This window comes from Odocoileus virginianus, chromosome 2 (genome assembly GCF_023699985.2).
Source record: "Odocoileus virginianus isolate 20LAN1187 ecotype Illinois chromosome 2, Ovbor_1.2, whole genome shotgun sequence".
NCBI lineage: Eukaryota > Metazoa > Chordata > Mammalia > Artiodactyla > Cervidae > Odocoileus > Odocoileus virginianus.
Genome location: NC_069675.1, coordinates 84561347 through 84633435, shown reverse-complemented (window position 1 = coordinate 84633435; position 72089 = coordinate 84561347). Strand labels below are relative to the sequence as shown.

The following is a 72089-nucleotide window of genomic DNA, read 5'->3' as shown; positions in this document are numbered from 1 at the left end:
CATAGCAATCTTTTTGTCAGAAAACCTGAGCCCCACAGATATTTCATTTAATTGTCTGAACACTGAAAGCATTTAGTAAGTGTCTCTCCGCATGGAGAGCTCAGCTTGGCCCGACACAAGCCAGACTCGGATCCTGTGATGGTGATGCAGAGTTGGCTGCAGGACAAGTGGAGTTAGGTAATGCATTTGACAAACAGTGCTGAGCCCTAACCACTTATGACACATATGTAACCAGAGTGAGCCCAAGTTCGTCTGGGGTCACTTGTCTCGTAATAGCCCGATAAAGTAATGAGTACGAACTCCAGCCTCACAAATTGCTAATACTTCTTCCAATAATTCATTCTCCCTCCAGAATATTGCTCAAGATTCTGAGAGAAGATTGTGATAGAAGGGGACCCAGTATTACATCTGGGCTTCCCAGCTGACACAGTGGTAAAAAAAAAAAAAAAAAAAAATCCACCTTCCAATGCAGGAGATGCAAGAGACATGGGTTCGATCCCTGGGTCGGGAAGATCCCTTGGAGAAGGAAATGGCAGCCTGCTACAGAATTCTCTCCTGAGAAATCCCACGTTGGTGGCAAAGAGTCCGACAAGACTGAGTCACTGAGCATGCATGCACGCTCTCGCATGTCACAGGCTGTTTCATGTCCCTAAAAAGAGGTATATTCCAGTTCTATCCCCCAGTACTTGTAAATGTGACCTTACTTGGAAACAGAGATTTTGCAGATTATTCAAGTTAAAATGAGGCCGTCTGGGACTTACCTGGTGGTCCAGTGGTTAAGTACCCACCTCACAATGCAAAAGATGCAGGTTCAATCCTTTATCCGGAATGAGATCCCACTTGCCCTGCAGCAACTAAACTCACAGGCCACAACTACTGAAGCCCACATACTCAGAAAGTCAAAGGTCACAACCAGAGGCTCCGTGTACCACATGAAAGATCCCTCATGAGGCAACTAAGACCCTGTGCTGTGCTAAGTCGCTTAGTCGTTTCCAATTCTTTTCGACCCCATGGACTGTAGCCAGCCAGGCTCCTCTGTCTATGAAGATTCTCCAGGCAAGGATACTGGAGACGGTTGCCAAGCCCCCTTCCAATAGAACTTCCCAACCCTAGGATCGAACCCAGGTCTCCCGCATTGCAGGCAGATTCTTTGCCATCTGAGCCACCAGAGAAGCCCAATGCAGATCCAATGAAGTCAAATAAATAAAAAATACTTTTTTAAAACTTTAAAAATAATAAAATGAGGTCATCAGGGCACATCCTGATCCAGTATGACAGGTGTCCTTATAACAACAGGGGAATTTAGACACACACAGGGCTGACACCACAGGATGACTAGGTGTCATCCTAAGACTGGGGCTGTCAGCCACGGATGTCACGCCAGAAGCTGGAAAGACAAGGCAGGATCTTCCGATGGGTTTCAGAAGGACCAAGGCTCTGCCAACACATTTTAAAGTTGCTTCACCAGAACCATGAGGGGAAAATTTCTGTTGTTTTAAGGCACCCAGTTTGAGATTTCATGTAACCATAGCCCTCCATCTCAGCCATATCTTTATACTCTGTTCTGAAATGTAAATGTGAATGCAGGTCTTTAATTCCCCAGAACACTCCTAACCCAGTGCTGCTTTGTGGAACAGACTTTTACTGAAGGTTTGAGCATAAAAGGAGATCCAACCAGTCAATCCTAAAGGCAACCAGTCTGGAATATTCTTTGGAAGGACTGGCACTGAAGCTCCAATACTTTGGCCACCTGATGCAAAGAACTGACTCATTGGAAAAGCCCCTGATCCTGGGAAAGATTGAAGGCAGGAGGAGAAGGGGAGGACAGAGGATGAGATGGTTCGATGGCATCACCGCTCAATGGATGTGAGTTTGAGTAAGTTCTGGGAGTTGATGATGGACAGGGAAGCCTGGAGTGCTGCAGTCCATGGGGTCACAAAGGGTCAGACACGACTGAGCGACTGAACTGAACTGAGAATAAAAGAGTAAAATAGCTGCACAGAACCAGGAATAATATCCACGTGCTTGATGCCAAAGCTTACAACCAGCACAGCCTTTGGAAACCCTGGTGCAGGTCCCAGGCTGCCACCTTGCTTCAGGGCAAGTGTGCCCGGGGAGCTTCTCCCACTGCCCACCACCAGTCCCAGCTGAAAATCCCATCTCTAGGATTTGCCTAGTAGCTCCTGATTAATTTACAACAGACCCCAGAGAGGCATCATGCGCTCTTAACCACTACAATATTTAAAGTAATTAGCCTCCAACTAATAAAAAAAAAAAAGAAATCCAAAAAAAGAAAAAGAATTGAACCCCCATGGTCTCTGCCTCCCAACCCTAAACTCTCCCCACAGCCACCATCCTATCAATAAACCAAAAGCTTCCTCCCCATAGTCTCCTAAACCAACAGAGAGGATGTCCTCATCACAGAGACTCTGGGAAATGGTTTACAAATCAGGTGGAAAAGACCCATTGCATAAGAATCACCTGTGGAGCTTGATAAAAATGCAGGTTCCTGGGTTCTGCCATGGTGAATTACAATTCTATAGGACAAGTTGAGGAACCTACACTTTAAAAGGATCCTGGTGACCTAGCATCACAGTTTGAAAGCCACCAGCACAAACTGCAACCAGCCTTGACAGCAGTAGTATTTCCTTCCTTCTACATGGAAACAGCATGCATAAGGAGAGAAACCGACAAAATCTTCTGCTGCCCTTAGCAAAGTCAGCCTTTCCAACAACAGCCATCCTCACCTACCTTCCCCTTCTCTGCTCCCCCAGTACACATGACTTCTCTCCATGCATCCTCCCAGGGCCTCTGTTTGTGGGGCCTTCAGCCCCTTTGCCCTTGAACTTGACCCCCTCAACTTCTCAAAGAAGACCAACCCTCCTCCTTCTGTTCTCCACTCCAGGGGCCCTGCCAGACACTCTTTAACACTGACCTACACACATATGTGTGCAGATCATGGACCTCCCTGCTCGCCAACCCCCAAGTCACTGAGATTTGGTAAGATCACCAACATGTATTTCCTGAATTAATTTAATGAAATAATTCAAATCAAGTGATTTGATCATATTAGAATTTCATTCTCAAAATAGCTCTTGTTCCTCAGTTGACGTACCTGCCCCCAGAGTGTGTGGAAACATATAAATGGTGGCCTGAGCTGTCATCACCTGCTCTTACCTTTCTCTTTCTGTCCTGTCCATCTGCCCAAGTAAGAGGGAGTCGGGCATCCATCCAACAAATACTGAATTCCTACTTTTCTCTCATGATGGACATCCATAACCTAGGACTCTACTGCTCATGAAGTCAGACTTTGAGAAAGAAGTAAACCAGCCAATAATGTGAGATAGAGATGAGCTGATCCTATTGGGATCAAGAGGAGGGAATCATCCAATCAGTCAAGAAGGACATCACAGGGTAGAATGAACCTAGTCTGACATCAGGAGCTCCAGAAACTGACAACATAATTGAAATTACTCAAGGAGCTATGTGGCATCAGCATTAAAACCCTGACAATCTATTTGCTTAAAGGAATCATGTAAAATTTCTGAACCCCAGTTTCCTCATCTGTGGGATATGGATATAATAGGAGATTTTGAAACAAAATGCTATATGTGAAGTCCATAGCAAAGGGTGTAATAAGCTCTGAAAAACTTCACATCATTATTAAGGGAAAGGGGCACTTTACAAAGACAGATCCCAGAGCAGAAGGAAGATTGATAATCCAGTCCTGGGAGTCAGAGAGCCAGGGCAGCTGTCCTCCCGGTCCGGCCCTTGGACGGCTCTGCTCCAGACACCTGCAAGCTCGGCTCCATCAAGTTTTGCAATTCCCAGGAGAGATTCTGATGGGCCAGCTTGGGGTGGGGGGTCGTCACAGGGATGAGGCTCCAGGGGGACCAAGCCTCGGCCGAGACACTCAGCCAACACATCCCGGACAAGGGCTCAGACATATCATGGTTTTGGAAGCACCTAGGATGCATGGTAGCACTGGGGCTTGGGGTTTGTGTGGAGGGGGCAAGGGAAAAGATATTGGATGTTCTCCTAAAGGCAGTGTTGATAAGATGGGAACACAGAGCCCTGTTCCTGAGACACAGATGTGGGGTGGCTCCTTGAAGGCACCAGGAGGCATTGAGGCTGGAAACACCTCACTGTCCCCAGGGCCCAACCCCTGCCAGAGGGCTAAAGCCAAGAGACACTCAGGCTTCCTCCAGGAGTGGCCTTCTCTGGCCCAGGGACAGCAAGCTACACTGATAGATATGTGTCCAGGCTCAGATGGCCTCCTTGCAGGACACGGGTCATTGCGAAATGGCTCTCTGCTCTCCTGTGCTCACATATACACTGCATTAGCTCCTCGGATACAGGATACAATTTTCAGTCTACTTGGCCCCCAAATTCAACAGAATTTGGATCTTTTCAAGTGTTTTAAAAACAATCTGTGCTAATGGCACAATGTTCTCGCTAATGCCCTTTAAGGGCCAAGTTTTCAAAAAACGGCAAATAAATTTGTTTGTGGTTTCCATGTGCGGTTTTATGGGTGGATATAAATACTGTAGCTGAAATGACAAGCTGATTTTTCCTTGTAAACATTGACACAGGAGATCAGATGAGGTGTGTGTTGGAAAGGTTATCATCCATGTCTAAGCAAAAGGGCGGCACTGCGCTCAGCCCAACAGGGCCAGAAAGAATGTTCCCTTTATATTAGTCCTTAGGAGAAACTGGCTGGCCTGTCTACACAGCTGACCACAGGACACCAGATGTGGCTTGTCGCCCCTTCTCTGTTATCCTGCGTTGTCTCGGGTATCACTCCAGACCACCAACACTTGACCCTGTACTTACCAGGCTCTCTGTTGTTCAGTCTCTCAGTCATGTCCGACTCTTTGCGACCCCATGGCCTGCAGCATGCCAGGCTTCCCCGTCCATCACTCTCTCCCAAAGTTTGCTCAAACTCATGGCCATTGAGTCGATGATGCCATCCAACCATTTTCATGCTCTATCATCCCCTTCTCCTCCTGCCTTCAATCTTTCCCAGCATCCAGGTCTTTTCCAATGAGTTGGCTCTTCTAATCAGGCGGCCAAAGTATTGGAGTTTCAGCTTCAGCATCAGTCCTTCCAATGAATATTCAGGACTGATTTCCTTTAGAATGGGCCGGTTGGATCTCCTTGCTGTCCAAGGAACTCTCGAGAGTCTTCTCCAACACCACAGTTCAAAAGCATCAATTCTTCAGTGCTCAGACTTCTTCATGGTCCAACTCTCATATCCATACATGACTACTAGAAAAATCATAGCTTTGACTTTGTCAACAAAGTAACGTTTCAACTTTTTAATACAGGCTCTCTAAGCTCATAATTACCTAAATTTGTTCCAGGACATCCTTGTTTGGGATCAGACTTCCAGCCTCAATGCACTTCTACCCACACTGAGGAAGGTTGTTCCCTCCCTCAACCTCTGAGATACCCAGGAATCCAGATGGGGCCCTCACTGCCAGCCTGAGCCCATCAGAATCCCACCTGCCCTCATGCAAACCCACAGCGTTTTAAGATCCACATAAGCATGTGACTTCCGATCTCCTAGTCCGGTCACTCTTCCTGACTAGGAGAGTCAACGCAAAAGCAAATGACCAGATTGAAGGCTGGGGTGGGGTCTCTGAGGTCCTCAATTCCCAAGTATATGAGATGGGGCTACAGTCAGGGCATGCCTCCTGGGGTGCTCCAGGACTGTGGGCCCAGAATCTTGGAGCTGCCTGGCATCTTTTTCTGACAGCAGGTTCTTCCCTGGACTCCGACAGCTGTTCCAGCATCGCCCACCCTGGCTGCAGCCAGTTAAGAGGGAGAAGCAAGTGAGATGAGCATCGCCAGCATCACACACGGAGGGGATGATGGAGGTGCTTCAAATATAAAGAAGTCACAGCAGTGGCCCAAGGGGGCTTGCGTGTGCTGTGTCTTCCCTGGGGTGGGGGGGGTGGGGAGCGGGGAGAGGAAGCACTGGACTGAAGGGAGAGCTTGAGAGCTCATTTATCCTCTGTTGTCATGCAGGTGAGCAGGACAGGGCCTGGGGAAGGGGGCTCAGCAGGCACAAACACGGGGGAGGTGGGGGGTGGGGAGGTGGCCGCTGGAATCCAGGCCACACCACCCACAGGAATGTGCCCAAGGAAACCAGGGGGCTCCTGGAAGACAGGGGGTCAGGTCTTCCCTGCCCTGCCCCCCTTTCCTCCAGCCTCACCCAAGTGTCTGTTCTCTACATCAGCAACTTCCAAGCCAGGTCTTCATCCTCAGCAGCCCTCCCTGTAAACGCCTCCTGCATTCGTCTGCCTCACACCCCCGCACACTGCCGGCTGCCTTCCCTCCACATCACACAGCAGAGACAGCCAAAGCTCGCTGAATACACTGCACATTTTCTTTCTGAATCCAGTCTACATTCCTATCAAAGAACCTAAGCATGAGGGCAGACACTGTTGCTTCACTCTTATTCAGCGTTTATTTGGATCATGAGGCTTTCCTGCCAGAAACAAACAAACAAAAAAATTTCTTCCATGCAGAGAATATCAGATTCTCAGATAAACTTCCTTTTATTGTCACCCATAAAAGCACAGCTTATTTGCATGGCAGAGATGAGATCTTATTGGACCCCTACACTCAAATCCGTTCATGAAGAATTACTCAGCAGAGGTCTGGATTCGTAGGTATGTTTCGTTTGGCAGTTCCCAGCTTCACAAAAGTTTGTCTCGGGGACTCGGAATTTTCCAGTACATTTTCTCAAGCCTTAAACACATATCTGATCTGATCATTATTTCTCTCTCTCCAGAGTTTCTTCATTAGCTTCAGGATTTATCAATGACGTTTTCTGTAAGGAAAAGGGACTCATCAGCCGACAGTGTGTCTGGTCTAGAAATGGAAAGTTGACGCCTGTTCCTTGCTTGAAGCCATCAGTGAGTGTCAGCTCCTTGGCTCATCACCAGCTTTCCTGGGATGGTTTTGAGGGAAACAGTGAACTTGGAGCCTCTCTGGCCTTTCAGGTCCTTGTCCAGGCACCACAGTTCTGAGTGGAGCAGTGCCAACGACCATTAATCAAATACAATCTAACTGTCCTAGTTAACATGCCCATGACTGTGTCCATATGTCGAATTCGGACTTGAGGGGGTGAGCAACCCCTGGGAATTCAGGTCCATGCATCCAGCGGGCTGTGTCATAGAAGATCCAGCAGATGACTCTTCTAAAGGTCAAGGGCGATGTACTGGAGGGCACGTCTCTGCCAGCCATCCGTCCCTCTGGCCAAAAGGGTGCTGGGTCACCAGCCAAGCCAGGCTGAGTGGTGATGTCACATGTTCCTGTCTTGAGCTGCCTTCTGACTAAACGGAACTCTCGGGTAATGATGGAGCAGCTTCCCCGCTAAGCTCGACTCTGAATCCCATTAAGGACTCACATCCTTAAGAAAACACTTCACTAGGTTTTGCCAGAGACAAAAAGGTCTTACCCCACTAATCCTTAAATAAAAACCAACACTACCAAGTCTGCCCTACAGCGTGCCCAGCCTTCACCCTCTGTGATGTTGCTATGACCAGAGCAAAGGCTTAGTTTATAAACAAATATCCCTGAACACCAGTCTGTGATAGATTTTTGCCTATCAGAATTGGAAAGGAAAGAACTATATGACTCCTGTTTGTAGAAAACTATATTTTATAACCTAACTTCCTTTGCTACTGAAATAGTGGATGCAGAGTCCAAAAATAAATTCATGCAAAGACAAAATTTTCATCCAGTCTGAAATTTTGGATCCCTACGTGAAATAAATTTTGACACCCAGAAAGACTAGAAAATGGACAGGACCAAGAACATTGATTCAACGTTATAAGCCTCCCCGTGAGTCTGTGACCTTGATCCACTGGTGCCTGCCTAAGGCTCAGCTTCCCTACACCCTCATCGTTCCCTTTCCAACAAGGCCTCTACCAGCCCCGGGCTGGCAGCCTACCACAGCGGTCCCTAGGGGTCTCATGATGCTAAGCGTTCAGTGGGGGAGACAAACCAGGAAAGCAAAGAGATAAACGTAAAAGTATCAGATGCTTTTGCATATCAAATATCGATGTAAAAGTTACAGCTATCGGATTCTCCTCTGGCTGTTCTGGAGAGAGAATCTAACCCTTGAAACCTGCATCTTCTCTTTCCCACCTGAGTCTCCGCAAGAAAAACACTAAAGCCCTTGATCCTTACTATAATCTCCAGCATCACCCATACCCTGGATGATGAGTACTTCCATATTGCTCAGAAAAATGATTTGGGTTGCTTTCACTCAGAGCATTTTTTAATTGGAAATTTTTTTAAAAAATCCTAAAAGCTAAGGAAAGCCACAGAGAATGACTTTTGCCCATGGACTTGGGACCATCTCCATCTATGTGACCATGGAGCCCAATAACTCTATGCAAAGGATCCTTCTCCTGGGAAAAAGCAAGTACTTGATTCTTCTTAATGAAGCATCTCAGAGAGTCAACGTGCCACTAGTGCTAGAGAAACTCACCTCTCTCTTGAAAACAAGCCTGTCCACGGCTTCCAAGGAGCCAGCAGCTATTGGGAGAACAAGCCCATTTTCCTCAGTTTCTTTGTTGCATGTTTGGATCCTCTTAGCAATTGAGGTGTCCGTGGCCTTGTCTAAGCAACAGTGCTCGAGAGACAACATGGATCACTGAATTCTGTAATTCTTACCAAATAATAGGACTGCCTGGCTCTTACAACTTGAAGCTCCTCCAAAAAGCAACAGGTACTCTGGGTTATGGGAGCTTCAGACACAGTAAGTTTGGTCTCCAGTTCAGCTCCAACATTTGCTCCCTAACTGTGAGTTTTGCTACTAACACCCACAAGACTTTGTTGAACTAACATCAGAAAAAAGATGTTGTTTTCATCATAGGTGGCTGGAAAGCAAAGTGGGAAGTCAACAGATACCTGGAGTAACAAATGAGATTGGCCTTGGAGTACAAAATGAAGCATGGCAAAAAGAGAGATTTACTAAGAGAATGCACTGGTCATAGCAAACACCCTCTTCCAACAACACAAGAGAAGACTCTACATATGGACATCCCAGATGGTCAACACCGAAATCAGATTGATTATATTCTTTGCAACCAAAGATGGAGAAGCTCTATACAGTCAGCAAAAACAAGACCCAGAGCTGACTGTAGCTCAGATCATGAACTCCTTATTGCCAAATTCAGACTTCAATTGAAGAAAGTGGGGGAAACAACTAGAACATTCAGGTATGACCTAAATCAAATCCCTTATTATTATACAGTGGAAATGACAAATAGACTGAAGGGATTAGATCTGATAGAATGCCTGAAGAACTATGGATGGAGATTTGTGACATTGTACAGGATGCTCAAACTACTGCACAATTGCACTCATCTCACACGCTAGTAAAGTAATGCTCAAAATTCTCCAAGCCAGGCTTCAGCAATACGTGAACTGAGAACTTCCAGATGTTCAAGATGGTTTTAGCAAAGGCAGAGGAACCAGAGATCAAATAGTCAATATCCGCTGGATCATCAAAAAAGCAAGAGAGTTCCAGAAAAACATCTATTTCTGCTTTATTGACTACGCCAAAGCCTTCGACTGTGTGGATCACAATAAACTGTGGAAAATTCTGAAAGAGATGGGAATACCAGACCACCTGACCTGCCTCTTGAGAAACCTGTATGCAGGTCAGGAAGCAACAGTTAGAACTGGACATGGAATAACAGACTGGTTCCAAATAGGAAAAGGAGTACATCAAGGCTGTATATTGTCACCCTGCTTATTTAACTTATATGCAGAATATATCATGAGAAACGCTGGGCTGGAGGAAGCACAGCTGGAATTAAGATTGCCAGGAGAAATATCAATAACCTCAGATATGCAGATGACACCACCCTTATGGCAGAAAGCGAAGAACTAAAGAGCCTCTTGATGAAAGTCAAAGAGGAGAGTGAAAAAGTTGGCTTAAAATTCAACATTTAGAAAACTAAGATCATGGCATCTGGTCCCATCACTTCATAGCAAATAGATGGAGAAACAGTGGAAACAGTGGCAGACTTTATTTTGGGGGCTCTAAAATCATTGCCTGTGGTGACTGCAGCCGTGAAATAAAAAGATGCTTACTCCTTGGAAGGAAAGTTATGACCAACCTAGACAGCATATTAAAAAGCAGAGACATTACTTTGCCAGCAAAGGTCCATCTAGTCAAGGCTATGGTTTTTCCAGTAGTCATGTATGGATGTGAGAGTTGGACTATAAAGAAAGCTGAGGGCCAAAGAATTGATGCTTTTGAACTGTGGTGTTGGAGAAGACTCTTGAGAGTCCCTTGGACTGCAAGGAGATCCAACCAGTCCATCCTAAGGGAAATCAGTCTTGAATATTCATTGGGAGGACTGATGTTGAAGCTGAAACTCCAACACCCTGGCCACCTGAAGCAAAGAATTGACTCATTTGAAAAGACCCTGATCCTGGGAAAGATTGAAAGCAGGAGGAGAAGGGGACAAGAGAGAGTGAGATGGTTGGATGGCATCACTGACTCGATGGACATGAGTCTGAGCAACCTCCAGGAGTTGGTGATAGACAGGGAGGCCTGGTATGCTGCAGTCCATGGGGTCACAAAGAGTAAGCCAGGACTGAGAGACTGAACTGAACTGAATCTCGTTCTCCTGAACTGAACTGAATCTTTCTCCTGAACTGAACTGGGACTTTTGCCAGCAAACTAAAAATGATGAACACAGAGGAGGATTAAATATGATACCATGTGTGTCCAGATTATAGGTGGCACTCACCAAACATCAAATATATCACCGCTAATAGAATTCCTGAGGCTGGTTAAATCTCTTGTTTATCTTTATTTTGATCGCTTAAAGATGCCTAGTTGTTGAAATGATTTGGTATAGCTGGAGGAACATGCTCTCTTGGCATGTAGCAGAACAATCTCAGCGTCTAGTTAATCTGCCAGAAGTCAGGCCATGTCTAATGCGTACGGATGGTGGAGGTACCAGTGGCTTCAAATTTCTCGTGTTTTCATTTGAGTTTTCTCTCTTGGCTCTGGGGCTTCTCTTTGCATTGACTCTCAGAGAGAGTCTATGTACAAATCTTTCACTTCAGTCCATTCTTGTGATGGATGCTGTTGGGACAGGGGTAGAATATGGTGGAGGGGCATATTCTATAAACTTTTTTTTCAGCACTTAAGTTCTGCTCTCTTAGCAAATGTCAATTACAGATGATTTTATCATCTAGAGTTGCCACGTCTTCAATTAGATCCTCAGATCTTAATCATCGTAGAGATGAAAGTAGGTACTCTTTGACCAACCTCTCCCTATTTCCTACACATCAACCCTGGCAACCACATTTCTACTCTCTGTTTCTATGAATTTCAATTTTTTTTTTTTTTAGATTCCACATATAAGTGATAACACACAGTACTTGTCTATCTCTGCCTGGCTCACTTCACTTAGCATGACACCGTTCAGGTTCATCCATGCTGGCAGAATTTCATTCTTCCTCATGGCTGAGTAATATTCCATTGTTAGACATGCCACATCTTCTCCAACCATTCATCTGTTGATGCACACTTGAGCTGTTTCCATATCTTGGCTTTGTGAATAATGTTGCAAATAATGTGGAGTGTAGTTATCTCTTTGAGGTCCTATTTTCATTTCTTTTGAATGTACATCCAGAAGTGAGATTGCTCGATGATATGGTAATTTTATTTTTAATTTCTTGAGGAGCCTCCATACTATTTTTTAACAAGCAGCTGCCAGTACACTCTCGTGAAAACTCATTGGCATCACAGGAGCTGGGAAAACAACAACTGTGGCCTGAGAAAGGCAAGAGGCACCTGCTCCCCAAGCCCCATGCAGGTGCAGCTGGAGCACACATCTGCTGGACATGGCCACCTCCTCCCAAAGACTGGAGTGGTTTACAGGCTGGTTCCCTTTGTAAGTCATGGGCACAGGGACACTGGTTTTCTATGGCAAATCACCCTGAAATTTTTCAGTGAAGAAGCCTAGTTTGGTTCATATTTCAACCTCAAACCCAAATCAGTTCCTTTGATTACCTGCAGCTTCTCCCTTGCAGACAAACAAACACAGTGGACCAACAGATATGGTTCTTGTTTATTTCTAACAATGGGTGCATTTTCTAAAAGTAAGAGTAACAAAAAAAAAAAAAAAAGAGTAACAGGGGAAGAAAAGTTTAAAGGCAAAGCTGAAGTTAGTGTTGAATGGATAAACAGCCAGCAGGTGGTTGGGTGTAGTGAGGGCAGAAAAACATGGAGGTGGGGCCAAAATAACTAAATCATTGTCTGGCCATGATGCTTTCAGCTGAGGGTGCCTTGTCTACTGTAAGTTTGTTTTGAGGTGTACAGGTTTTCTCCAACCTCGCTTTCTTCCCCAAAGATAAAACATACCCAACACAAAGATATGTTTTCACTTTCCCCTGAGAATTGGTTATTCATCTTTCACAGTGTTCTCAGAAAAGAAGGCTGAGTATGCTATGTGATTTTATACATGCTCCACTCATAGCATGAAGACAGAGAGTAATTTTTCTTGACCCTGGTGATTTCTATAACAGGGCTCTCCTTCCAGACCCATTTTTCTATGTCTTTTCTCCTTCCTGCTCCTCCTTTTCCCAGCTGATACTACGTGATGTGCCCGGGTTCAATCCCTGGGTCAGGAAGATCCCCTGGAGAAGGAAATGGTAACCCACTCCAGTATTCTTGCCTGGGAAATCCCATAGTCAGAGGAGCCTGGTGGGCTACAGTCCAGGGGGTCATAAAGAGTCAGATAAAACCAAGTGACTAATGCTTTTCACTCTGTTATTAAGATCTGAAAATATGTACAAAGCTTGAGCTAAGAGAAACCAGTGACATTTACGAATGCTTGTAGAAATCCATCCACTAATGTCACCAAAGAGAACATGCACTTGGAGGAGAAAAGAGAAATGGGAAATATGTGAACATAAACTCATTTGCAGCTAAAAAAAATTAGATTTACTCATGGGTTTATTATAAACTTAGAAAATTTTCTCCCAATTCATCTTTGTCATAAAGAGAGTTATTTTAGGGGTCATTGTAAAGAAGAATATTGCTTTTTTTCCCTATATTCAAAGATGTTACAAATATATCTTCTGCTCAGGGAGAAATAAAGCAATAATGCTCCCTCTTTTCTGTGGGGAAAAGGCAGCTTCTTATTTTTATGTTAAAGGGTTGTCAAGACACTTATATTTTTCATAGCATTAAAAGTTATTTTTCTTATTCTGCCTAACTGTTCATTGAGATTTGAAAACCAAATCTGTCCCCTTGCCAAATATCTTTGTAATATGTACATTTCACACTGGCTTATTATAATAGGTTTCCTCATGGGATCTAGCATTCTGGCATCTGCTTTGTTATGATATTATAATAATAATTAACATTTAGCACTTACTGTATAGCCAGCCTTTGATCCATATTTTTAACAAAATGTAATAACAATGCTCTTTCATGCAGTATCTTTCATCCCAGGCCCCAAAGTAGTTGGCAGCATCATATTATAACCCAAGATGGTTGTATTCACTCTTGAAACCCTCCCAACGCCCCCGTGGGGTCTGTACTCAGCAGGCATCTTCCTTAAGGGAAGGGAAGGGAAGAAGGTCAAGTGAACTGCCTGCTGCAGTTCAAGGGCAGCAGAGGCAGAAATAGAATCTGGTTCATTTGCCTTCTTGGTCGGAGAGTCCAAAGCTTCAAGGCACCTATTTTTAAATAAAGGAGGCCAATGAGAAGAAAGAAGCAACAGTTTTCAAGCTTATTATGACAAGGATTTGAATTTATCCGGAAAGTCATGCTATGTCTTCTGAAATGAATCTCTAGAAACAAAACTGATTAGATTAAGAGATGTCTGTCCAGCAAACACTCAAGAGCACCACTCGGTACCCCAAGCTATGTTTCTTCTAAGTCTCTCTCCTTTAGCTATGGGCTTTTGCTGTTCAGTTCAGTCACTAAGTTGTGTAGACTCTTTGCAACCCCATAGACTGAGGCACACCAGGTCTTCCTGTCCCCCACTATCCTGTCTAAGTTAATGTCCATCGAATTGGTGATGCCACGCAACCGTCTCATCCTCTGTCACCCTCTTCTCGTCCTGCCTTCAATCTTTCCCAGCATCAGGATCTTTTCCAATGAGTTGGCTATTCGTGATGGGCTAGGAGGAGGCATGTGAATGAGCCCAAGAATTTTAATTTTCTGTCTTTTTAATCAAGGTCATCTATAGACACCAAGGAGCATTGCTCACTTACCACTCAGTGGAGAAGATGGCCTATATGGGTCGATTTCAACCAAGGCTGCCCTGGGAACAGCCTTCTTATCTCTTCTTCTTTTCTCCTATAATCCCAACTCTTAACTCCAGGCATGTTCACAGGAAAAGAAGCATACCACCATGTTAAATTTGGGGGGATAATCAGTCATGATGACAAACCAAAAGAAGCCAGTTGTCACTCTTAAATTCAGAAAAATAAACAAGACTATCATAAGAAAATTCATCATCCATTAATTAATGCCTCATAGATATGAAAATTTTTCATCCTACCTTAGTTTTATTCTGATTTATAAAATCTCAGGTGAACATTAAGACATGTCTTCCTAGTGATTCAGATGGTACAATTGTAGTGGTCTCCGCCTACAATGCAAGAGACCTGGGTTCCATTCCTGGATCAAGAAGATCCCCTGGAGAAGGGAATGGCCACTCATTCTAGTATTCTTGTCTGGAGAATTCCTTGGACAGAGGAGCCTGGCAGGCTACAGTCCATGGGATCACAAAGAGTTGGACATGACTGAGCCACTAACACTCTAACTGAATGTCATGATGTAGATCCAAATCAGAAACTGGCGGGATACAAGACAGGTAGAGTCTGCCAAATATGAGACCCTGAGTTCCCTCTGGAATGACTCACAGTAGGAGCTACAAAATGGCGGGGAATGACAGTGGTCCTGATGTGAACAGAATAGCACCCAGAACCATCATAACTAATCCACGTGGACATGACATTTGATGTGATCAATCAGGTGAGAGTCCAACAGTCCCACGAAGTGGGAGCTCTTGTCCTTATCTCTACTTACGGCTGAAGAAACTGAGCTTGACAGAGTTTAAGTTGCTCCAAACCACAGAGCCAAGAAGGCAGGAGTGGAAACTGACTAAGTGCACTTGGAGTCATGAATTTCTGCAGCTTCTGTTGAAATTGCCTCTAGCTGCCAGAAAGGGGTCTAAGTCTGATCAATAATAATGACAAGCAGTCATCCTAATAGCATGCCGTTAGCTGGCACTTTGGAGAAGGCAATGGGACCCCACTCCAGTACTCTTGCCTGGAAAATCCCATGGACGGAGGAGCCTGGTGGGCTGCAGTCCATGGGTTCGCGAAGAGTCGGACACGACTGAGCAGCTTCACTTTCACTTTTCACTTTCATGCATTGGAGAAGGAAATGGCAACCCACTCCAGTGTTCTTGCCTGAAGAATCCCAGGGATGGTGGAGCGAGCCTGGTGGGCTGCCGTCTATGGGGTCACATAGAGTTGGACACGACTGAAGCGACTTAGCAGCAGCAGCTCTCACTTACGCTAACCATGTGCCAGGGACTGTTCTAAAGTCTTCACGTTCATCGACTAACCTTACAACATCCCTTGTTGCTGTTGCTGTTCAGTTACTCAGTCATGTCCGACTCTTTGTGACCCCATGGACTGTAGCCTGCCAGGCTCCCCTGTCCATGGGATTTCCCAGGTAAAATTACTAGAATGAGTATCCATGCCCTCCTCCAGGGCATCTTCCCCACCCAGAGATCAAACCTGTATCTACTGCATTGGCAGGCAGATTCTTTACTGCTGAGCCACCTAGGAAGCCCTTACAACAACCCTATGAATTATAATTATTATCTTATGCCCATTTAATGGTTGAATTGTTGAACCCTGAACTGAGTCCAGGCTAATGAATCTAGTGAAATGTTTTCACTAATGGATCTATTTGCACAAAACTTTCTGCCTTGCCCCTCTTCCCTTTTATCAACAAGAGAGAGGAAGCGAAGACAATGCCAGTTTGTCTGATCTGATTCTGCAGCACTGGCAACACCAAAGAAGAAAGTTCTGTGTCCATTCTTGCCAATTTTTGTTTGCCCCTTCCAAGTGCACAAAACACCACAAAATGCACCGTCCTCTGATCCTGTGTGGTGCCCCTGCCTCCATCTCCACTAAAATAAGAACAAACATTTTTAGAAAACAAGTGATTCAATCAAGTGCATTCCAGGCCAGTCCATAAAGAAAACATTCAATTCAATTTTAAAACGAATTTAGTCCAGATCTCCATTTTTACCAATCCCATATGCATCTTGCTGGACCTTCATTTGAGTTGATTCTCATTCCACATGTAAATAAAAATAATAGCACCCATCAGAGCAGATCTCTGAAAAGGAGACTTCTTCATAACAAAGCACATAGTGGAAAAATATGTCTGGCTCTGCTCCAGTGCCCCAGAGTTGATGTGGCAGGAGAAGCATGCATCAGTATAAACTCCTCAGCAAAGTGATTATCCCCACTCAGCCCAACAGCCATTCTACACTGAAAAGGAGAGACCACAGAGCTGAGAAACCCAAGTGGAATTTCATTTCTTGTAACTGGGGGCAGTAAGCTCAGAAAAGTTATAAATACTTTCATTTACAAAGAATTATCACATGGAACCTCGGCATGTTGGCGCCAACTTGGGTTGTTGAGTTGACCCTGTTTCATCTTGAGAAGAATTTGTTGCCATTTAGAGAAATTTGAAGTTGATTCAGAGTAGACTGATGTAAGTCTTTATAACTTGTCCCCATGGGATGGCAAGCCCATGGTTCCCAACAACGTTCCCTGGAATACATTTCATGGAAAGGGTTTTCATACTCATTGCCTTTCTAGAAAGTGAACTTGTGAAAAGTGCTTGATTCGGAAAGGTTTGTTATAAAAGCAATGGAGAAAATCACGGACTGACGAAATTAAGAAACATGGATTCTGAAACCAAGGCGATGTTGAGAGGCCTGGGAGCACATGGATGATTCAATTCTGTAAATCATATGCTGAAATGTAGGTGGTGTCCCAGAACGAGAAGTCCTGATCAAATGAAGCATCTGAGCATCATGTGTTCACAGCTAAGAAAACTATGTGCTGGCTTCAGAAAGGTGTGAAGATTCTGTCCCCAAAACACACACCAGCTAGGGTCCCTACATATTGAGCCAGCAGCACCTTCCCTGGAACCTTCTGAGGCTGCCTCTCACTGGGTGGTAGGAATGAAATGATCATATTGTTTCTCGGGTTGCTGAAAAATTCTGGGGGAGAAGATACTCCTTCTAAATCAAGTGTTACTTGTGATCCAACCCTATTCTTTCATAGTCATGTTTCTCTAAACTTCCTGTGGGCATCAGGTCCAAACGGAGACAGCAAATTCTAGCAAGAACAAGAAATAACGAAAAAAGAGAGAGAGAGAGAAAGGGGTATGGTGAGGGATTCAGACAGAGTAGAATCTATCAATATTTGGAAACCAACAAGTCCTTCTCCTAGTTCATAATTCTAAATAAATAAAAAAGCTTTCAGATTTTGACTTCAAGTTGGCAATGTCATTTGTTCTGATGAAATGTTTAATCAAAATAATTAAAAGCTAAATGTTAGAATAAGAGTAAACTGGTTTTACGATCTGGGAAGTTATGCTTAATTGAAAATGTCCTCATCTGTAAAAATCCGGAATTTTTTTTAAATCTTTTATTTATTTATTTATTTTTCCATTTATTTTTATTAGTTGGAGGCTAATTACTTTACATCATTACAGTAGTTTTTGTCATACATTGAAATGAATTAGCCATGGATTTACATGTATTCCCCATCCCGGTCCCCCCCTCTCACCTCCCTCTCCACCCGATCCCTCTGGGTCTTCCTAGTGCACCAGGCCCGAGCACTTGTCTCATGCACCCAACCTGGGCTGGTGATCTGTTTCACCCTAGATAATATACATGTTTCAATGCTGTTCTCTTGAAACATCCCACCCTCGCCTTCTCCCAGAGTCCACAAGTCTGTTCTATACATCTGAGTCTCTTTTTCTGTTTTGCATGTAGGGTTATCATTACCATCTTTCTAAAGTCCATATATATGTGTTAGTATACTGTAATGGTCTTTATCTTTCTGGCTTACTTCACTCTGTATAATGGGCTCCCGTTTCATCCATCTCATTAGAACTGATTCAAATGAATTCTTTTTAATGGCTGAGTAATATTCCATGGTGTATATGTACCACAGCTTCCTCATCCATTCATCTGCTGATGGGCATCTGGGTTGCTTCCATGTCCTGGCTATTATAAATAGTGCTGCGATGAACATTGCGGTGCACGTGTCTCTCAGATCTGGTTTCCTTGGTGTGTATGCCCAGAAGTGGGATTGCTGGGTCATATGGCAGTTCTATTTCCAGCTTTTTAAGAAATCTCCACACTGTTTTCCATAGTGGCTGTACTAATTTGCATTCCCACCAACAGTGTAAGAGGGTTCCCTTTTCTCCACACCCTCTCCAGCATTTATTGCTTGTAGACTTTTGGATAGCAGCCATCCTGACTGGCATATAATGGTACCTCATTGTGGTTTTGATTTGCATTTCTCTGATAATGAGTGATGTTGAGCATCTTTTCATGTGTTTGTTAGCCATCTGTATGTCTTCCTTGGAGAAATGTCTGTTTAGTTCTTTGGCCCATTTTTTGATTGGGTCATTTGTTTTTCTGGAGTTGAGCTGGAGGAGTTGCTTGTATATTTTTGAGATTAATCCTTTGTTGCTTCGTTTGCTATTATTTTCTCCCAATCTGAGGGCTGTCTTTTCACTTTGCTTATAGTTTCCTTTGTTGTGCAAAAGCTTTTAAGTTTCATTAGGTCTCATTTGTTTATTTTTTCTTTTATTTCTAAAATTCTGGGATGTGGGTCATAGAGGATCCTGCTGTGATTTATGTCAGAGAGTGTTTTGCCTATGTTCTCCTCTAGGAGTTTTATAGTTTCTGGTCTTACATTTAGATCTTTAATCCATTTTGAGTTTATTTTTGTGTATGGTGTTAGAAAGTGTTCTAGTTTCATTCTTTTACAGGTGGTTGACCAGTTTTCCCAGCACCACTTGTTAAAGAGGTTGTCTTTTTTCCATTGTATATCCTTGCCTCCTTTGTCGAAGATAAGGTGACCATAGGTTCGTGGATTTATCTCTGGGCTTTCTATTCTGTTCCATTGATCTATATTTCTGTCTTTGTGCCAGTACCATACTGTCTTGATGACTGTGACTTTGTTGTATAGTCTGAAGTCAGGCAGATTGATTCCTCCAGTTCCATTCTTCTTTCTCAGGATTACTTTGGCTATTCGAGGTTTTTTGTATTTCCATACAAATTGTGAAATTATTTGTTCTAGTTCTGTGAAAAATACTGTTGGTAGTTTGATAGGGATTGCATTGAATCTATAGATTGCTTTGGGTAGTATAGCCATTTTGACAATATTGATTCTTCCAATCCATGAACACGGTATGTTTCTCCATCTGTTTGTGTCCTCTTTGATTTCTTTCATCAGTGTTTTATAGTTTTCTATGTATAGGTCTTTTGTTTCTTTAGGTAGATATAAAGACTCTACCAGAAAATTACTAGAGCTAATCAATGAATACAGTAAAGTTGCAGGATATAAAATTAACACACAGAAATCTCTTGCATTCCTATACACTAACAATGAGAAAACAGAAAGAGAAATTAAGGAAACAATACCATTCACCATTGCAACAAAAAGAATAAAATACTTAGGAGTATATCTACCTAAAGAAACAAAACCGGAATTTTTTATAGCATCTTTTATAGCTTCCCAAGCTCCATCTCTCTACAGATCTTCCAAACCCAGGTTGTCTGGAGGGCTTGGTCAGCTCCATTTAAAGGTGCACCTGCTATGACAAATCTAGTATATCTGATTGTTTAGCATCTGAGTCATGTCCACATGTCACAAAAGACTTTTGTGACACCTAGGACTATATATAACCCACCAGGCTTCTCTGTCCTTGGGATTACCCAGGCAAAAATACTGGAGTAGGTTGCCATTTCCTCCTCCATGGAGAAGATACCCACCTAGGGAGAAGATCTTCACCCAGGAATTGAGCTCACGTCTCCTGCATTGCAGGCAGATTCTTTACTGCTGAGCCACTGGATGAAGCATATTAAAAAGCAGAAACATCACTTTGCCAACAAAATTGCATATAGTCAAATCTATGGTTTTCCCAGCAGTCATGTATGGATGTGAGAGTTGGATCACAAAGAATGCTGATGGCTGAAGAATTGACGCTTTCAAATTATGGTGCTGGAGAAGACTTGAGAGTCCCTTGGACAGCAAGGAGATCAAACCAGTCCATTCTAAAGGAAATCAACCCTGAATATTCGTTGGAAGGATTGATTCTGGAGCTGAAGCTCCAATACTTTGGCCACCTGATGCAAAGAGACAACTCATTGGAAAAGACCTTGATGCTGAGAAAGAATGAAAGCAAAAGGAGAAGGAGGTGACAGAGGATGAAAGCAAAAGGAGAAGGAGGTGACAGAGGATGAGATGGTTGGATGGCATCACCAACTCAATGGTCATGAGTTTGAGCAAACTAGGGGAGATAGTGAAGGACAGGGAAGCTTGGTTTGCTGCAGTCCATGGGGTTGCAAAAAGTGGGACATGACTTAGTGACTCAACAACAACAACAAGAAATCAGGTATCCCACTCTTCCTCCCCATGCAGCTGGCAGAGTTGGAGAAATGGCTGTTGGATAGAACCAGAAAATAAGTCACCTCTCCTAGTCCATCAGCACAGGATCCATTAATATGAAAATTAATATAAAAACGTGATTGGCTGTTTCTCTTAGCACGGTGGAGAGAGAACCAGGAGAGGTTATTTTGCAGAATGATAAACTTCCCTATCTAGTTCTTAACCCTGGGGAGACCCGGAAAAGTATGAATTTTGATTTGAACAATAATGAACGGGTAAGTGATGCAGCTTTTGGCTGTATAATGACTGTATTAATTTGCCAAGTCTGCTGTTAAACCCAGAGGCCCTGAAGAGATAGGGCTTTATCTAAGCAACAATTATCACGCTGAGTATGCTGTTTAGAAATAGCCCACAGTTCTGCTCTGTTATCATGAGCATCACTTTTATTCCTTGGGCAACTTTATAATTTCTCATAGAAGAATTTAATAAATGTGGTGTCATCTGAAGGAGAATACGGTTGTGATTCACACATAAGTGCCAATTCCATTTTAGTTTTATATCTCAAATGTCGAGAGGGAGAAACTGTTCCTGTATTCTGACCTACTCTTATTTACCCGATTTAGTAAAAATGACTTTTCTGTGATAAAGAGATTGAATTTTTACCTCGGCTTGGCATTGCGTCGACAGGGTTGACTCTTATCTATTAATTTGCCAGTGAGATGATTCTTTTTTTTTTTTTTCCAATGGCACTTTTCCTCCCCACAGTGAGGAAAAGCCCTTTCAAGTTTAATTTGATTGTGGAAAGGCAGTAAAGGACAAAATGAAACTTTATGCAGACTAAGGATTTTATCATTCCATTTGTCAGGCTTAAAGCAGTCCATGCAGACAGTGCTCTCAGAACTATTTGAATTTTCTATAGCTGCTGGAGAAAAAAGACTACCTTACCAGCACAGGGGTCAGCCTTATCGGTAGCTGAATTACAGCCGTAAACAGTGTAATTATTCTCTATTGGATTGGGAGAAATTCCGGGACATTCTGGAGTGCACTTGTATTATATTCAGGACTTGCCTCTCTAAAGGGATTTCAGGGCATTGAGGGCAGAGGAATGCCTCTCGGTGAGTGTTTGAAGGCCAGATATAAACGCTGCTCTCAGCTCCAAGCGGCCCACTCTGAGGCTTCCCTCCAGGGATGCAGGGCTTCCCAGGTCTGGTCTATGCCTCCCTGTGCAGCCAGAAAAGAGCCAGATGCTGAGCGCTACTGCAAGGAGTCCTGAGAAAGGAAGGCGAAGACTAAATTGCCCTCAAGCAGCCAGGCAGAGCTAGCAGGGGGAGACAGACGTTTCTAGACTTTTCAGTCCTGCCACAGTCTCTTCCTCTAGAATCTAATGAGGCATCAGAAACAGGAAGGAGCTGTGTCTCCCTTCCCTGCCATGGGACGCCCCCTCCAAGAAAACTGGGGTAGGGGGCACCCCACCCAGGGCAAATTTCCTGGAAGACAAATCCAACCCGACTGCCGATGCTAATTATGCGACTGACCATAGGCTCCACGCAGTCATTTCTTATCCTCTGTTTTAGATTGAAGATAGGAGTTGTTATAGTGTCTGCTGTCCAGGTTTATTCAGAGGTATGAGTGGTTTAATTCCCTGGAGGGAAAAATGGCAACCCACTCCAGTATTCTTGCCTAGAAAATTCCACGGACAGAGGATCCTGGCAGGCTAAGTCTATGAGGCCACAAAGGATCAGACACAACTGAATGGCTGAGCATGTACATGCACACACAACACTCCCAAAGGACTGTTGAAAGGATCCAAATGTGATAACAATAAAAATAGTTTCATATATTTGAAAGCACTTCCCAAATGTCTTTTACCATGTCTTTTACCTGACATGCCAGGCATGCAAACATTTGTTCATGGTTTGAAATGGGGACACTAGCTCTCCAGGCTCCCCCAGATCAATGAGAGAGTCACTTTTAAATAAGACACCTTCCCTAGAAAGCCAGGTGCCCAGAGACTCAACAAACTCTAACAGATTTCCCTCCTCCTCCTCCTTCTATTCCTCCTCCATAGTCTGCTCATCTCTGCCTCAGAATCAACCCACTGGTTCTCTTCCTACCTTGACTGACTTCAAACTTTCAACTGCACACAGGAATCTGAAGGAATCCCCCCTCAAAAGTTCATCCCACGCCACCTTGAGATCCCCTTGAATGGATAAATCGAAGTCATTGCAAAGAGCATTTAAAAAAACAAATCACAAAAGTGTCTTCAAAGGAAAGGATCCTTTTAGTTGCCTGAAAAGTTGCTCTGGATGCAGGTTAACAGCACTTTTATACCAATGATTATATTGATCCTACAGCAACCCTGGGAGGCAGGTACATTTTATTGATGGAGAAAAAACTAAAGATGAAGAGGTTAAATGACCTGCCAGCACTCAAAAAAGGTCTTTTGAAAACTGCGACCAAAATAACCAAGCCAAGTCATCTGTGCACAAACAAAGCCCTCCAGGGAAGAGAAGAGTGGACCCAGGAGATCTGAGCAGTAGCTCCCTCCCCAAAGGTGAAAACAACACATCATATCTGTTTGAAAAGCTCTAGCATACCGAGATGGGGGAGCTCTTGGGGGCTCTTGCGTCAAATGGCTCATAGAGTCTATAAGAAAAAACTAAGAGTAACATACGGATACACTTCTTGAGGTCTCCCAACTCCATGTTTTGAGAACCTCACGTGTGGTAGAAAACTCCACAGACTGGGAATTCACATCAGAGTCCTTGACCTTTTTGGATTCTAGTCTATAAAGTGCATGATTTACAGAACAGTCTTTTCTAAGCATCCATTCCTTCCTTATCTTCATAAAGACCTGCCCAGTTCTTGGCTGCCTGGTGAATTATCCAAAGGCTCGAAATGAATGTAAGAACTTCTGTTACTCCATCTCCTGCCAAGCTCTGGAGTCCAGCAAGGCTACATATCTCACTCCCTCACCCAAATTCTCTTCATCTCTTGGTGTCTCTGTGTAGCCCATTTCTCCTCCACAGAGCCTTCCCTGATCATTTATTTGTGTCCAAATTCCACTCCCCCAACTCTAAACCCACTCATTCAGTGGTTAAATATCGATATCCCTCTGACAGTCATGGTGATGGGAAGAGTGTGTAGGGCCTTCCTAAAGGTTTCTTGTGTGGTATTTGACACTAATGACAGGCTTCCCAGGTGGCGCTAGTGGTGAAGAATCTGCCTGCCAATGCAGGAGACACACCTGGGCCAGGAAGATCCCCTGGAGGAGGAAATGGCAACCTGTGATAGCCCAGGAAACCAGCCCCTAGAGGGTGGGGGGCCAGATCACACAGCCCCAGGCCAAGGTCTCAGGCTCCCATAGCGATCTCTCCTTGAAGAGCCTGGAAGAAACTGAGAAAAGGTCTTCTCCCAGAATGTGAAGCTGGAGCTTTATTTCAGATTCATTTTACAAATAGCTGTAGGGTTCAGCAGAGGCTGCTCTAAAAAATTGTCATATGCCCCATTGGAGGAGGGTGGGGTCAGGAAGAGCATCGAAGGGCAGTAGGGAAGCAATGGGACAGATATTTCAGGTCCGTCTACTTTTCCTGTGACTTGGAGAAAGGAGTTAAAGCCCATTGATTGAGTGGAATCAGCAGGTGGTTGTCCCTTCATGTCTGGTGCAGGACCAATAAGACAGTCTTTGAGGACATTTTCAGTTTAGCATTGGGGGCCAGGGAGGGAGGGACATGGATGGGAGGAAGAAGGTGATGAACTGCCTACCACTATCCTATGAATTTCCTATCTTGTTATTTGGCCAAACTAAGCTTTTGGCTGGGCTTCCCAGGTGGCACTAGTGGTAAAGAACCTACCCACAGGTGGGTTCTCTTATGCAGGTGGCAAAAGAGAATTGGGTTAGATCCCTGAGTGGGGAAGATTCCCCTGGAGGAGGAAATGGCAACCGTCTTAAGTATTCTTGCCTGGAGAATCCCATGGACAGAGGAGCCTGGTGGGCTACAGAATCCATAGAGTCACAAAGAATCAGACATAACTGAAGCAACTTGGCACCCATGTACAAGACACTGGGCATCCTTTCTCCCAACACGCGGGCACAGCACACACTCTCAGGTATGTTCCATATTCTCTAGTACTGGTGCCTTTGTGTGGACCTTGGCTGCCTTCCGTTTGGAATGTCCTTGAGCTTCCCTTTCCCATCTAAGTCCCACCCAGCCTGCGAGACCAACCCCAGAGCCAATAAGGCCTGCTCCCCCCAGCTAGAAGTGATCCATCCCAACTTTATGAAAACCCCATAGGACTATTTCCATCTCCTCCTGGCATTCGTGTTCAACCATGTCTTTCTGTGAAAGATTCCTCCACCTTCCTGAACACCACTCACTCACACACACACACACACACACACACACACACGCAGGTCTGTAAATTGTGGGGTGTGGGGGCTGTATTTCCTACTTATTTTTAAATAATGCCCTTCAGCACAGAGTTCTTACATATAGTAAATGTCCACTTAATGGTAATTGAACTTCATTTGTTGGTAAGATACATGGAAGTCAGTTCAGCCCCAGAGTGAGGAGGCTCACAGACGGAGCTCCACATTTAGTCTGTGTGGTGCCGGCCAAACATGCCTCACCCACGGCTCCTTCTCAGGGCAGCCTGGATCCAACCTCTCATCAACACCAGATCCTGCTGGTGGCTGCAACTCCAGACTTTTCTGAAGGGCCAGCCCAGCTCCACCACCCTCCAGGGGGTCCGTTGAACATTCCCCGGGCTCCCACCCAGGTCCACTTCTCCCTCTGCCCCATCTTTATCATCCTCTCTTTTCCACGTGTCTTAATCCCTTGAGGTCTTTCTGATAAGTGTCCTACAAGAGTAACATGGCATCAAGAGCAAGTCATTCAAACAAGAAGACAAGCCGGAGCCTGTTGATTCATCAAGCAGCCACCTTCGCCCCGCGTGGACCACACCATCTCCCTGGGCTTCCCTTTCTCCCTCTGGGCACAGCGCTGCTCAGCGAGGTGAGTTCTGTGTCTATTCATGGCTCAAGTGGGTGGTTATGTAGATAGAAGGAGGCAGAGTGGGCCAAAGGCTTCCTGCCCACAAGTGCCTCTCGTGGACCTGAGCCCAGGGCTGGTTCCTGTCACTGTAATCAGCTCCTGCAGAGCATAGAGGGGTGGAGAGGATACACCCACTCAGCAAAATGACAGCCACACTGGAAAGGGGCCCTGGAGGAGACGACGTTTGCGCAAAAGGGCGTTTGGGAAGCGCCTGGCTGGAGGGAAGCCCAGAACTTGAACTGATGCTCCTTCTGCTGTTCAGAGTTTGGGCCGAACTTTTAATTACAGCAGCACAACAAGCCATGAGCCCCCATGAGGCGGCATGACTGGTGCTATTTTTAACATCCTGAGTGGTGGGCTTCCACTTTTTCCCCTTCTGTTTGCCATGAAGTGATGGGACCAGATGCCATGATCTTAGTTTTCTTCATATTGAGTTTCAGGCCAGCATTTTCACTCTCATCTTTCATCTCTTTCAGTGGAAGCAGTGACAGACTTTATTTTCTTGGGCTCCAAAATTACTGCGGACAGTGATTGCAGCCATGAAATTAAAAGATGCTTGCTCTTTAGAAGGAAAGCTATGACAAACCTAGACAGCATATTAAAAAGCAGAGACATCACTTTGCCAACAAGTGTCCGTACAGTCAAAGATGTGGTTTTTCCAGTAATCATGTATGGATGTGTGAGCTGGACCATGAGGCTGAGTGCCAAAGAATTGATGCTTTTGAAATGTAGTGTCAGAGAAGACTCTTCAGAGTCCCTTGGACTGCAAGGAGGTCCAACCAATCAATTCTAAAGGAAATTAGTCCTGAATATTCATTGGAAGGACTGATGCTGAAGCTGAAGCTCCAATACTTCGGCCACTTGATGCGAAGAACTGACTCACTGGAAAAGACCCTGATGCTGGGAAAGATAGAAGGCAAAAGAAGGAAGTGACAGAGGATGAGACAGATAGCAGCATCTAGTCAATGGACGTGAATTTGAGCCAAATCTGGGAGACAGCGAAGGACAGAGGAGCCTGGAGTGTTGTAGTCCATAGGGTTTCAAAGAGTCAGACTTAAAAACAAGAGACTGAAAAACAAGAAAGGTGGGCATGGATGGTTCAGGAGGTACCACTAAGTGAGACCCAAGCCTTCCTGGGTCAGATTTCCAGCCTGCTGCCCATCACTTTGGCCAGTTTTGTTGCTTCCAGCCACAACTGAGGACCATGTTGGCCTCGATGAGCACCTGTGCCCATTCGTGGGCTGGAACATGTTCATGAAGCTCAAGTATCAGGGTGCCAGGCAGGGACATCTGCTTCCCTAAAAAGGAGGGGGTTCCCATAACAGGATATTTTAATTGTCCCTCCAGATCTAAGATTTTATAGCCAGACAGACCTGGGTCTAACCCCCTCCCTGACCCTGACACACACACACACACACACTCTTCTTCTCTAGAAGGATTAATTACAAATGTTGAGGAGATGGCTGGATGTTTAAGAAGTTCAGGCTGGTCTAAGGTGCAGCCTCCTACCCCAGTTATGTGCTCCTGTCCTACAGTGTGAAGTGCAAGGTTATGTCAAACTCCCGGATGGGGCTTTATTTTCTAAGCAACTGTTCAAATACATAAGTCAAAGCCAGCTGTTAAAACTATTCTTCCCATCCAGTTTAGGAAAGTCAGGAGAATGACATCATCCAGTTTGCTACAACGATCATTCTCCCCTACAAATTTTGGGTTTGGCCTTTGCTTAGTTGGCTTTGATTGTTGGCATGCAACAGCCTTGGGGGGAAAAAAAAGATTATTTGATGAGTTCAACCTAATTGCCAACTAAAGCACAAATGTTCCCTGTGGACCTGTTACGACCCTGGAGTTTCCCTCTGGATTGCTCGAGAATCAGCAAAGGAACACAGCACAGTATTTACCAGCTAAGTATGTGTGGTCTAAAATGTACAGAAAAATTTGTGCAAAGTCACACCTGTGTCCTGTGACCACCAGATCCTGGAACTGGCTATAATTAATGAGTAAATAAATGAGAAAACCACTGAATTTGTAAGGTGGCTAGCCAAGAACACAATTCCATTCTTTAGAAACACAGGGCAAAACGAGAATCTGAGACCACTCTGCTTTTGCTGGGGGTGCGGTTGTCTTACAGGAAAGAAAAAAATAACCAGAATATAATGCCGTCAGCAACTGACTTCAGGTGCCATCTGCATGGCTCCCTGGCACTATTAATTTGCAATTAGCAAGGGCCGTATGTTTTATCCCCTGCAACTTGCTGTCTTGAAGTCTGAGGGAGGAGGGTTAGCGGAAGGGAACATGCAGGTGGGTGGTGAGCCTTCTCAGAAACAGATAGTTCTGCTTTGCAATCCTGAATCACTGATATGTAAGCTGCTCCCTCAAACTAATAAAAGGTCATTGTTGAAGAGAAATGGAATATTCCCACCATGTCATCCTGTGAAGCAACTCCTCCAGTATGTGGTAGTACGTTACAGAGTTGAGCCTTGTGTTATGAGGCAGCCTGGAAATCTTTAGATTACAGCAGACGTGGTTCATTTTGAATATCCAATATGGTAGGCAAACTCTTAAACTCTTGAAATGGGAGAGAGGAGCTAAATCTGCTGAAATATGTGGGCATTAAAATATAGCAAAGAGAAAGAGTTCTGGATTGGGTCATCCCTGTCTTCTGATCTGGGGTCTGCCACTCAGAACTGTGTGACCTACAGCAAGATAACTCAACTTCTCTGTGCCTCAATTTCCTTATTTATGAAAAATTATAAAGCTCATTGTCAGATAACTATTAAATGAGATAATGGTAAAGTGTCTGGCACAAAAGTTGGGTACTTTGCTAGATCCTTATTTCGTTGTCTCAAGTATATTCTTAGATAAAAAGTACTTCAGCCAATGATCAAAGAGTCACTTTTTGGTAAGAAGAACAATGCTATGTGCACAGTTTATTGGAAAAGAAATGAAAGTCTGAGTAGCTTTCTCACACTGCTACACCGCCATGGAAAATCTATCTTGGTTGATAAAAAAAGTGGTCAATTCTCTAGGACAAATTATTTCAGAATCAAAAAAGGCAGGGATAATTCCCCTGCCCCAAGTCCATGGATCTGAAGGATTTACTGACTGATGGTGTTCTCAGAGAGACCCATACGATGTGGGGGTGACAAAATTACGTGGTGAATCCAGCTGATGGGTGACATAAGAGTAGCAAGTAGGTTGAAAGAACCTGACCTTCACTGGCTTCACCTTTGGTAATATACAAGCAACAGACATCTGCCAGAGTTGACTGAATGCTGTTGTCAAGCAAAACAGTTAATCCATAGGAGGCTGGAAAATCATAGACTTTTCCAGAGTGGCAACCAGCATTATTTAACAAAGCCAAAACAAATAATAATACCAACAACCTCCTCTCACTAGCCTTGCAGCCAAGTCAGCAGATAAGCAGGAACTCTGAAGGTTTAAATGAAAAGTCTCCGTGACCCTTCCTCCGAAGCTGGTAAAGAAACGCAGGTGCTTCTGCATCTCCCAGACACTCTGCCACTTACAGAAAGAGCGTTTCACGGTCGCTGGAGGCCAGGACATAACCCCCATGAACACCTGCTCCCGGGCCAAGGCTTAGGGGCATGACTCATCCCTGGTGAACAAGGCAATTTTCTGTGGGGAAGATGCATCTCCACCCCAGATGTTAGCCAAGTTCTGCTTAATTAAGTGAAGTTCTGTGAGCCTGAACACGTACCAACAAGTGCTTTCAGTTCTCCTTTAAAAACTGTGGGAAAAGGAATGATGGGCATGGGGGTTGGACGCTACCCTCACATCCCTGCTTGACTGGAAAGCAGTTGATGAATTTCAATGACTTGCACAAAGATAACTGCCCAGGAAGTTGCTGTTAACTTGATAGAAAAAGGTCAGTTTAATTCACCTTTCACAAAAAGGTCAATTTAATTCAAGATGTGTTTATTGATCATCTTTAGTGTCTGAGAGAACTCCTAAAAAAAAAAAAAATGTGCTTGGGACTGGCAAGTGGGAAGGTAGGAAGTTGTTATAAAGGGAAATGGACAAAAATGTCAATGAAAACATTTCTTCCCTGATAAGCTTTCAATTTTATGTGAGAATCTGTCGTGGCAACCATTATACAAAGTAGAATAAATATGAGCTAAAGAAAGGTTTAAAACACTTTCTGTAGACAGGTAGAGGAAGAAAGGATTCATTCTCACTAGAAAAAAAAAATATTGGAGTGGCTTCACAGAGATCAGTTTATAAATAATGTCCCTAAGAACACATCCATAATTTACATGACCATGTGACTGCGAATATATAATCGGCATACAGCTTTTCCAGGCACAAGTTAACTGCTTAAAGCAAAGTATATGTTTCCCAGATGTAATAGACTTTGATTTATGTTCCCCCAAAAGTTATGTGGGAGTCCTAACCCCTAGTGCCTCAGAGTATGAACTTATTTGGAAATAAGATCTTTACAGAAGTCATCAAGTTAAAATGAAGTCATTAGGTTTCATTGCAATATGACTATGCCTTTACAACGAGGGGAATCTGGACAGGCACAGAGCTGCAAGGAGGCAAGACAATGTGAAAAGACACAGGGAAAACCCCAGGGGAAGATGAAGGCAGAGATGGGGATGATGCTTCTGCAAACCAAGGATCGCCAAACTCGCTGGCAAACCACAGAAGGCAGGGTAGCAGCATGGACCAGATTCTTCCTCACATCTTTGAGAAGCAGCCAACCTCACTAACACCCTGATCTCAGATTTCCAGGCTCCAAGACTGTGAGGCGATATGTGTCTGTAGTTTAAACCACCCATTCGGCAGCCCTTTGTTGCAGAGGCCCTAGAATACCCACGTTTGCCATTTCAGAAGACACTCTCCCTGGGCCCAGGGTCTAGACCCACATTCTCCAAAGATACGCATGGAGAATCACAGAGGTTGAGGAAGAAAGTTCTAGGATTTATAAGTATCTCATAGTTTAAGACTTCTATTCTGGTATATATTTTAAAAAACATTATATGTTAACACAATATGGCATCCAGCTTATATATTAACACAATATAGCATCCAGTTTATAAATAAACATTTATACATATCTAGGATCCTTTGCTCAAAAATAATTTTCTGATAGTAACACACAGTTTAAAAATATGCAACTGTTAAAAGTGATAGAGACTGTCTCACAGTGAAGCAAGTTGGGAAGAGAAAAACAGATACCATATATTAATGCATATATGTGACTACACAGTCGATGGAATTCTCCAGGACAGAATACTGGAGCGGGTAGCTATCCCCTTCTCCAGGGGATCTTCCCAACCCAGGGATTGAACCCAGGTGTCCCCCATTGCAGGCAGATTTTTTTTTTTTACCAGTTGAGCCACCAGGGAAGCCCCATATATTAATGCATATATGTGGAATCTAGAAAAATGGTAAAGATGATCTTATTTTCAAAATAAAAGTAGACACACAGATGTAGAGAACACATATATGGATACCAAGGAGGGAAGCAGGGGGTGGGATGAATTAGGAGACTGAGACCAACATGTGTACATTACTACGTATAAAACAGATAACTAATGAGAACCTATAGGGTGGCACAGGAAACTCTACTTAATGGTCTACAGAGAGCTGAGTGCAAAGGAAATCCAAAAAGGGAGGGGACATAGGTATGCATTTGGTTGATTTATTCTGCCATCTAGTAGAAACCAGCATAACATTGTAAAGCAGCTCCACTCCAATAAAAATGAATTTTAATAAGTGTTCAGAATCCGGATAATCATAGAAAGAAAATGAGATCTCTGATTCCTCTAAATTCCTCATGGTTGAAAGATAATCCCAAGTGGCAGAGAAATGTGGCTTTCATTTCATGATTGCTATCATCCCATGATAGCCATGACAGTCATGATGGCCACTCTGTCATGAGAGCAGTTCTCTAACTCACCTTCACGGCAGTTTAAGTTCTCGGTTCCTAAGTGTGTTTCTGTGACTCAGGGAATATGAGGACGAGCTCTGGCCAAGAGTTTTCTTTTCTCCTCTAAAGGTAAGGAGTCCAGGGCTGCAGACACGCTTTTCTGCATTTCTCCCCCTACGCCTTCCAAACAGCCAGCACCTAGCAGACCCTGAACAGATCAGAAGGGCTTTTGTCAAATAAAAACCCTGTTTTCAACCCCTTCCTCTCTTCAGGTTGGTCTGGTCACCCATTTGAAAGGGCACTTCCACCACCCACCCATCCAGATGCAGACCCTAATCACATCAGCAGATAGAGATGTCTCCTGACCTGGCTTCTGGCGAATATGACAAAAAGCTTGGCATTTAATGATGGCGTGGCTGAACTACAACTGAGAGTGTCACATGCATCTGGCCCACTTCAACTAGGTGACAACTGGGAATGGTACAATAAGAATTAGGCATAACTCGAGATGATCGTAAAGAGTAAGTGAAGTCATAGACGGCAAGCTGCTCAGCAGAGTGCTCGCCGTGTTAGAGTGTTCAGCGCCTCACCCCGTTTCCCGTCCTCGTCCAGGGAAATAGATGGAATACAGCTCATCACTCCTTCCTCGGCTGGTGGTCTTTTGTGGTGTGAACCCGGGGCTACGAGGAATCAGGGAAGGAAGCGGCACCATGGGAGATGAGAGACCTCAAACAGCCAGTGGAACACTCTGGGTTCCAGTAGGGAGCAGTGAATGCTGAGGATGCTAACTAAGCCAACTGGAATCTACTGTGCTCTCATCTCATCTCATCTCGGCCTCTGCCCCTCTCTGGGTGCCATCAACAGCTCCTGCTGATTTCCTAAGCCGTATCAGGCTGGGGGCTGCCTGGGGAGGAAGCCCCCTCCACATCTCAGAGCTGTCGGGACTCACAACTTTCTGAACACAGACAGTAGCTTCCTATCGAGCCCAGAGCTCTCAGGAGCGATTTGAACAAACTCCTGATTGAGGAAAGCCAGCCATAGCACACACACCATGGGGCAACCCCGGAAAGGCTCCTGCTGTCCCCGGTGTCCCTGGGGTTGTCACACACCCTCCGTCCTCCGCTCTGCACCCCCAACCTTTAGCCCTTTACACCATGAACGTCCATGGAAGAGAAAACAATTGTTCAGTGAAGATTGAAAACACCCCTCCAGCTTCTTGCCAGGGCATTTGCATTTTTGGAAGAGGTTCCTATTTCTTTTTAAGGCTCAGAGTGAGAAGCTTTTAGAAAAGCTAAAAATATCTGTTAAAGAAGAGAAGCGGGGGAAAAAAACATCCAGCTTTCCCTTCTTTCTGGATAAAAGGTTCAGGACCCAGCGAGGAACAGTCTGCTTTCTCACTCTCGTCTCTGAAGGCATAGGGCAGGGCCAAGGTCATCGGGGCCTGTTCTCCCAGAAACAAAACGACAGAGAGGAAGGTAAACCCAATAGCACAGGATGTAAGCACAGCCGCTGAAAGCTGAAAACGGTTCACAGGGTTAACACAGACTCCTCATTTTACAACCAAGGAGACTAAGATGCAGGTGGATGAAAGGGCTCGCTGGGGACCACAGCCCCGAGTCCCAGCAGCTGAAATGAGAGCCCAGGGGCATCCCCAGATCGCTCCCCACACCACCCTGCTTGTACCTTCATGCGTATGTGCTAAGTTGCTTCACTCATGTCTGACTCTTTGTGACCCCGTGGAAGATAGCCTGCCAGGCTCCTCCATCCATGGAATTCTCCAGGCAAGAATACTGGAGTGGGTTGCCATGCCCTCCTCCAGGGGATCTTCCCAACCCAGGGATCGAAACCACATGTCTTACATCTTCTGCATTAACAGGCAGGTTCTTTATCCCTAGCGCCACCTGGGAAGCCCCTCCTTGTACCTACACCCCCACAAATGACTCTTGGGAATCTAGCCCACCTACCACCCCAGCAGGGCCACTGACTCAGGGTCCTGACTCAGAACAGCTGAGCTTCCTCTGGTTGCTGGGTGAGCGACCATGACTGCAATCCACAGCCCGGCACCCAGAACTCGCTGAAACACCAGCCAACTCCAAAGGAGTTCCCAGTAAGGACGTGCGGCATCAGTAGAAAAGTCATTGACTCATTCAGGAGCAGAAGTTCATTTTTAACGGACTTCAGCACTGGGAGGCCATGCCCTACACTCAGAAAAAGAGAAGCAGGCCTCAAAGTGGTCACAACTTGTCCAGCGGCCCCCAAGGTCAGCGCAGGGCTGGACAGCACAGTCCTCAGTGCTGCCCTCAGGCCACTCTTGAGCTTTCCCTTTGTTTATTCCATGTAATCTTTCAATCAGCACCATTGATTGAATTTCTACTTTGCTCCCTGCACAGTTCCTGGCTCCAAAGATACAACATTGACCAAGATGGGGAAGATGGTGAGACTCCAGGGATGTTAAATCCACTGACCCCACCCAGCCGCCATCCTCCCATTCTCTCCACGTTTTGAGAAGGTCAAAGAAATTATCTAACAAGGAAATTCCTATTTACAATAATAATTTTAAAAAGACTAAAAACTAGTTTTTCTTTGGTAATGGGAATTCACTCTTGCATATCTGTTATCTCCAGTACAGGGTGGCCAGACTTAACCAAATTGAGGATGCCAGCTACATTCGAATTTCAGATAAAGTTATTTTTTAATATGTGTATCCCAAATATTACATGGGACATACTTATACTGAAACATCATTCGCTATTCAACTGAAGCTCAAATTTAAGTGACCTTCTGCATTTTATGTGACTTCATTACTCTCACAAGGCTACAGCTGTCTTGTGTGATTAAGAGCAAATTCCTAGAAAGTGCCTTTGAATTATTAGATTTGACTCTTGTGTTCAGCTTACTTGTGAGGGTCACTTCCTTACCAGGACTCGTGGTGCAAAAGATAAAGACAGATGCGCCTTCCAGACCTCCAGAAAATTGTTGTTCATGACTGCATAACAATGTATCTATCTGTCCAGCCTGGCACTGCACCGGAGACCTTTCAGTGCATTTTAGAGGATGGTATGAGAAGGTGTGGCTTTTGAGGATGGTTAAGATAGAAGGGTGAAGCCCCCAAGAATAGGATCAGTGCCCCAAAAAGAGGCTCCAGAGAACACGCTTGTTCTTCCCACCAGGTGAAGACACAGCAAGAAGAAGCCATCTGTGATCCAGGAAGCGAGATCTCACTAGACATCAAGTCTGTGGGATCCTTGGTCCTGGACTCCCAGCCTCAGAACTGTGAGAAGCGAATGTCATTTAAGCCACTTAGTATTGCATCGCAACCACCCTGAGTCGACCGAGGCAGACGTCCCTCGTCCGTCTTCTGCCAGGAGGCCTCTGTCTCTGATTACCATCCTTGGAATCTGCTCCTCCTGTCCCATCCTCAGAAATACAAGCAGCTACCCACCCCTCTGAGCATCACACCTCCACACATTGGCATTAGACCGTTGTCTGAAGTCCCTCCACTTTGGGATCTGAAATGTTCGCATGAGGTACTAACTGCTGTCACACTACCAGCCCCAGGAGTAAACAGGAATGAGAGACGCCTGAGCAAAGCCCCTTCCTGCTCTCCAACCTGCCCACAAGCACTAGTAACCTTCCATGGTTAAAAAAAAAAAAGTTCTTGGATGCCCTTGGTGGCCCAGTGGTTAGGAATCTACCTGTCAACGCAGGAGTCGCAGGTTTGACCCCTGTCCCGGGAAGAGTCCACAAGATGCAGGGCAACTGAACCGGAGCGCCACAACTCCTGAGCCCATGAGCCACAACGACTGAAGTGCAGGAGCCGAGAGCCGGTGTTCTGCAGGAAGAGAGGCCACCGCAATGAGAATCCCTCGCTCACACGGCGCCTAGAGAGAAGCCCCCACTCCCCACAACTAGAGAAAAGCCCACGCGAAGCGACGAAGACCCAGCACAACCCAAAATAAATAGATAAATAAATAGATTGCAAGTTTTTTAAAAAATCTCTTCTGTTTTGCTTAAAAGCTTGACAGTTCTTAACAGTTCTACAGTGTTCAGTTCCCGAGACTTGATGGTGACCAGTCCCTCCTCACCTGTTATCCAACCCCTCCCACCCTTGTCCCCTGAGGAAAGGTCAGGAGAGACCCAGCGATGGGGTCAGTGCCCCTATGGAGAGGCCCCAGAGGGCTCTCTAGCCCTTACCACCAGAAAGAAAGAAAGAGAAAGTGAGAGTCGCTCAGTCGTGTCCAACTCTCTGTGACCCCGTGAACTCTACAGTCCATGGAATTCTCCAGGCCAGAATACTGGAGTGGGTAGGCTTTCCCCTCTCCAGGAGGGGCTTCCCAACCCAGGGATCGAACCCAGGTCTCCCACATTGCAGGCGGATTCTTTACCCGCTGAGCCATCAGGTGAAGACCCAATTGCTGATGTGAGGGGACAGCCTGAGAAGCCACCTCCCAGAGGCCACACCACAGCCCACTCTGCCCCCCAGGGCCCCCAGGCGGGCCAGGCAGGGGCAGCCGGTGGTCCCTCCCAGGAGGCCCTCCCACCCGTGCTGGTGAGCAGACGCCAGGCTGGCAGGGCCCCCTCCCTGCTCTGCAGAAACCCCACCCTCATATCCAGCAGACGCATCCGAAACCGGAACTCAAACTCAGTAAGAAAGAGAAAGGAAGAGCAAAGAAAAAGTCCGGGTGTCAGGAACTCATGGATCCAACCCTCTGTGTCAGGACTGATCCTTCACGAGTTCTTCAGGGAGGGCCATGTGCATGATCTGGACACACACAGACACACACACGCCCACAGACACACACACACACAGACACACACACGCCCGCAGACACATACACAGACACACACACACACACACAGAGCCAGCCTATATCACTGGCTGCCACTGGTTTCCTAAGAAGCTTACCAGGGCATGTCCTGACTTCAACAAGGACCCGCTAACAGTTTTACATTTCTCTCCAGTATTCGAGGCCATTCTTATCTTCTAATGAAATCAGGAACTTCAGGAGACAGCCAGAGACAGTGCAGAGGCAATGCCAGGGCCAAGGGCACTGCAGGCTTGTCTGCGAAGTCATAAATAATCATCTTGAAACGATTATCAAACCTTGACTTTTGCTTAGAAAAATGAAGCTGTGGATCTTCTGGCAAAAGAAATTTTCTTCCCATTTCACTTGAAAAAATAATGTGGCCCATGCAGCTGCGATTTTTACTAACCCTGAACACTCCATCCCTCACTGAAAACTCTATTCACCTTTCAGAGCCTGTCCTGGCAGCTTGTACTGTTTCATCTTTCCACCTCTCTCTAAAGTGTGTTTAGAGGAATAAACACCCCAGGTGAGCAATTGTTTTAGTTGCCACACACTTTTGCCATGATCTTTGAAAGGCTTGTGATTCGGCTTCTGTGTTACTCTTTTCCTCAGATTGCAAAAGCAAGCTATGTATTTAGTTACTTATTTCTTCCTAATCCTCCCTAGTTCGGGACAATCTGAGCAGTCACCACTAGCCACCACCTGCTGCTTTTAAAAAGTCCTTTACATGGTCTCTTTTCCTTAAAGCTCAACATTCAGAAAACTAAGATCATGGCATTCAGTCCCATCACTTCATGGCAAATAGATGGGGAAACAGTGGAAACAGTAGCTGACTTTATTTTGGGGGGCTCCAAAATTACTGCAGATGGTGATTGCAGCCATAAAATTAAAAGACGCTTACTCCTTGGAAGGAAAGTTATGACCAACCTAGACAACGTATTAAAAAGCAGAGACATTACTTTGCCAAAAAAAGTTCATCTAGTCAAGGCTATGGTTTTTCCAGTGGTCATGTATGGATGTGAGAGTTGGACTATAAAGAAAGCTGAGCACCAAAGAATTGATGCTTTTGAACTGTGGTGATGGGGAAGACTCTTGAGAGTCCCTTGGACTGCAAAGAGATCCAAACAGTCCATCGTAAAGGAGGTCATCCCTGAGTGTTCATTGGAAGGACTGATGTTGAAGCTGAAGCTCCAATACTTTGGCCACCTCATGCAAAGAGCTGACTCATTGAAAAAGACCCTGATGCTGGAAGGGACTGGGGGCAAGAAGAGAAGGGGACGACAGAGGATGAGATGGCTGGATGGCATCACCAACTCGATGGACATGAGTTTGGGTAAACTCTGGGAATTGGTGATGGACAGGGAGGCCTGGTGTGCTGCGGTCCATGGGGTTGCAAAGTCAGACACGACTGAGCAACTGAACCAAACTGAACTGAACATGGCCCCACCTGCCATGCTGCTCACTGCCAGGGCAGTCTGGACTCCGGCCGCGCTGGTCCGACCCTTGGATACACACACGCGCGCCCCTGCCACTGCCCTGCCCCCACGTCCAGGCCAGGACCCTCTATGCACCCCCAGACCCCGTTCAGCTTCCACCTCCCCAGGGATCCTGCCTTGTCTCCCCGAGGGGATCACGCCCCTTTTACACCCTTCACTGCTCTGTGCATCCCTCCTTTCATATCACTTAGTGCACCTGTTGTTTTACTTTTATTTCAGTGGGTTGTTTTTTTTTAATATCCATCCTGCTCACTTTACAGAAGGTTCCTGAAGAGCAAAGGTCAGATCTGGTTCTCACACAGAATCAAGCTTGTGGTATACAATCCAGAGCCATGTCACGGATGGAGCATGCAGGTCAGGCTCGTTGGGACGCGAAGAGACAACTGTGATTTTTCTCAACTGTCCTCCCACTCCAATGACCACCAGACAGAAGTTGTTTCACATGACGGGTGTGTTTCAGGACCACAGTGTCAGGGCTGATCGGCCTTGGTCAGAAGAAGAGGGCTGTCTAGGACCCGCCTATCCTCAGTGTCCCACAAACGTGAAAGTGAAAGTGGTGGTCGCTCAGCCGTGTCCAGCTCTTTGCAAACCCATGGACTGTAGCCTGCCAGGCTCCTCTGTCCATGGGATTCTCCAGGCAAGAATCCTGCCCCATGAAACTACCCCTAAAATAAGGAGGCACCCCAAAAGTTAGCTAAGTGTTTCCCATCATTGAGCTACAAGAGAAACACAACATAATACACACACCTAACACACACAACGCACAACCTTCTCCCACGCCTTCAGTGGTACCTCCACCTTACATGAAACGCTAATGGAAACACTCCCCTCCCGGATGAAGAAAGGTCACTTTGGTCCAGAGGCAACACCCGCCTCCACTATTCCAACATCAGAGAGTCCGGGGTTCCCGGTAACACTCATGCTCCTTGATTTCACCCTGACATGACCCATGCACTAAACAGGACACATGACCTCAGAGACACACCTTGATGCAAAGGTGCCAAAGAGAAAGAAGAAAGAGAACAAATATTGCCTTTGCAGGCTGGGCTGTTGGAGGAGACGGGGGAGAGATAGAATCCAGATGGGGACAGACCAGAGTAGGGGCTTCAGTCGACTCAGGGGGCTCAGGACGAGGGAAGGGTGAGCTTTCCTGCAGGCCACCTGCAGCCCATAGGACTGTGCTTGACTGGACTTAGGGGCTGCACCTTATACCCTCAGCTCTGAGTGATGTCTAAGGATCAGAGAGGATTCCCAATAAATATCAAAGCCCCAAATTCACCTCATGTCTCCCTCCATGACCTTCACCCCTCTCCACGTTTCACCCCAACACCAGCGTGTTCCCAGCCAGACTTTCTGAGACTCCCATGCACAGATGAATTATCTGGGGATATTCTGGGGATTGCTTTGCAAGACTCAAGTTCTGCTACACTGCTAATGAGAGCTACTGGTGCCCCTGCTCTGGCCCAGGGACCACACTTTGAGTAGCAAGTTTTTAGCTGTGTGCTGGGTGGTAGCTATTAATACATCGCTCTAAGTCCACTGGCTGAAAGTAAGCTGGTAACTAGCAGGTAACCATTCACGCTATCAGGCTGTGTATACCAAGGAGGCCACTTGACTACTGCAGGTTTCCCAGGAAGATTGCAGGAAGGAAGCCTGACCTCACTCATCCTGGCCCCGGGAAGATTATAGGAAGGAGCCCTGACCTCTCTCCTCCTGGCCCTGACAGTAGCTGAGCCTGCTCTGTGGTATCTCCTCACTCCCCGAGGATCACATTCTCACAGGCAGCTCGTGATGCTTCACTGTGTGTGTCAACTCACCTGACCACAGACACCCAGGTTAGACCTTTGGTTCAGGTGTCTATGGGTGTTTGTTGTCTATGGGCTGCTAAGTCCTGTTTAACTTTTTGTGACCCCATGGACTGCAGCACACTGGGCTTCCCTATCCTGCACCATCTTTCAGAGTTTGCTCAAATTCACGTCCTCTGAGTCAGTGATGCTATCCAGCCATCTCGTCCTCTGTTGCCCCCTTCTCCTCCTGCCTTCAATCTTTCTCAGCATCAGGGCCTTTTCAAATGAGTCAACTCTTTGCATCCAGTGGCCAAAATACTGGGGCTACAGCTTCAGCCTCAGTCCTTCCAATGAATATTCAGGGTTGCTTTCCTTTAGGATTGAGGTGAGCATGAATAGGCGGGCTCCCTAATGTAGGCAGCCCTCCCCAGAGTGGGTGGACATCCTCCGATCCGCTAAGGCCTGAGTAGAACCGGAGGTGGAGGAGGCAGGGACGGGGTTGCTCTTGTAATCCTTTCTCCCTGCTTTGGCCAAAACGTCTCCTCTTCTCTCCTCCGCCCTCAGACTGTGGTTTACCCATCCCTCCTCCCATGTTCTCGGGCTTGGGGCTCAGACTGAACCACATTCTCTACTCTCCTCAGCCTCCCATGTGCAGACAGCATTTGGTGGGACATCTTAGCCTCTGTAATCACATGAGCCAATCTTTCATGAGAAACTACACCAAACCCCTATTGGTTCTGTTTCTGCAGAGAACCCTGACTAACTCACAGCTCTGATCCACCTCTCACCTCATCTGACCTCCCAGAGCTTTTCTTTCCTCTGCCGCAGAGAAAATCCATTGTGTCCACTGACAGCAGGTCTTTGCTGCAGATTTGGGGTGAAGGATGCTTTGTGACACCAGAGAACTCCATTGCTAGGAACATAAACGTGTGATTTTTATACGTCCTTGTTCTCAGCCGTCCTATGGACCCTGTAATAAAAGCTACGGTACATCTTCACCTGCACAGACCTCTCTTCCTCACCTCAAGCCTCAGTGATGTGGTGGTTGTGCAAAATAGTGTACTTTTCTCTCTGTTTTGCTGTTTCCTTCCAAGTCGTGCTATGATCCCATGGAATTTTGCTTAAAAAGAAAGCAGCATAATACTCAGAGAACTTACACAATTTTCAAAAGGGTAAAAAACATTGCAATTCAGGTTTCCATTAAAACATTTTTCCCCCTCTGCTCAACCCATAGGTTGGGCTTAGGAACATAGAACCACTTATTCTACTAATTTCTGGGAAATACCCTTGAACAGTCTTTCAGCTCTGCATCAGTTTCCTCGTGTATGTTATGGTTAGTGGTCTCTTCCTTACAGGTGTTCGTGACATTTCAAAAAGCTAAAGAATAGAGATGCAGACCTAGAGAACAGGTATGTGGCCATGATCTGGGACGTTGAGACTGACATGTATATACTACCATGCATAGAACAGGAGGCTGGTGGGAAGCTTCTGTGTAACACAGGGAGCTCAGCTCGGTGATGACATAGAGGGAGCTCTGGGGGAGGGAGGGAGACTCGGGAGGGAGGGGAGATATGTATACGTATAACTGATTCATTTTGTTGTACAACAGAAACTAACAACACTGTAGAGCAACTATACCCCAATTAAGAAAAAAACAAAGCTAACAAGATATGGTACCTATTGCATCCCTGGCAGCCTGGACCCCTCCTCCTGCAGCTAGGGTCCTGCATTCTCCAAAATTGACTTGCATGGTCATTTCCACATTAGCCCTTTCTGGCAAAACTAGAACAGTAATCCTGCTAACTTGGAGGGTAAAGAAGAATGTATGCTAAGCTATTCACTGTTTTGGATTATCCAGGCCACTCCCCCTTTCAGCACCAAGGACAACTGAAAGTCGAAGCTGCCGTTAAATTAACACCAACTTTAAGCTTCCACCTTAATTAAACCTGCATTACTTTAGTCTTTAGTGCCAAGGAGCAAATTCCTTCAAGACTAATGAGTCAATACATTCAAGCCAGGAGTTGCCTTTGGTACCAATAAAACCAGCCCGTGGAGGAGTCACATCAGTGGCCATCTGCAAAAGGGAGGCATCCTATATTTACTCTGAAAGTCCTGGACCCGGAATCAGAAAGTGTCTGAAAAGAAACGCGCCACTTTGTTTGTCTCCAAACACTCACCCTCCTTTTTCTATCATTTCCCTTCAGATTCGTGATATTCGTGACAAACAGCGAGAAGGCCAACAGCCCCTCTGAAACACAGGGGTGCTGTAAGGACATCAATCATCAAAAAGACAGTTAGGGGAAGGCTCACAAGGTGGCAGGCTTTCCTGATAGCTCAGCTGGTAAAGAATCCACCTGCAATGCAGGAGACCCTGGTTCGATTCCTGGGTCAGGAGGATCCCCTGGAGAAGGGACAGGCTCCCCACTCCAGCATTCTTGGGCTTCCCTGGTGGCTCAGCTGGTAAAGAATCCGCCTGCAATGCGGGAGACATGAGTTCAGTCCCTGCATTGGGAAGATCCCCTGGAGAAGGGAAAGGCTACCCACTCCAGTATTCTGGCCTGGAGAATGCCATGGACTGTGGGGTCACAGAGAGTCGGACGCGACTGAGTGACTTTCACTTCACTTCACAAGGCTCTTCACTTCACAAGGCAGGCGTTCTTCTGATCCCGAGGAGCCCTCCACCACCGCAGCTTCTGGGAAGAGTATTCCAACCTTGGGAAAGTGACCAGCCCAGCAGAGGATGGAGAGAAGCCTGGTCCACACTCATCTGAATGGAGATGGAATGTGTGCTCTACAAGTGTTACTGGATCCCGCGTCTCATCCTGACTTTCAACTGGCAAGTGAGTTTCTTTTCATTTTTTTATTCCTTTGGACAAACAAAACCAGCATGTGGGAATTAATACGTTGAGCCCCTTTAAATGGATTCAAGCTGCCAAATTAGAATGGAACGTTGTCAGGATGACAGGAATCAGACCTAAGAAAGTCAGGGTCCCAGAGGAAGGCAACTCAAAGGTGAAACTTGCTGTGAACACGGCCACGTGCGCCCCACAAATGCACCTTAGGAGGAGAAAAGGAAGACTATGGGGAACGGGAAAAGACAGTCCCAAGGGGTGGAAAGTCATCAATTCAATTCACACGATCTGAATCCAAGCAGAAGGGCAACCAGAGTCCGACCACAATTTCAATCTCAGGACCCTTTTGGCAAAATGAATGAAATGTATCTCAACCCCATGGCTGCCCAGAGCAGAGACTCTGCAGCCGGAGGCGAGCTGCAGAGGGCAGTCACCAGGAATGTGAATGGGAGGGCTCCTGTCTGTCCTCCTGATCATCAGCCATCAGGTGGAAAAGACAAGAATTTTTCTCCTGGTGGCCATGTCCAAGGTGAAGCCGGCATCTCATATCTTGCTTTCAGATTCTGGGTCCAGGGCTTTCAGAGTGAATATAGGATGCTTCCTTTTTGCACAGGGCTGCTAGTGTGACTCCTCTATGGGCTGGTTTTCTTGGTACAAAAGGCAACTCCTGGCTTGGACGTATTGACTCATTAGTCTTGAAGGAATTTACTGCTTGGCACGAAACACTAAAGTAATACGGGTTTAATTAAAGTGGAAGCTTAAAGTTGGTGTTAATTCAATGACAGGGACAACTTTCAGTTATCCCCAGTGCTGAAAGAGAGGGTGGACTGGGTAATCCAAGTTTCAAGGGATTTTAACATGCATGCCAATCTCATTTAATCCTAACACGTGCCACATGTTGGGCTGGATGGTGATTGCTATTATGCTCACTTTTCAGCCAACAGTGCTGGGTGTCCAAAGTTACACCAGTTCGTTGTTTTGGCAGAGAAGCCTCTAATCCAGGTCTTCTAAACCCCAAACTGCAGGACTTCCACACTACAGGGACCTTCCCAACAAATGACATGAAGCTACAGCTCCCTTCAGACCTTGTTACATTGTCAGAACCACAAACCACAAAAGTGCTTCTATGACTTCCATAAAATGAAAAAAGAAAATGATAGAAGCACCCTATAGCACCCACATTAGGATCAACAGACATGGGACCTAATCAAGTGAATCTTTAAAGGTTAAAAGGCAAGTTCTTTGCCTTTTTACTCAACTTGATGGTTGAAATCATCAAGGTTGAATGCAAAGTCAACAGATTAATCTAAATACTATGTTAACATTAAGTAATCAATATGACTTGTTTTCCTTACCTTTCTAAGCAAGGGATAAGGATACATTAGTGCTTTGCATTGACAAAAATACTTGGTCAATAGCTTGAGTACTGGACTGAAGGGAAACAAAATAAAACAAAATCCGGAATCATGTTTCAAAGATCAAAGCTAAGTTAAGACATTTAGGATTGATAATAAATTTATTTCTACTATAACCCATTAGGGTTTATCCTAAGTATATAAAGATGGTTCAATATCAGAAAAACTATCAGTTTCATCCCCTACATTAACAAATTAAAGGGGAAAAAGTTGTAAGATTAGCTCAGTGTATGCAGAAATGTTATTAAATAAAATTCAAAATTCCTTCCAAATTAAGAAAAAAAAACTTCAAAGCAATCTACAAGAATTTCCTTAACTACATGAATGATATTTGATCAAACTTTCAGCAATAAAATAGGAATAAAATGATATTTACCCCATAGAGTTGCCCTGGGGATGAAGAGTGAATACATAGAAAATGCCAGAAGAGTATCTAATAAATAAAACTCTATAAATGTGAATGCTTGCTATCACTATAGAGATATTTTTGAAAATAAATGTAACAAGTGAAAAGCCATAGACAAGATGTTAGAAAAATCCTGGACACCATAAAACAATTAGAAATTAAGCTGTTAGAATACAAAATCACTTTAAAAATCAATACCAGCAATGGCCAATAAATAACAATTTTCTTCACCTTTTAAAAGAAAGCACTACCTTACCTTCTTCAATAACAACAAAATGTGAGGCACTGGAAACAATCTAATAAAATATGTATAAAACATTTATGAGGACCATGATAGGGCATTTTTCAAAGACACGATGGCCAAAATTAGTGAAGGAGGGTCTGGAGGTTGAGGAACAAAGACATTGTTGAAAGTGTCATTCGGCAGAGCAGAAACGTGACCCGCCACCAGCCAGCTGCCAGGTCGAGGACTCAGCGTATGTCTGTTTCTTCAACTTCACTAGGGTCCATTTTCAACTAAGTGTGGCCCTAAGTGCGGAGTCTGCTTCGGAATGGAAGTATCAATAATCCAAAGCACAAGGAGAATAAGAGGAAAGGTGGATTTTCTTTCATGCTTCCTAGCAAAAAAAAAAAAAAAAAAAAACCAACTTAGAAATTGTCCTAAACATCTTACCTTTCACCTTTTGGTAAAAAAGAAAGACTCCCAAAGGGAAAGGATGTTTCTATAACTTCAACAGCAGATGGGACTGTACCGAGAAATTAAGAGGCACAATAAACTCAAGGTACTTTTGGAGCAATTTTGAAACATGGTTTTGGTTATTAGCTTTCTAAAAAAACCAATATGCAGCTTTATCATCAGCTATATAAAATCTGTTATTGTTTCTTAGCCTTTGGAGATTTTATTTAATTGAAATGTTGAACTGAGACACAATTTTCCTATGTCTACATGGCTAACCATATGTTTCTGGAGGAGAAGGCTGTCTTCACTGCCTCCCCCATTTGCTGAACTATTTTATAACTGTGAAAATGTGATTAGTTTATTCACATTTAATCAAAATACACTCCAAAAACTTGATAACTTACTCCTGAGAGCTTTGCATCATTGATGACAGATTAGGGGGAAAAAAAAATCATTCAACAACTTAATCTGATTTACCATCATAAATATTCAAATTTTACATATTTGTTCCACAAAACAGTTGTTTAAGTGGCTTTAATTTATTTTCAATTTTATTGTCTCAACTGTACAATGCAAATCAATTGTTGAAATTGTTTGGTAGCCTGCATTCATCCAACAAAGTGAAGAGTCTGGGTTACCCTCTCTTTCTTTCTCTCTCCCTTCCTCCCTCCCTCTCCCATCTCTCTCTATCTCTCTCCCGCTCATAAAATTAATTAAAATGAACATGATGGAGCTTCAAAATCCAGTAGTCTGTCCTGCCAAATTCAGAGTGGATATTTACATCACATCAGTTAGACAAGGTCTGTGCATGTGCAAAGTGAATGGATGGTAAAATTTCACCATCATCAATAACTTCTTTCTTTAAAAAGTGATCTCTAGGAGGTCCGCTTCCACTCACATGACAGGCTACATGTTCAGACAAAACACTGAAAATAGCTAAAGATTATGAATAATTTTATTTCATTCTTCAAAATATCTTTATGACATCACAAGGAGTTGTCAGGCCAAAAGCTAAGGGAAAGTTAGAAGCAAGAGACATGAGAGTAGCAATGAAATCAGCTTTGCCTTGAGGACAGATGTAATGAACTTTTATTTTCATAACCTTTATGAAAAAAACCATGTCCCGCTCCACAGACCTTGAATCTAACTCAGACCCACTGTGAAAGATAAGGGGGGGGCAAACCTCACACTCAAGCCCAAAGGAGATGGTGTTGGTGCCAGAAAACCAAGCTGGGAGCTGGGGATGCCTGGGAATTTGTAATGAAAAATAAGCTTTCCACTTATATTAACAAAAGCAAAACTCATACATTAATGGTTTTTTGGTTTTTCCAGATGCTAACAATAAAACCAACAAAACCAGTATAGTTATATTTATATTAGGGGGAAAAGTAGATTTTAAAGCAAAAACATCATTAGGAATAATAAGGGTTATAACACAATAATAGTAAAATCACTGGGGAGCTTTGTTCCCTGGTTTTTTTATTTTGTTATGTCTCCATCTGGGAGGGAATTATTGCTACTCTTACACATGACTTTTTTCCCCCAAAATCTTATGCATTCCATGACCTCTTCCCATGTCCTCAAGGCCTTGACACTCAAAATATTCCCTGGAAACAGAGCCCTGGATGCAAAACTGCACAGAGAAGGTTGACTGGGGAGTGTTCTCAGAAGACACGTCTCCAGGGAAGGGAGGAAGGTGGAACTGGGTTCAGGGAGATGATGCTTAACAAGGCTGGACGGGAGACCTCTGTCTCCGGCAGGGAGCCCTGGACCAGAGAGGCCCCTCTGGCCCAGCTGGCAGAGCAGCTGCAAGGGAGAGGCTACCTGACTCACTTTGTGGAAGTTCTCTGTCCTCGTCTGTGGTTCACCTGGCTTATGTGGGGCTGGGTGGTGAATTAAGTGGGGGCTTTGACAAGGACCGTGACCCCTGCATTCTCCGTGTTTCCGGGAGGCACTCACCTTACATTCCTCTCCCAACATGAGATGTGATCGTGGTCATGATTTACCAGCTTGTGGGGAAGGTCTGCCTGCTACCGCATTTCTTTCTTCCAGGCAAAGGAACCAATGGGCAGATTCTGTCAAAGACAAAGTACCTCTGTTCTCAGGCATACTCGTGGTCCAGGGAAGTGACAACAGGGGCCTCCCTGACCCAGGGCCTCACTGAGTGCTGGACCCAAGCTAGAATCCCATTTATCACCTGACTCCCTGGTCTCCCCTCTTAATAGGAGTGCCATGGTGGTGCTTTGGGTCCCCAAGTCTCAGAGTAAATTCAGTAATCCTCAGAAAGCCAAGGTACCACTCTCTCCCCAATGCACCTTTGCCTGAACAGATGGGCTGCATCCCTTTGCCTAAGAACCAGAGGAAGTAGTGAGGAATGTGCTTGCCATCATGTTTCAAGATCCTTCCTGGGAGGAATGCTGCTTCTCCTTCAGGCCATGGGTTCTGAATCTTAGAACTGACTCAAGTCAAGATGCAAGGAAAGGTATCTAGACCGTTGTTGGGGTGGTTTTGTTCCTCCTCTTAATAATCCATATTTGATTTCTTCTAATTGTTTAAATCAAGCGTTACCCTCCATGACTGTCCATCCCCCTCATGTCGAGGAGCAGTAGCTCTCTTCAGGGCAGGTACCACCTGTGCTCCACTGAGCCTGCCTCTCACCGTAGTCTTTGCCTCCACGGTGCTTCCACATTGATGGGGAGCACAGCACCTGGCCTCTGTTGTCTCAGCATCCTATCACCATCCCCTTTGCTCCCAAGAACTGGCTCTGTGACTTCCTCACCTGCCATCAGCTTGACCCTTGGAGCATGGCTGTTCCTGAGCTTCTTGGAGATGCTGGGGCCACTCTCCCCAGTGCATCGCTCTGGACATGGGAAGCCCGCAGGCCATCTTGGGACTACATCCACTCCAGCACGGCCATTTCTGTGAGCCACTGGGTCCCTCCCCCCACCATTTTGCTGAATGTGGGTGATTGCTTCCTCTAGCATTCAAGCACCATCTCAGCAGGGTGTTAACACTGTCTCCAGGGATTCTGGCCAAGATGTGAAATCTTGAACCAAAGTAGAGTGCCCGCCCTCCATGACTAAACTCTGCCTTGTTCAACTTTAGATTCTCTACTTTTGACCTGATCCCATGAATATTTTCCTGGGTCCTTTTGGAACATACTACCTCAATCTTACAGCTCCTTTGCCATATCATGACCCTGATGCTGGGAAAAATTTAGAGCAGGAGGAGAAGGGGGTGACATAGGATGAGATGGTTGGATGACATCACCCATTCAATAGACATGAGTTGAAGCAAACTCCAGGAGATAAGTGAAGGACAGGGAAGCCCTGTGTGCTGCAGTCTATGCAGTCATAAAGAGTCAGACATGACTTGGGAACTGAACAAAAACAACAAGGCCTAGTTAGGCTGTGCAGAGATCTGGCCCTTGTCATACATCTTGTTGCCAGCGAGAATGATGAAGCTAGATCTTGTGTGGGCTACCACTGTCTTGTGAGATGCCTTCCTTGTCTGAGGCCTCAGTAGGATCATGAAGAAATGAGTTGATAATCTTCTGTGAAAGTGGAGTGCACCAGTTCTGCAGCCCAGAGGACCCAGGGTCTCAACTGTTTGAACAGGAGAGACCACAATAGGAACACAGAAATCCAGGGCGAAAAAGGAATTCAGTTTCAAAACACTAGCCCAACGAACCAAGTGCACAGTTTGCCAAGGATCACCCACCCCCTTGTCTGCACGCCGAGGAAATGTCCTTTCTTATACACACTGTCTTTCCCGCCGCACTGCAGTGTCTCAGGGGTTCTCATTGCCTTGCACATCCCAGGACCCACCACGCCTCACACCAAGTGTGCATAGAATACCTGAAATCATCAAGCAGGTCATTCAGATTCCTCCAGATTCCTGGCAGTCAGTCCTATGGTCAGTCTTACGGTCAGTGTATGTCCAAGGGAAGGGGCCCGAGACCAGGCAGTGTGCTTAGCTGGAGAGAAGAGCCACAGATCCATACTACTGAGTTGGCCAAGAAACTCGTTCTGGTGTCTCCGTGACATCTTACAGAAAAATCCAGAGGAAATTTTTGGCCAATCCAGTATTTTCTAAAACAAGAAAAGGGAAAATATGGCAAATGTGCTGCAAGGGCAGAACATTGAAGATGAAAACAGCCACACGTGTGCTCAGTACAGCAAGTCAGCACATACCCCCGAGCCAGGGCAGTGTGGGTGGGTGGGCAGCACCCTCGGCTGGGCACCAGTAGGCTCCTCACTGTGGAGACAGCGAGTGAAGAGCCAGGAACTGGCCTGGGGGTGGGGGGAGGCAGTTACTGTGCCCTCAGAGGCTCAGATCTGAGTGTACAAAGCAGGATCATGAAAGGAACATGCTCTGTCTCCCAGGGACCTCGTGCAGGTACAGTGAGAGATGTGTGCATGAAGTGCGTATGCAAGGTGTAAACTCGCAGCTGCCCCCAGGACAGTGGTAAACAACCATCCTCCTTCCAGGGCAGAGAGATCCCTGCAGGGCTGCTGTTCCGAAGGGCCCCCGGGGGGAGGAGAGCTGGGAGCAGGTACACGAGGACCCATCACCAAAGTGGGAGCAGCGGCTGATTCCTGGCTGGGGCACCTTCTACCAAACCCCCTTACAACTGCCTCCTCGATGCTGAGTGGACTAAGGCCAGCCGAGCTCATGAATCTGTTATAAGGACTAAAATGTGTAATGTGTATAGAGCATTGATACACCATCTATTACTACAGAGTAACAGAGATCATGAAGTCATTTTAATGTTCTGGGATCCTTCCAAAGAATGCTAGCCATGAATCAAGAAATCCCTCTTTTTTATTATCACATTTTTTTTTCTTTTTTTTTCCTCCAAAGCTTAAGTATGTCATTTTCTGTGACATACTTAAACTAAAAGGTATGGTCTCTATTATTACCTACCAAGAAGGCTTGACTTTTGCTGGTATTTTGATTTTGCTTTAAAGGAGAAAAATGTAAATACTGAATAATGTAGATGGCAGTAACTTTGGGCTGAAATCACCTACCCATCCCACCCTCCATTCTCACTTTGTGAGCACCTCCCAGACCACCGTGGCCCTGGGCTAAGGCATGAGGCTTTTCCTGAGCAGCTGCCCACAGCATGTCCACCTGTGCTCTAGACCTAGAGGCCTCAAAGGCAAGGCGGAGGGGTGAGAAAGGTGACATCTTCGCAGCCTGACAATGAAGCCCATACTGTGAGATGCGTCCTCCCTGGAGCACAACACCCCTGCAAGGCTGAGCACCCGCCACCAGCACTCACTGCCCTGTGTTACTGCTGTCACCAAGGAGAACAAGGTCTCCCAGGTGGCCCTGACCTCCTTGCTCTGAGGGCCCCCTAGGGCTTGTTACAAGAGCAGCCCGAATGTGGGGCACAGTCCCCGCTGAGCCAACAGAGGTCGGACCCACCCAAAGGGCCACTGCATCTGACCCATCAAGAAGACAGTTCAAACACTGCTCCTTTTGGCAAGTGACAGGAAGCAAGAAGATGCCCAACAGTTCTGAGGTTAGCAGGGAGGGTCCTGCTGAGCCCCAGTTTCTGGTTTCTGTTCCTCCCAGTGTTTGGTCTGAAAAAAAAATTAATAAACAGAAACCTCAATTAATGGAGTTGGGAAACCAGAGGCGGAGCTCACATGCCCTGCAAAGATAACAGAAGAAGAAGGAGTCCTCTTCTCCGCTGGCAAAGGCTCAACCAGTGAAAAGCCAGAGACTCCCTGTTTCCTCCAGCTCCCTCCTGACTTCCTGTCCCCTCTGTAAAAGGGTTCTCCTTCCCTCGTTGTCTACGGGATTGCACGGGGCTCCCCAGGGTTGCAGACCCTGAATTGCAAGTCTCTACTGATCTGAATAAACCCATTTTGCTGTAGAAAATCTGGCATTTTATTTAGCTGGTATTCTTTTCATTTAAGGTCAACATTTTGGTGCCCATAAAGGAATCCAAAGAAGACCCCCTACAGTTCTGGGGCTGGAGAGCAAACAAGTGCCTTACCCGCTTCGAAGGCACTGTTGCCCACTGCTTTTCTAACCAGCCCTGGAGTTTGGAAGATCTTTCTCCTGGATTCAAGCTTCTGCTCTCTTTGTGTTTCGCTGCCCTCCGGGCTTTATTCAAGATCTATTTTAAGGTCTCATCCTTTCTGATGAAGGCCTTCTGTTTGTGAGTGCTTTTTTTTTTTTTTTTTTTGGCATTTTGGTTGGATTTGAAATCAGATGGTTTCAAACAGAATGATATACTCTTCAGGAACAGGGTCCATTTCATTGGAACTTTGCTGGTTCATCCTTCAGCCCATTCCTTTGGAACAGAAGCTGTCCTATGAGAACAAAGCTGAGAAGCCTCTGGCCTGGCTTCTCTGAGACCAAGCTGTCCCCTGAGAACTGGCTGGTATGCAGCCTGTCTGGGCTGAAAGAAGTCCAACAAGTAAGCTACTTGAGCTGTTTAGGTTGTTCAAAAACTATTCATTTGCTCTAGAAGAGAAAAAGTTCTGAGAAAGGAGATCCCAGATGTCTGAATATTCTGACGATGCTTACTTAAAGGGACCCCCGCTAATTTTGTATTTAAAAGCCATGGCCATTTCTAACTAAATGGACCAATCTAACCAAAGGCAATTTAGAATGTCAATGGCCAATGTGGGGAACTTTTGAAATCCTCAAACTTACTTTTCTTAAAAATGAATTGGACTACTATAGCTCAAAAATTTCTAAAACGGAATGGAACACCTATTCCAATTGGTATTTTGAGGCATCCAGACATGATCAGGAGACCAAAATTGCCTCTCTGCAAAGTCTTAAAATTAACTGAGGCAAACAGACAATTCAAGAAAGATAAAATGGCTTCCAAAGCTTCATGCTCCTTCTCCTTGGACTTTTTGTTTCAAGTTCCACCTCTTTCTCTTTTCCTTCTATACTGCCTACACCTCCTGCATACCCTCAGTTCCCCCACATTAGTTCTCTTACCAAATTTCACTTTTTCCATGAAATTCTCCCCACTCCCTTATCCTATGCACTTATCAGAACCTGTTTCTTTAAAATCAAGTGTTCTGAGGAGTGAAAGTGAAGTGAAAGTGTCATTCTCTCAGTCATCTCCAACTCTTTGCAATCCCTGGACTGTAGCCTCTGTCCATGGGATTATCCTGGCAAAATACTGGAGTGGGTTACCATTTGCATCTCCAGGGGATCTTCCAGACCCAGGGATCAAGTCCATGCGATTATCCTGGCAAGAATACTGGAGTGGGTTACCATTTGCATCTCCAGGGGATCTTCCAGACCCAGGGATCAAACCTGAGTCTCCCTCATTGCAGGCAGATTCTTTGCCATCTGAGTACCAGGGAAGCTTATATTCTGAGGGTGCAGAAGCTAAATCCTCCATTTCTTATATGCCCTGGTCTAAAGCTGAGTTGCAAGCTATAGTCAAAGATATTCCCAAAGTAACCAAAGATTCTCACAGAGTTGCTGAGAAATTTAACATAGTCATTCAAACTTATCAACACGGTTTCTCTGATTTATATCAACTACTTCAATGTATTTGTCAGTGAGGGCTAGGCCCAGCATTGGATAAAAACTTTTGAGGAAATCCTAGATCTTAAGAATTAGGTCTTTCTCTTGGGGTGACTAGCCCACTAACATATTATATGGTCAGGCTGAGGCAAGAACTAGGCAGCTTAATCAGGCAATTTCTAGGGCTTTTTGGAAGGCTGTTGATTGAAACAAAATTCAGGCTTGCATACAAAAATCTGATAAATCTGTTCATGAATATTACAATTAACTTCAGATTATTTTTAAAGAAAATCCTGGTTTTCCTTCAGATGCTGGTTCCACCTGGGTTGCTTTTAAGTCTGTGTTTATTAATGGGCTGAGGATCTAGTGGTTAAGACGCTGTGCTTCCACTGAAGAGGGTACAGTTTCAATCCCTGGTCAGGAGACGAAGATCCCACGCATGCCGAGCAGCATGGCCAAAAAAGAAAAAATTAATGGCCTGAACTGGGACCTTTCCCTTTGTAAAAAAGACCACAATGGAACGAGAAACTATGTCCACTCTAGATTAAGGTTATCTGGCAATTCAGCTCTCTTGCAATCTAGACATGTCACCTAAAACCACTAAAATTCTCAATCATTGATTCTAACAAATGAAGACCCTAAACGAAAATCAAGATTCTTCTAGTTTCAGCTATGATTGCAAAGAGTCAGGAAAACGGAGATGAGATAGTTACAAATGTACACGTGTCAGGCACTTTCAGCCTCCTAACCAGCTTCTCCATCCTTTCCACCAGCCCTCCGCCAATTCTCAATGCCAGGGCTCCAAGCAACTGCAGAGGCTCTTACAAACCCTCCTCTTACTCCGCTTGGAGACACATTGCTCCAGATTGTGGATGAGTCTCACGGACAGCAGAGCCACTCTCTTTGTTCAGCCTCACTACTGCCAAACAGCCCCTGCCTCGGAGTACTGAAATAGTTCAGATTAGCGGGAAGCTCTAATAAACCTCCAGACGGTCCTGTCTCTGAACCTATCCCCTCTTGTTTAGGCCCTTTGAGAGACACACACCCTTTTCTCCTTACTTCCTCCCCCACCATTCATGCATTAGGCTGAGACTTCTTAGAGAAGTATCACACCAGAATTTCTTTCTCTTAAAATGGGGAAAGCATTCTAGAAACTGATAGTAATCATAAAAGCAGCCAACCAGGTGAATTAAGCAACCCCTTGACATCTCTTATTCGCTTCATCTCTGAGGGTAGTAGGCTGATTTAGGAAACTTGGATCATTTGTCCCTGTTGAATCAGCTAACAACAAATCTCCAACTGATGTTGGCAAAATTCAGCATGCGCCTCCCATCAAAGACTAAAGGAGAGCCTCAAAACTTCTCCCCAGAATTAATCAATCTCCTTTAAACAAAGAAACCATTCAAGGCATAAAGCCCAAAATAGAAGATTCTCAAGCTCAAGTCCTCATTATCCTTTGCGCTGGACCCTGTAATACCTAAGGACCAAGGGTGGAGGCTTTTTCAGGACTTCTGAGCAATAAACAACATTGCTAACCCTGAACACCCCGTTGTTTCTAACCCTCATACATTTCTAACATCCATTCCCACTGGAAGAAAATTCTTTACTGCAATTGATTTATGCAGTACATTCTTTGCTGTATCAGTGGAGAAGCTGACTGATATCTTCTAGTTTTCACTTGGGGAGAAAACAATTTCCCTGGACAGTAATCCTCAGGGTTTTACTAAAAGTCCTTATTCCTCACAAGTCCTGAAGGCTTATCTGGATGATATGAAGGTCCCCAGGGGCTCTGCTTTGTCGCAGTATGTGGAAGATCTGCTTCTTTGCTCTCCTTCTCAAGCCTCCTTACAGAAAGATGCATCCATTTCCTAACATTTTTAGTCTTAAAGGAACATTAAAGTCCACTGAAGAAAAATTACATTTTTCCCAAACCCATGTTCAATACTCAGGGCATCTGATCTAAGAGCAAGGGCTACCCCAGATCCAGACAGTCTTCCTGGTTTCCTGATTCTCACAAAATCCAAAACAAAGCACCAACTTCAAGGTTTTCTTGGATAGTTGGTTAGTGCCAAAACTGGGTTCCAAATTTCTCTCTTACAGTCAAACCTCTGTGTCTGACTGTTTAAACAACAATGCTGATTTTAATTTTAAAGCCTTTAAGGCTTTCTAGGGGAGTTTGATGAGTCCACCTGCCCTTGGACATCCCAAATGTCAGATTCCCCCTTTCCCTTTTGTACATGAAAAGGAAGAGGATGCCCTTGGGATACTCACCCCAATGCACAGGTACTGCCATGGATCATTATAGCCAACCATGGGACAGTGGCATGGGGACACTCCCCTAGGAGACATTATAGCCGCTGCCCTTTTGGTTAAGGCCACTGAGAACACAGTTGTGGGATCCCCTTTAACCACTTTTGTGTCTCACACCGTAGAGGCCCTCCTGAATTCTTATCACATTCAACATTTCTCAGTCAGTCACCTCACCTCCTATGAAGTCCTTTTATTAACTGCTCCTCCCATAACATTTTGCATTATAATAACCTTAACCTTGAAACGTTTCTCCCCTCTGTTATCCAGAAAAATCCCTCATGACTGCCTAACATTGACGGACGTTTTAAACTGCCTAATGGAACATTCAAGTTCTGGCAAGCGTGTGGGTCTCATGGATATAAATATGTTTCATGATCTGCATGTTTTAGCACTGGACTGAAGCCTTCGCTTGCAGGCAAGCTACTGCCTTTGGTCTGTAAAGTCCTGTTTTAAAAAATTATCCCTACCTGGGGAACTCCTCTCAGATTTTGTAGTGAACAAGGACCCCATTTTACTGGCCAAGCACTTAACAAGTCTGCACTGTCCGGCCCGTTTGACAGCATTTTCACTGTGCTTACCACGCTCAGCCCTCTGGTTTAGTCAAACACACTACCAGCATTGTTAAAACTCAATTTTGGCAAAATCTGTAGAGACCCTCAAAATATCTTGGTCAAAAGCACTGCCGTTAGCCCTTCTAAACCTTATATCCTCCCCTTTGAAATGCATAAACTCTCACCCTTTGAAATAGTCACGGACACCCAATGCACTTGGTTTCCTGCCTCTTTTGACCCACAACCCAACAATTATCTCTGATAATAGAAGAGATACTCCAATATTTCAAATAACTAATGGCTTTGGTTAAAAATGTGATTTCAATGTATTTTCAACCCGTGCACTTTCCCTCCTGGACAGTCACCACTGAGCCAGTCACTTCTCTTGGGGGTCGGGGTGTCATCTTCCTTAGCTGGTAAAATGCAAGCTCCACGCTCTGTGTTCTTTAGACTGTCTTCCCCTCTAACAATTTCTGAGGCTGTGTTGTTTTAAAACACAGTCTGTGATAGAGCAGGCTTCCACATGAATGAAGTTAGCCTCCTGAGACCCACGCCAGCCCTCCCAAGTAGCTCATGGCATCTTCCTCTTATAGAAGCCACCCTTGGAGAGTGTTTGCATCCCTTGCTGTGATTACAGCTGATTAGTTATTTCCAATGTGTTTGGACTTCACCAGACTTACATCTCACAGCAAAAGCAAGGTAAAGTTCACACACTCCTCTGTAAAGGCATCATCCAGACTTAAGAAGATGTCCCTTGAATATACACCTTCTTTACAATCCTCTCAGAAGCCAAGTATTTAACAGAAGTGAAGCTTGAGATTTTTCTCTTGATTCCTTATTACGGGCATTTGTTGTTCACACATAGGTGTGCAAGGGGACACACACATACACAAGATATTAAAGTGGAGTAGTGCCTAAGGCTTGACAATTCTTAATGGCTGAAAAGAATAGCACTGGCTATTTGCATGGGTCAGTGGTTTAACACTGTGAACAGGATTTTCTGGACAGATCTGTGGGATAAAATACCCACCCGATGCCAGAATAAATGACTAAAAAAGGCAACCGTGGAAAATGGACCATTTTCCATACTGACTCCCTAGGAACAGGGATTACCAAGTCTCCTGAATTTGTCTTAGAATAGTTGAAGAACCTTTGATGGTTGCTCAGGCTTAACGAGCTAAAAGAAAATCAAAGTTTTGATCCTGGGCTCTCATGCTACTTTGTTACTATGTTTTTGAGTTGGCCTGGGACAAATAAGGAGATCTCTCTGGGCCTCAGTTTCCCTATCTGTGAAATCAGAGTTTCCATTAAATGACATCTCAGATCCTTCTTAGTTCCAAAATCATGGGGAACCTCTCTGAAATAGGTTTTTAACCCCCTGGGACCATGGGTCGCTACAAGGATCTGATGAAAACATAGATCTTGTCTTTGTTCATGCTTCATAAACATACAGTTCATGGACAGAGTATGAAAGGAGATTCAGAGAACCCCTGGACCTGCAGTGGGGAATAGGCTTAAAACTTTTGGCTTTAAGAAGAGATCTCGAAAGACTATCTCTCAAAAAGAAGCAAAAATTACAGCAGCTGGGCAAGTATGGAAATCTGAAATTTTAGTTTAGAAATAAATATAGTTATCTCATCCTGAGCTTTCAAACAGTGAGCCACACTTCTGTATAATACATAAAAATTTAAAAGATGCAAGATATTAAAGCAAGATTCATCACTGTGATCCGCTATGAAAGCTGGATCTGAGGCCAACAGAAAGTGCGGAGTCAGACTCTGATGGATCAGGTATTATGCAAATGTCCACGGCTGCAGTGAATGAGTCGCATGTTTTCCCCAGATGTTCCACCCAGGTTCCAAAGCAGGAGGGAAGTTGGCTAAGGACCAAATCAAATTTTTATATTCCTGTAAGATAGTGCCAGGCACTCTGAGTTCATCAGTCCCATATTGGAGGCGTCAAAGCGCCACATCATGGTTGGATAGACCTACATTCAATCCATTTTACTGCAGGCAGAACAAATAAACTGAGAATCAGAGCACTCAGCGACTCATGTCAGAGGTGCAAATTGAAAATCAATGCTTGTCCTGCATGTAATCTAGCTGCAGAAGAGTTTATAGGGTGGAATTCTCCACTCTGGGTGCTGCCGCTGCTTCTGCAAGGACAGCTCTGTGTGTGTGTGTGTGTGTGTGTGTGTGTGAAAGTGTGAATGTGCATGAGAGTGTGTGTATGTGTATATGTGTGTGTGAATTTCTGTGAGTGTGAGTGTTGTGTGAGTATATGAAAGTATGTGTGTATACGTGTGTCTGTGAACTTGTGTAAGTGTGAGTGTGCATGAGAATGTGCATGTGTATGAGTGTGTGAGCATATGTGAGTGTGTGTATGTGTATATGAATTTGTGTGAGAGAGTGTGACTGTTGTGTGTGTGACTGTGTGTGTATATGTGTGTGAGTATTAATTTGCGTGACAGTGTGAGTGGGCATGAGTATATGCGAACGTATATGTGTAAGAATGTGTGTATGTGAGTGTGTGTGTGCATGTTCACAGTTTAAAACAACACCACCCATTCCAAGAAAACAGAAAAAGAGAAAGGGACCCAAAGCTTCTAATTCTTTTGTAAATAAATGCAAGAATAATTGTCAAAATTGTAGTTGAACTAGTGATTTTGAGTTATTTCCAAGTATATTTCCAGAGACACAGTTTACCAGAAATTTCCTGCCATCTCTTCAACCATCTCTCAGTTTGGTGTGTTTGTCCACTTCAAATATTATTTTTCAAAGGAAAATGTTGGGGTTTAGAGATCATTGTTCCTCTCTATTTAGCAACACCATCATCAGCATTGAAGGTGAGGTTAACACACACAAGTCTGTCCTCCACTAGACTATAATACACATAAGGATCAAGGTTCTGCAGTCTTTATTGGTGTCTCCTCAGGACACCGGTCCAAAATTAGTCACACAGGTGATCATAGCTGTTTGATCAATTGAATTAAATTACTGCTCTTTGGCCAAGAATGAATTGTGACAGCAAGAATCCTGGCCAAGGCGCAAAACACTGGGTTCGACTCCTGCCACTCACTAACTACTTTAACTTAGCATCTTCCTTGACTTTCCCTGACCTCAATTTCCTTATCTATAAAATCAAGAGTTTGAATCAAGTGTGAAATGCAAGACTCATTTTGCTCTTTGCAGAATTCTCTGTGAGTTTGTTACCAAGAATACAGCCTCAGGAGGAACCAACTTGAGACCACCCTTCCTGAGTATTTCTTTTCATCAAAAGGAAAGTAAAGAAACGGGCAGTTCTTCAGGGTGTGTTTGGCCCTGGCTCTGTGTATCAGCTGAGGGCGTCGCTGTTTCTCAATGGCTTCTGTTTTATGTGGAACCAAGACCCCTTCAGGAGACCCACTGCCTTCTAAAGCCCCTGGAAAACTGCTCTCTGAAGGCACTGTGTCTGAAAGCTGCACTTAAAGGGTATTTTGCCTTGGGAAGAACAGGCGATTGTTTAACTCCACTGAGTAGTGAAATTACTTCTACACAGAGCATGTTCTAGCAAATTGCAGTTCTTGGACAGTGGATTCCAGGGCACAAGAGCAGAGATTTATGGGCTTACTTTCTTGAGCCTACTTGCTGACAAAGAAAAGGAAGGAAGGAAGAGGAGAATGAAGGGAAGAGGGTCAGGTGTTGAATTCAGGATCTCTGGTCTTCCCCAGAGTCTGAGTGCCACTCAAAAGCCAAAGCAAAAAGTTTTGGGGAGAAACTAGCATCATCTGTCATCAAAAGATCTCTGGCTGTGCACCCCCGGAGCCACCTGCTGCTGACCCTGAGCTCCAGCTCTCCTGGCCGCGTTCCCGGAGTGCACTTCTACGTGTTCTAAATCTAAGTAGCAGGGGATATGGGTGGGGGCAAGGAGGTCTGTCTACATTCCCGGGATGAGAATTTATAGCAAAAATGGGTGGCAGTCATTTCCTGTTGTTAGATCACTTATCACCACAGGACTGATGAGTGAGCATTGGTAAGAAAGGCAGGCCAGAGACAGAGCGTGTTCTAAGCAGGCACCCGGGTCCCACCCTGGATCCGCCAGTGAGACCCTAGCAGCCCTGGTCAGGTCCTTCTCACCTCTGAGAGGAACTGAGACACCAGTACCGGCAGCAGGGAGTCCACGGCCAGCAGCTCACAGCTCTGGTGCCTGGGTGCCTCCCAACAACTCCTGGGGTGGGCGAGTTGAGGCAAGACCTCACTGTGCCCGTGAGGCAATGGCTCGGTGTGATCTGACCAGACCCTCCTGGAAGCTGGTGGCATTAGCCCTGGAGCTCAGCTCTCTGGATTCAAGATCTAGAAAAATGACCAAAGCTAGCTGAGGGATAGGTAAGTCCCAGAGAAGGGAATGCAGTGGAGCTGAGGTCCCATGACTTAGCAGAGGGGCGGAGGCTCTTTCTAAATCCCCGTATCGACATTCTGAGTATTTGACCTCAAGTGGTAAACTGAGGTCACATGCAAGGCAGACATTGGGCTCAAAGACTCTTTGATGTGCCGACAAAATCTTACTTGGCAGGAGGGCGGGGGAGAAGAGAAAGCGGTGCTCTGGTGGCTCGGTGTAACCATTTCCCAAGAGAAACAGAATGCTGTATCCTTCAAACAGATCTGATGTCCTTGTGCCCTATAGCCTTCACTGGAGACCAGTTGCAAAGAAAACTTTCCCAAGGTGAGCTGGGCTTTCGGCTCTCCTTTCAAATCGTCCTGCAGGAGGCCTTTTGTATGTCTATCCAAGTCCTTCTCAGCCCAGCCAACTGTCCAGTCATTTTAGAAGTAGTTTTTTGCTTTCAAAAGTGACCCTTTGGAGGAGTTCCTCAGCAGACATTTCATCATCAAGCTGTATACATGTTTATAAAACGTCACTTTAGCCATCAGACTGCTTCTGAGGCTGAAAGAAGGCGGGATTATCTCTCTCTTGGAGTTTTGCTCATTGGGTGGGGAAGGGGGTGGGTGCTCATCCCAAAGGTGGAACAGACACAAGGAAATGGGGAGCCACTCTCACTGGTTCACAAGTCCATTATTTCATGAATGCAGAACCAGCCCCATGTCTGGGCCATGTTTTGGTCTACAGAAGAATCAAGATGCTTGCAGGATGAAGGGAGAGGAAAACATAAGTAACAGTCACAAGAGATGAACCCTATGAGGAAGGTCAGCAGAACAGGTCGGGGACCCCAGAGGAGAGGTGACTGGAAAGGGTCCAGGTGGAGCCTGCAAGGATAAACATGGCTCTTTGAGGTTCTTCAACTCTAAAAGATGGCGACCCAGCCAGAGTGTGTCAAAAATGAAAAACTTGCTTTCTAATATTTTCCAGAGTTCTTGGTGGGAATACTCCCAATTAATAAAGCAAATTTCGAGTCACCAGTGTGACATCACTGAACTCAGAGTTGGGAATTCACACCTGGTACGTAGCACCCTGTTCTGTCCACTTGCAAATGCAAGGGACACAAATACCTTCAAGAGGCTGGAGAATAGGAACAAAATTAGGAGGTGAGAAATGTAAGCATTTATTCTCTTTGTTTTTATTATAATTCATTTAATTATAAATGCTTATAATCTAATTTGTACAAGTGACTGTGTTTAATAACTGGCTGCCAAAATTGCTGAAAATATAACAATCAGCTCTCCAGAACACCCCCAGGTTATCCCTTCATGCACCTGGGTTCAAGCTGCCATCCTGTCTCTGGGGGATGTTATACTGTCTTCCTAACCAGGCCTCCTGCCTCCGTGGAGCCACAGTAATCTTTGTAAAATGCAGTGCGGTCATGTCACCCCCTGATTAAAACTCTCTGCTACTTCCTTACGGTTTTTGGTTCCCTCTGTGATGTGAACCTCCTGCTTCTTCACTGGGGTCCCCACCATTGCTACCCCCACCTGCCGTGAACACAGCACACACCTCCGCAACTCCCCTGTTCCCCATCCCTGCTGCCAGGAACACTGCTGTGCCCCTAGCAGTCTTTCGATCTCTACTTGGACGTGACTTCCTTCGGGAGACCTTCCTTGGCCCACCAGACCCAGAAGGGCCCCCCCCTTCCTTGTGCTCCCACAGGTCTTGGGCTTGAACTTCAGCAGCACGTGTGCACTGGGTGGTAGGATGTGGTTAACAGCAGGGCTGAGGGCAGCAGGTCTGGAGCAGACTATTGGGCTGTGACTCCTGGCTCCGCTGCTCCCCAACTCTGTGTCTACTGAGCAGGCACTGCACCTCCAGAGCCTCTTTCTCTCCTATAAATTCAGGCAATTCCAGGCTCTACCTTGGAAGGTTATTATGAACCTCAAGTGATTTTGCATGCATCCACTATGTGTTTCAAACAGCCCCCAACCCACAGCAAGTGCCCCCAAGTGGTAACTCAGACTGGCCCAGGTGCCTGTAATTACCCCTTTGACAGGTCATCATGGGAACTGGGTGGTTTCTCTTCCTGCTGAGAGTATAGCACTGAGTTGGGACTTAGCAGGTACTCAGTGACTGCAGAAAGGAACAATCCAAAGAATGAACCAGAAAGGGAAGAAAGGGCTCCATGTTCCCTACAGAGAACACACCAGGTGCAGAGGCCCCGGGTGTGGTGAGCGTGCAGCTGGTGGGACAGGAGCATTGGTGCCGGTGGACAGTCGCAGGAGGACTTAGGTAAGGCCACGGGGCAGGGTCTGCTTTCTGAGGCATCACTTCTCTTCCACCGCCTCACATCTTGAGCCACCACCAAACAACAGACACTTATTTTCTCTCAGGTGTGGAGGTCAGAAGTCCAAGACCACAGTCTGGACAGGTAGATTTCCAAAGAGTGCTCTCTTCTGAGCCCATCACTGGGTCCTCATGTGACCCTGCCTGGGTGCATGCACACACAGAGAGCTCTGGTGTCTCTGCCTCTTCTAATAAGGACACTAACCCTATTTGTTCAGGGTCCCATCCCATAACCTCACTTAACCTTAACTACTTACTCACAGGTCCCTTTCCCAAATATAGTCATACTGGGGGGTTAGAGCTTTGATATATGAATTTGAGGGGGATGCAAACATTCAGTCTATAGCTCCACTTTCCCTGCAGCCCCAGGCACCCCATTCCTCCATCCTCACCCCCATCCCCACCCTCCCCACTCCTCATCCCCACTGTACACACAGGTGCCATCCTCTGTGTGGGGAGGTGAAGGGGCAGAAGCGCTTCATCAGCTCTCCCAGCGGGACTGCCGCTCCCCACGCCTCAGGTGATGGTGCCTACCTGCGTCCACTGCGTCTGGAGCCTGAGAATTCGGGTTTTATTAACTGGGGACCTTATTAGCCATGAACTGCTGGGAGATGGGAAATTGTGATTTGACCATTCAGGTACCCAGCTTTTCGGCTAAAATCCCCTCTTGGGGGCCTGCCTCTGCCTCTACAAGTTCAGAATTTTCCAGCCAGTTCCATTCTGTCAAGCAATTATTTACAAATTAGATTTCCAGGGAATACACGGTCAGAGAATGCTATCGTTACAGACATAAATAACAACAAATTACTTTTTTTTTCAATAAAAGACAAACCATTCTATAAATAACCAGAGTCATAGGAAACATAGGGACCTACCACCCAGTCCACCCACAGCTGGGAGCATTTATCATTGCTTTCTCTCCCTGATGGGAGCCAGGAATGTCTACAGAGAAAGTCACATTGAGCCATGATCGATGACCTCCCCTCTTAGGCTATCATTTAACAATAGTCTTTTCCAATTATTTTCCAATTCAGAGAATGTGGTAAAACTAGGAAGCATTTATCTATGGTTCCAAGAGAGCTACAGGCTTCCCAGGTGGAGCTGGTGGCAAGAAACTGCCTGTCAATGCAGGAGACACAAAAGACTCGGATTTGATCCCTGGGTAGGGAAGATCCCTTGAAGGAGGACACGGAAACCCACTCCAGTATTCTTGCCTGGAGAATCACATGGACCGTGGAGCCTGGTGGGCTACATTCCATAGCGTTGCAGAGAGTTGGACATGACTAAAGTGACTTAGTCTGCATGCACGAGAGCTATGATGACTGCTTGCTCTGAAGTGTCCACTCTTTGCAGGAATTGGTGAGGTCTAAGGATCTTGCTTTAGACTATCATCAAATATCCAGTTCCCACCTTCCCTGTAATGGAACTTCACTATAACTTATGTCCATCCAAAAGGACAAGGTTTGCCTGTCTGTCCACAGCTAGGCATGGCCCTTTGAGCTCCCATCAAGGATGTGCAAGATGAAATGTGTGTAGGTGGGGCCAGCGAGATCCTCCAGAAAGGCTGCTTCATAAAAGCAAAAGGGAAGGGAGTGGCTGTCCTTCTTCCTCTTCTATGCTTTCTGGAACATGGATGTGATATCTCCAACACACACACAGATATTAGTAGCTGGGCCATGAGGTCACCTTGAGACTGAAGCAAACCATGCACTGGGCTGGTGGAGCAAGAAGACAGAGGAGCCTGGTCCCTGATGAGTACAGAGTGGCCACCCCAGCCCTTAGCTGCCAGCACCAACTCCTTTAGGAAGAGAGAACCAGCCCTTATCTCATTCTAGACCCTAAGAATCTGGGTGTTAAGTCATAGGCAGCCAAACCCACCCCTAACCAGAGCCATGCTCTGCACACCTCCTCTATGCAGCCAGAGACCCTTGGATATCAGAAACCCACAGTTCATCTAAAAGTAGCACCTTGCTATTCTATTATCAATTCATTCAAGAGCTACTTGTTGAGGTTCCGTTTTCTATGCCCCCCAAAGGTAAGTCTGTCCCCTAAGGCTCCCAGTGCAATTTAGGATGTAAACTTAGACTTGACTTTATTCCAGTATAAGGCAACAGGTCCCAGACAGAATGAGTGTTACCTGTTAGAAACTTGTCAATGTCAAAGTATCAGAACTGGACACTACTTGGTCTTTCCTTCCTTTTGAAGGGCTCAGGATAGAAATTTGGAAAAGATGTGACAGAAAAAGGTCTGTGTGTGTGTGTGTGTGTGTTAGAGGAAGGAAGAGAGAGACAGAAACAGGAGAAAAGTGTGAGACTACAAAGAAATACAACTGAATTCACGTCTATGATCAAAAGCACCATGGTTCTTACTAACATTAACAGTTAAGTGCTAACTCATCTGCACTTAAGGGCTGTTAAAACTCTAACCACCATAGCAAAAAATTTAGTATAACAGCTCAACTCCATATAATTTTATTATTTTCAATAAAACGAAATGTTAAGTGTATAACTAGAAGTGATTGGGTTTTTACGTTTATGCTAAGACTTTACACATAATTAGACTCACCAATCTATAAACTTTCGTTTTCAACACAGCTTCAAGTTTGGCTGTAAAAAGAGTAATCACCATAATCTTAAGACATATCTATCCAATTCTAGGAAACGCCCGAAAAACTATGAATGCCCCAGTAAAAAAAGAAATGTCACTTTCATATTCCTTTGATGATGCCTATTACTGAACTGACATATTTCAGTAAGCATCATACAAAATAATATTGCAATAGGAAGTATAAGACCTTCTAACGCATGCGCGTAGGTCGGAGTCGGTAATCAACTAGACCACACACTTACCCTGAAATTCCACAGTATTTTTCAAGAACGTGTTAATGGCCTCGGCCTGCAAGAGTGTGAGGCACATGCTCTTTTTCCCAAAAATCGAAATGACAATAATTAAACCAGGCAGCTGCTGCCCCCAGTAATATGACAACCTCTCCCTGCTCCCTGGAACTTGCTGGAATCACGCTGCTTGAGCTCATCTCATTCGAATTCGCTGTGCTCTTCCTGTGCCCCAGCAATCTGGGTGAGTTTCCATCTTTCAGCTGAATTATTCAGATGTTTTCCCACAACGGCACTAGCAGTGCTCGTATAACTAGTTTCTAAATCAACAGTGAATTACATTATTGACAATCTGAGAGGATTAATTAAGAAATCTGTCAAGAATGACGCTATGAGAGCTGGCTCCTCTTCAAGTCAGATCCTCGGTCTTTGAGATAGAATCATACCTGATGTGAGTGCAGAAGTGGAAGGGTGGGCTCTGACACCAGATCTGGGGGTGGAGACAGTTCCCCTGGGCTGAAAGGCAGAGTGAGTGTCAGCCGGAGGCAGAAAATTGTGTGCCTGTACCCACGTGCGGGTGCGCACACACACACACACACACACACACAGCATTGCTGGCTGGCTTACATCAACTAACTTACGTGGGGCTGCAAAAAAATACACTATACAAAGTAAAACACTTTTCAACATGTATGTATCATGCTTCTGTGCACAGATTCTGGTATACAAAAACATCATTAATGAGTCAGATGGTAATTTGCCTTTTTGAATGCCTGATCCCAACATCTAGGGTCTCAAGGCCCCCAAAATAAGCCACCCAGGAAGCTTCCTTTGGCACCTTGCTATGAGAAAGCAACTTATCTATTCCTATCCATTTTTTTTTCCTTTCCACATAGCCTTACAACCAAACCCCAGCATATAAAACAAATAAATTAATAAAAAAATCAAAATATAATAGTATTTTACTGTCTGAATTAATGAATTAAATTTGAGAAAGTTTGAGAGACTGCTATTAATATTAATATTAATATTAATAAGAAGCAATATTCCTGCAAATTTGCAGTAGATACCATACAGGATGGAAAGCCTGAAGTCCTAGATTCGAGGTGTAGCTCAGTCCCTGAGGAACTGGGTGGCCTGGAGCCTGTCTCTTCTCCCACAAGGCTTCATGTTTTCACCTGGAATGATCCCTGCTCCACAGGCTGCCGTGGGGTGAGATCCAAGTGGGGAAGTACGTTGGAAGCTTTCTGAGCATGCCTGCTACCCAACACACAACTGCAATATCTCTCCTTGTATCACCTTCAAAACAGCCTTTCCAAAATCACTGTCTCTGGTTTAAGGATAAGAACCCCGAGGCACCCAGAGCTAAGGAAATATTCCCAAAGCGCAGAGTTCTAAGAGGGTGAACTCACCCCCACACCCCAGTCGCTGGGCTCCCCGCTGAGGCCAGTGCCCAGGGCAGGGTGTGTGGATAGGACCTGACTTCCTGCCGGTGAGTGAGAGTCTCAGAGCGAGCAGGGGTGGGGTGGGCTTGTGGGCCACAGGCTGCAGGTCTGAGGGGCTGGAGGGCTGGGGAAGGAGGTGTTCCGGGAGCCTCCTCTGGGGAGGAAAGCGCAGGAAGCCATGTGAGATGCGCAGATACAACGTGTGTCCAGGACCACTGGACCAGTGACCAGGTAGGCAGTGAAAGAGTGATGGTGACAATAATACTGACCGTGAGAACCATGGTCACAGCAGCTGACACCCACTGAGGGTGAGCTACAGCTGGTCCTGCTGGAGATCCTGTGTATTGATTAATCTCATGCTTGCATCACCATGTGACAGATGAAGAAATGGAGACTCAGAGGGCTTTGTGACTTGGAATTGGTTGTGAAGTGGACCTGGAGAGTCTGAGGAATAAGTAAGGAATGTCTCCCCTTTCCAGAACCCTCCATGAAGCTCTCTCTGCCCACAGAGTAGCCGCAAAAGTGCCTGAGAACCATCAGAGAGATAGTTGTCCCATTCGCAGTGAAGTTCACATGACCTGGGCTTTCAAGGCGGGAGTCCACTTTCCTGGGACTTTGCAAAGACAGTTCCTATGTCTTGTCTCTTCTGCCTCCAGATTTGGAAGTTCCAGGAGCCTCAGAATTTGGAGTCAGTTTTGTGACCTAGTGTTCGCCAATGTCCTCACGAGTCATGTGACAGGACTTAGGACAAAGAAGAATGAAGTTTGCTTGCACACAAGCGCACATACACATTCACATAGACACACAGAGAATAGAGTAATATGTGCAATGCCTGCATGGTTGGATTCCAGGAGTGATTATTATGTTTTTGTTAACTCTCCACATTTTCAAATTTACTACAATAACCACTTATTATTTTTGTAATCAGAAATAAAATAATCGTTTAAAAAAATGATATGTAACTACAGCAAGCTAATAGAAAGTCATGGTTTCTGAACTCCGGAGATGGCAGAGCTGTGAAGCACAACTTAAAAAGAACAGAAACTGTCTGGCTAGCTCTGTTGGTAGAGCATGAGACTCTTAAAAAGCACAGAATCATCAAGCCACAGCCTTGCCACATCTTAATCGTTATACTTTGGGTAAATCATGTATAACCTTCCCAAACCTCATTCTGCCATCGACACAAAGGAGTTGCAATGTTTTCTCAATAATTTCACTGAATTTCTCAAAGGGCAAACCAATTATGTAAACTGCTTTGTACAAGGTAAGGGTACCCATATTGTCACTACTCCTGCTGGTCCTGTAATACTAGCATTAGTATTTGTACCCATATTCCTATTATTGATGAATTATTGAGGACACTCAGGAACAAAATATATTCAAATTTTTTCTTTATATGAAAATCTGAACAAAGATGTTATTCATTCATTGAGGGCTGTTATATTGGGAATGAAAATAAAGTAAGCCCCATCTGCGTGTCTGAATTTTATTGATACTCGTTGTTCAGTTGCTTAATCGTGTCTGACTCTTTGAAACCCCGTAGACTGCCATACGCCAGGCTTCCCTGTCTTTCACCATCTCCTGGAGTTTGCTCAGATTCATGTCCATTGGTACTCATTAGCCTATTGATAGAGATTCAACTGCTTAAAACCAATCAATTAACTGAAAAGCTTACCCAGGGATCCAGAGAGAAAGGAAATAGTTTCCTCCTACCATTCCTCCCAGTTTTAGGATGAAAAAATCTGCATCCTTTAGCCCAGATTGGAGGTCTTTATGCAGGAACAAAATCTGATGACAAGGAGTCTTTTCCCCACGGCAGTTGTCCTTGGTCCTGATGCTCTCTTTGTTCTATCCAAGTGAAAAAATACCCACCCTTAGCAAGGGTAATCCTCAGAAAAACTACAAATGTCCATTTCAAATAATGATGATCTTATTATATGTTATACATTATTTACACATAAACCTAAAGTATAAAATATTTTTTAACCCTACACTCAAATTAGAACAAAATATTATTCAGACTCTTTTTAATTTAGGACCAAAAAAATGCCTTTCTAGTGATGGAATCTTCACATTTCAGATATTTCTTAAAGATAAGAGACTTGTCATTAAGTAGTATTGATGACACTAGTAGTGTCTGCATGGTTGTCAATTTCATTAATCTTTCAAATTATGTATTCATAATGGGTTAATGAAAGCACAACACTTCATTACATTATTCAATGTAATTTTATGGATATTCTCTTTAGTTGATCATGTTAGAGTCTCTTGTCTTAACAGCTGTTAGGAAACATTATACTTTCCAAGATCATTAGGGATGTCTGATCATCAAACAGCAGGAATAACAATCCTCACTGGCCTTGAACTCTGTTCAGTGGACTTTAGACAGTTTCCACTTGCGAAGGACTAAGCCCCTTGAATGTTAGATACAAAACCTGGAAATTCACAAAGCTGACGGAGAGCGTGAGAATTGCTTTAATTTTTTAAAAGTGATAAATTGAATCATGGTTTAGCAAATAGTCACTCCCCCTACTTCTTGAAATAGAGCATACATTTTGACCCTACTGACTAGGGGACTGGACAGCTGCTTGTTCTGCCCATGCGATATGAGCAAACATCTTAGGAGCAAAGGTTTTAAACACGCATGCCTGGTTAGTTTGCTTGTTTGGGGTCTTTATGTGCTCCTGCCATGCAGTGTGAGGGGAACATGACTCAGATAGTCCCTCCCCTTTAATGTGGACTCCTCAGAGCACGCCTGAGCCCGATCGGAGCCTGGAACAAAGCGTGGCCAAGCTAGTAAGATCAACAGAACCTCAGTCAACCCATGGACCCACGTCTGCAGCCCATCAGTGTTTGCCACCAGCCACTGTGATTTTAAAGCTGTTTGTTACAGCATTATTAGGACAACAAAGAAATAACACAATGGCAAAACTGTTTAACGATTCTGTTTAACCGTTCATTGTTGCAACAGGATCACGTACAATTCTGAGGTTTGATCTCTAAACAGTACAAAATGTCTGGTTCATGAAATCTTGGCACTGATACCAGATCATTTTGGCTACATCACTTAATCTCATGTGCGCTTCAGCCTCTCATTCATTCATTTATTCAGTCAGGCATTCACACACTCATATAACATATATTTTCAAAGTTCTTTCCACGTTCCAGACACTCAGCTGACTGATGAAAACAAAATAAGGAATGAAATACATAAGATGTACTTAACTCAAGGGAATTACATTCTATAAAATGGGTAGAATCCCCACCACCACCTGTCTACCAACTTCATGAGGCTGGATGAATGAAATCAGATTATGGACATGAATGTGCATTGAAAGCCAAGAGCAAATATTAAAGAATGTTACTTTGAATTTCAGGATTTTCATTAATTAAAAATGTTGACCAAATTTTTAAAGGTCCATGAATCTTACCTACAGCTTACCTTACCTTATAAAGAGTCTTACCTACAGCTTTGAAGCCAGTATCTTACCGTATGTGTGTGCTAAGTCATTTCAGTCTTGTCCAACTCTTTGCAACACCATGGACTGTTGAAAAGCATGCCTGGCTTCCCTGTCCTTCACCATCTCCCAGAGTTTGCTCAAACTCATGTCCATTGAGTCGACAAGGCCATCCAACCATCTCATTCTCTCTCATCCCCTTCTCCTCCTGCCAGCATCAGGGTCTTTTCAAATGAGTCAGTTCTTCACATCATGTGGCCAAAGTATTGGAGTTTCAGCTTCAGCATCAGTCCTTCCAATAAATATTCAGGACTGATTTCCTTTAGGCTGGACTGGTTTGATCTCCTTGCAATCCAAAGGACTCACAAGAGTTTTCTCCAGCACCACAGTTTGAAAGTATCAAATTTTCAGTTCTCAGCCTTCTTTATGGTCCAAGTCTCACATCCATACATGACTACTGGAAAAACCATAGCTGTGACTATACAGACCTTTGTCAGTGAAAGCAAACTAATTGAAACTGCTCTCTGCTCTTTTCTGCTAGTACCACCCCTGATTTTTGTAACTCTTTGAGGTATCTTATCATATCCCCCCTTTCACAGGTGAAGAAATAGAAACTCAGAAATTCACTTACTCAAGGTTCTGTTTCCAGTAAAAAAAATCTAAACTAAAATTCAAATTCAGATCCATTTGCAAAACATTTCTCCTTTGCATCAAAGTTCACCATTTTTTAACTTAAAAAAAGCACACATTTTAACAAAGAAAGATCAGTAATTACAAGGAGGAGTTTTCTGGAGATAAACTCAGCTGATCCCACTGCCAAAATCCACAAATACCAAAGGAAAGTTGGGAAAAAGCAACTAGGAGTTTCATCTGCCTTTTTTTCGGCTCTGTCGTATTTCCTATGCTGATAAAGACCTTGCAAGCACATCCTTTAAAAAGCAAATCAAAAGGCCCTTTGTTAGATCTGAAAACAACCCAAGATTTTGTCATCCCCTCTCAGAGCCCTAAAAACCCCATCCACAGCTGCCTGGAGAGTATCTTTCAGTTATCTCGGTTTAGTAAGAAGCATAAATCTCAGTAAGCTACTGAAAGCATGATATAAACAAGCAAGCCCAGTGAAGACTTTTTTTCTTTAATAAAAAGACAGCTTAGGTAAAGCACCAGATGTTATTAGAGCCGCCAGTGAGAGCGTGTTCCTTGAAGCTCCGAGAGGTGGGCTGGAAGCCGTGCTATGAAGACCATGGCCAAACTCAGCCTGGACATTAAACGTGAAAGAGCATCGCAATCCTGACAACTGTCTGGATGCATCCCTTGACAGCAGTCACCGCTGAAAAGTGGATGGTTGGACCCAAGCCACACTCTTCCCAAAGGAGCCCACAGTGAGAGCCACCAGCTCACTCAAGGTGCCCACAAATCTGCGGTGGCAAAAGAAGTCATTTTCCACATCAACTCAAAAATGAAAAGGAGTAAGAATGTGGTGCTTCCAGGGCTCCACAACAGGACACCCAGCAGGGTGTGAAAGGTGGGGCTCAGCCCCACCAGCCCCCATGTCCATCGAACTCTCTCACATCCAGCCAACACACAGCACGTGTGACCTCAGAGGGGAGACCCGCCTGTGTGCTGTTGCATCAGGAGAGCTGTCTGCCTCCAGATCTCATGCTCAGCGGAAATGCCTCGCGGAGCCAGCCCCTCCCCTTCACGCCTTCAAATGCAGCCCAGTGGTGTTTGCCGGTTTCCTCTCGTCCAGCCCATCAGGGCAGGTCTGCTGCCGTGGTGGCACCTGCTGCAGCCTGGCTGCTCTGTTGCGCCCAGCCCTGCCCGCAGCTCCCTCCTGGTGGAACCCACTTGCTGGGGTGAACATCTGTCCTTCCCTCTTTGCACTTCAAAGGGCCACTCTAGAAGCTCCATGGTGAAAAGACAGGACAAGTTTTCCTGGGAGAAAGGGGAGAACAAAATGTTGCTCAAACCCACATAGTGGAAAGAATATGGGCTCTGACATCAGACCAACCTGGGCACAACTTCCAGCCCAAGACCTCTGCCGTCTGGTGGCCCCGAAGCCTCGGGTCCTCCTGTACAAAGCCAGAGAGTTAAGGGAAAGAGTGTGGGCCATGCCTGGATGTGTGGAAAGTACTCAGTACCTGGTAACAAGTATTAAGTATTTTAAGC

The 72089-nt window shown here is 45.0% G+C and overlaps 1 long non-coding RNA gene across 1 annotated transcript; it reads right to left on the bottom strand.

Moving 5' to 3' along the window:
* Positions 1–44193: 44193 nt before the first annotated feature.
* LOC139037207 (uncharacterized) lies at positions 44194–65535 on the bottom strand. Its single transcript, XR_011490069.1, has 3 exons — positions 65467–65535; positions 47071–47186; positions 44194–45049 (listed from the first exon to the last, which is right to left on the bottom strand). It is a non-coding gene; the product is annotated as an uncharacterized lncRNA (long non-coding RNA).
* Positions 65536–72089: the final 6554 nt, after the last annotated feature.